The sequence below is a fragment of the Colossoma macropomum genome, unplaced genomic scaffold, assembly GCF_904425465.1.
Source record: "Colossoma macropomum unplaced genomic scaffold, Colossoma_macropomum, whole genome shotgun sequence".
NCBI classification, from domain to species: domain Eukaryota; kingdom Metazoa; phylum Chordata; class Actinopteri; order Characiformes; family Serrasalmidae; genus Colossoma; species Colossoma macropomum.
Window position 1 is genome coordinate 6,919,294 of NW_023494794.1, and position 72,089 is coordinate 6,991,382.

Here is a 72,089-nt window from a genome sequence, read left to right on the forward strand (position 1 = left end):
AGGCTGAGGCTAAGGCTTCATTATTAGCACGTAAACACCCAAACACTTCCTTATATATATCTGTTCTATATGGGGCATTCTACTGAATTATTTTTAAACTGCGATCTCATAGTTAAAAAAAACTATTTAAAAAAACAATTAAATATTCAAACTGTAGATATTTACAAGGATTATGGTCTAATTAAAACCAGGGCATTAATTGTAAGCTAAACATACACAAAATCATCATTTATAGGATGCTTTCTTTTGGGCTGGGTTTGAAATAGCCTACTGCATACTGCTCATCTACTGATTGTGTCCAAAAGTAGTAGCATGCAGTCTGACTTTGACCAACCAGAATGCCTTCATTATGCCAGAGATACCCAGTTGACATACTGCTCTGGCCAAATATTCCAGTACACAGCCAGATCTATCTTCACCATGTACTGCATCCCAAAATGCAATGCAGTGATTTCAGGAGGACATAACCGATGATGTATCCACCCAGATATTTTAATAGCCCTGGATTCAGCCTTTCGATGCATTAATAATGCCAAAATGAAAGAAATTGGTCCAAATGTTTCTGCATTCAGTGAAATGCTGAAGCCCCATTAGTTCTCTCTGCTGGTCTTGAGGGTGGATTTGCTTACTTCATCTTCATCTTCATCAAATAAAGTTAACTTACTGCATAGATAATGAGGTTAAAGTAGTAACTAAAGTTGGTCTCAGACGCATAATCCACACAGCATCAGCTGTCCGAGCTCATATGTAGAGACAAACTGCTTATTTAGTCAAACTAGCTCACGTTACTCACTATGAATGTAATAAAAATAAAATGACTTAAAAACGTAGGAAAGCACAGACAAATCCAAAAATGACATTTTTTACAGTTCATTTTTTGGTTTTGGAGATAAAATAACATCCTGCCCTTTGTGCAGTAGCTTTTATTGGCATAAAAGGGGAAAATCAGACTGTCCAGGTCAAAACACTAGGAAACAGGACACTGCAGGAAAGACAGGCTTGTAATTACCATGCAAAGTTCAAAACCAGAAGGCAGTCAAATTAGCAAACACTATACATGGCTTAGTAGCTAGAAAACACCAGAGACTTAATGGCATAGGCAAGCTTTTAAGGCCATGCGCCGATGAGGGTGAGGTGCGGGAGGCCAGTGACCGGAAGACCGGTGACGTTAAATGCTGGAGAGGAGGGAACACAGCCTGGGATATGACATGTACACACTGAAAAGCAGCATGATTGGAAGGCTAGTGAAAACAGGGCGGGTCCTGAGAAGAGTCTGACATTTGACATTACTTAAAAATGTACTGGGTCCAGTCTCGGTCTGGTCTCAACAGCATTTGTACTTGACATTGTCTTGTCTCTGTCTCGAAGCAAGGTGGAAACTGTTCTCTAGACCAGCTGAGTACAATGCCTTCGTCTGAGGTGATTGGAAATTGAACTTTTTTCTATCATGCTATTATTGAGTATTGATTAGTACAATGTCTTGGTCTTGACTTGAACTTGATGTGATCAGGTCTCGGTCTTGCCTCCAGTGGTCTTGACTACAACACTTGTGTGTCCCCTAGATATGGATTAAGCCTAGTCCTGGAGTACACTTTCCTTTGAAACTTCATTCACAAGAGTACAGTACTAGGCTTACACCAACCCATTAAGTTAAATGTGTTAGAAGACAAAACTCAAACCAAGTGGCATTTATTTTTAACAGACCATTCCAAGACCATCAATTTCTTTTTGGCAAGGTATTCTTCAAAAAGAAGCTGGTAGGTTTCAGATTGTAATAGTTTGAGCAGTTTCTTTGCAGACTTCTGCAGAACTGCATTCAAAATGTCTTTCTACACTTCTGAGTTCATGATCCCATCAATAAACACAAGCTCACCAACACCACTGTAAGAAGAACAGCCCCAGTCTTTGATGTGCTTTACAGTAGTCTGAATGCAGCCTGACTGGAATTGTTCTACAGACTTTCTCCACACAAAGAGTCTGGCCTTAGTTTGATGTTGTACTAGAAGTGTTTCTTTTATTTTTGAACATTTTATAAAGTGGCCTAAAGATCTTCAGCAAGGGTTAAACAATCAAAGTGACCAAATAAATTTTGGGGCCACCGTACATTAGCATAACAAGGTCAGTTTGGACTATTCCTATTGGTCCATTCGTCATCCCTTACAAACAAAAGAACTGTAGTAATATTATAAGAATCTATAAGATTTAGTGCTGTATTATAGTTCTACAATAACATACAATATTCCTATAGTAGTGTCTTGTAGTCTTATATAGACATGGCACGATATTACTTTTTCTTTTCTGATACTGATATTAAAACTCAGACCAGTATCAGCTGATACCAATCGGAGTTCCGATAAAAGCATCAGTATCAGAAAAGAAAAAGTAGCATTGTGCCACCTCTATAGACGTTCTTTAAGAACTACAGAGCTTTAAAATGATTTATTTTTAAATGAACCACCTCACTTAACATTTAAGAGTCTAAAAGTAGGCTATCATACTCAAACTACTCAAACACCCTACTACCCCACAGAAAGTAAGACACATCTAACAACATTTCAGGCTAGATTTGTTACAGAACTGAATCAGATTCAAGCTTTTTTCCCCTTCAATATCTGATACAGCACTTTCTACTGATATCATTCCGATACAGTAATACAGTACCTGGTATCGCAGGGGCAAAACTAGGATCATATGGGCCTCAAAAAAGCCTCTCTTTTGAAAGGGTGTAAAAAAAAAAAAACATTCAAGCTTTGGATATGACAGCATTTTCAAATTTTGTAAAAAATAAAGATTACAAAGTTTGATATGATGTTTTCACATTTTGTGAGAAGGTTTTGATATGATTTCATTTTGTTTGCAAAAACAACCATTACAAGTTTTCATGGCAGCATTTTTAAATTTTATAAAGAATAAAAATTGCACATATTTCATAAAATAACAATACACTCTCAGTCAACATTACAATCTCAGTACCTTTAGTCAGGGAACATAAATTGAAATTGTATTTACTAAGTTATACTGACTCCACACACCCTGTCTCATCTCCAGCCTTTGTATTTTATTGTTCTGTTTTAAAACATTAGGTTGTGAAAACATACAAACATGTACTTTTCATCTGGGAAAAACTTATTTAAGGTGCACAACAGGACCTTAAAACCACGGTTGTACCTTTGAGGGTGCATTTACACTGTTTGTACCTTGATGAATGAGAAATTCACCCACACAGAACATTTCTAACAGTGTAATAGTTTTTGATATGAGAGCTTTAGATGTGGGCTTTGCACCTACAGCATTTCTGCATGCTCGTACATGTCCCATTACATATGCAGTTACTGTGGGTTCACATGAAATATATACTAGCCTGCGTGTTTCTAATGCACTTTCACTGACCCTCGTGTTCCCTTTTTTCTGGCACTGACAGAAACACACGCACTTTGCCCTTACCATTAACCACACCAGAAATGCACATTAATAGGAAAGCGACATACACTGTCTCTCTCTTTCTCTCTTTTAGCATATATCCGCTTCTCCTGGTGAAAGAGCTAGCCTTGGGGTAGAGCGTTCTAATCAATCCTTAAGTTTTCATTTCACTGTTTCACATTCAGTGTTCTGAGAATGAAAGAGAGGAAGAGACAGACTATATCTTCTGATGTGTAGTTCAAGTCATAGAGGGTGAAGAAAAGCTGGATAAATAACTTGTTTGTGAGTGTGACCTTGGCTCAGACTGGCTCTGTATCTTCAGACTATGATTGCAGCTGCACTGCTTCTTTCCAGGTACGATCTACCTGAAAGCATCGGAGTCTTATACCTCCCTGAGGGCAACGAGCTGAGAGGGTGATCCTGATTGGAGTGGGGAAGGCTCTTTCTTTCTCTCCTACACTTTCACACACACACACACACACACACACACACACACACACACACACTGCATGGCATGGTAGTCATGTTTAGCTGCTTAATAATGGAGGGCGTTTTTGGAAAGCCGAGATGAAATTTTGATGAGGCAGGACAAGAAAGTGGAAGATCCACCATGAAATCAACCTTGACGCACTTACCAACACCGGGTAGAGCGGCAACACTCACCACCCTTCAGCTTCAATTATTCAGCAGCGCTGGGGAACGAGGAGAACTGTAAGACAAAGTCCAAGTGCGGGACAAGTCGGCTAACTTCAGAGGCCAGCCTGCAGGGAGGGCAAGTGAGAGGGTCAGTATGTTTTTGGCAGCTGATGCCAAATGTGTGGGTGGGTAAGAAAGAGTGTATGTAGGCAACAATGGAGAACAGAAATGGCAACACCAGATCATCTCCAGAGCACACCAACACTTGTAACAATAAAGGTGCCAGAAGCGTTCTTTGGAGTTATTCCATATAAGACAGGTTCCTGAACCTGGTGCTGGAGAACTCCTGGCTTTCACATGCACTTCAAAGCCAGATTAAGTCAGGCAGCACTAATTGGCCAAGTTGACATCAGTGCTGTTTGCTAAATTTAACATATTGGGAAAAAACAATGAAGCATAAAGTGTGGCCTGTGCAAAAGTGCACATTTTTCTTTTTCTTTTTTATTATATGTTATATGTATTAAAATAAATAGAAACTGTGCATTCAGATTTCCTTTCCACTTATTTTTCAGCAAAACATGTCATTTGGCCATTTGTATATGCCTGTATAAGATTCCATTTTGAAGGAATAGTTTGGCGAAAATCACATTTGCACCCTTATCCTATATCAGGCATGTCAAACTGGAGACCTTCTGGCCCAAAGTGCTGCAGAGATTAGCATTTACCCTCATCTAACACTCTGAATTCAGTTAATGAAGGCCTTGCTAATTAGCTGATCAGCTGAATCAGGTGTGTTAAATGAGACAGTGTGCTAAAGCCTGCCAATTTTGGCCCACAAGGACTGGAGCCTAAATGTGGTGCCCTAAATGTACTAGAGGTTCAGTTTTGTACTGAGCTACAAGGCTAATGCAGCTTATCCACCACCAATTATTCAAAATTAATTGGTATATTGTTATTGTACCATCAAGTCAATACAGACACCTGGTGTCCATATAGAGAGTGTTTCCTGTCGTCTGTTTGGGTCTTCAGGCTTCTGAATGGCTTGTTCAAGATTCCTCTGATTGTATCCATCCACCTTATAGCTGGTCATCCTCTTCCTCTTTTATCTTCAACACTTCCAAGCATAATGGTCTTTTATATGTCCAATGGCTTCAAGTGAGGGGTGAGGCTTGATTTGTTTGAAGATCCATTTGTTTTCTTTGCCATCCAAGATGCTCTCAAAAGTCTTCGTCAAAACACCGAAGTTCAAAGGCAGCACTATTTTTCTTGTCTTGCTTGTTTATTGTCCAGCTTTCACATCCATAAAGAACAACAGAGAAGACCACAACCTGGACAGTTCAGATCTTTGTTTGCAGAGATATCATTGCATTTGAAGATCTTCTCAAGCTCCTTGATCCTTGTTCTGTTTAGTGCCAATCTGTGCCCTATTTCTTGAGTGCTGGATTCTTTGTTGTTAATAATTGATCGAGGAAGCAAGAGCTGTCCACCATTTCCAGATCTTCTCCATCCAGAAATTAGCAGACTTTCCTGTCATCATAACCTTAGTCTTCTCCATTAAGTCCCAACCTTCCTAAGGGCCTTTATGTCTTCCAGATTTTCCGCTATAAGTGCTGTATCATTATCATATTGAAGGTTATTGATGTTTGTTCTCCAATCAACACCAATTAGCTTTGTGCAAAGTGCACAACAAAGTGCTCAATAATCACACACTTTCCTCAAACTGAGTCAAGTACTTGTAATATAGTTGCTTACAACATTTTAAGTTCAATGAAACTTTAATTTTCACCACATGACAATTTTAAGGTAGATATAAAACCTAGAAAACATAAAATCCACTGGTCAAAATGTTCAACAGTTTGCATACTGCAGCAAAAAAGGACAAAACTGACTTTTTTATAGACATCTGTATGAAACCACATACTCAAGAATGTTTGAAATTCGATTTGGTGTCGAATGGTTCAGCAGTTTGATTGTTTTGAGACCAGTGAGTCAGGATTTAGACATGCAATTTGTACAAAGCTAATAAGCTTCTATTACTTTTTAGCTACATTAGCCTCATAGCTGCAGCTCAAAAATAAAGATATAAACTCTGTACATCAAACATGTCTTGACTGATCAGCTACATTAAAGTTAATGTGAAAATTGTGTGATTTTTTTCTACCAAACTGCTTCTTTCATGCTTGCTAGCATTAAATGTAATGATGTTTTTTTTTTACCCAGGAACACCAATGTCTTCTCAGATTTATCCATATAGCTTATACTGCCCTCTTGAAACGGTTCCAAGGCTGTCTAAAGAGCTCCAAGTTTATCATCATTAATGCCACGCTAACACTGTGGTTATATTATGCAAAAAAGCTTTGGGGGTGCCCAATAACGATGATTCCATAATAAGCCTTCTCACTCATTATAGAATCATCTACAGCTCTGTTCATCATTCTGGAGCCCTGGAAGTTGTTGTTGCGTAGAAGCAAGTAGTGCATATTGCTGTTCTACTTTTTGGTCAATAAAAAATTAGCCACGTTTGACACACTACTAATCATATATTTTTTTATTTTGATGCATATATTTTTATGTATTTGGGTTGGAAAGCTTGCAAACTAGTTGTGTTGCATCAGTTTTTTTCACAACATTTACAATTAACCCCCCTGCAGCCTGGTACAGTTAATGCCACCTAGGGGGTGAGTCACGCCACTTTTGGCTGAATTGTACACAAACTGTAGGTGCTGGAAACAAAGTTTGCAATTTTTGTATTAAAAATAAATAACCGATCACATATCAATCCAGTTGGTGGCATTTCTCCAAAGAACCCCTTTCGGCACCTCTTTTTTTAAGAGCGACTGATGAGTTATGATGCCTTTCATCTTTAGAAGATCTTCACTGGGACAGTTTCTGGAAAGAAACCAGGAGACCATATGTTCCCCCAACAAAGCCATTCAGATGTAAGATAAATGTGTAAAAGATGACTCATGGGACCACATTGCTTTCTTCCTCAGTTATCTTAAAAGTGTGGTATTATTGCTCGTGCTTCGTGTTTTAACAATATGCTCCGTATTTCCCATATTGAACTTCCTACTTACTGTGTTTCTCACATCTAACATCCTGTATATGTCCAACATGATCTGCACTCTGCCAGACTGACTGACTTCTCACACTGGTCACTGGCTTATCTCATTGATCCCTTCCTCTGTGTCATCTGAGTGCTTCGGTTTAATCCTGCTTTTCTACATTTAATATCATAATCCGATGATGCTCAGAGGTTGTACTTTGAGTCTTGGCTCTTCTCAGTGTTTCTTCCTCATGCTTTTTGGGAGTTTTTTTTGCCACTGTTACATAGTCCTTGCTCATTAGGGGTCTATACCAGTATTTCTTTACAGCTCACAAGGTCTGTTGTGAAAAATGCAGTACTAATCAAGCTGAAATGCTATCACTTCTCCAGACTTGACAGGGCCTTGTCTGGCTTGAAGCTATCCTCAATTTTTCACAGTTTCCCTTGACACGCTGAAAACCCTGCTGTTTCTAAGACACATTTGCACCCAGTGTGCTAACGATATTCAACCACCTGCATCAATCAGATGTTACAAACAGCCACACAACCACTGCATTTAAATCATCCTTCAGAGCTGAAAGACAGTAGGGTGAGTTGAGGTAAAGCGGGATACTTGAACTGTGTGGCTGTGCTTTGTTGCTTTTGCCAGCCAATGACAACAAATGTTGCTTAGATGTTCTGTATATGGAGCTGAATATGAATAAAAGTCACTTAGATGTTGCTGTATGTGATGCTGAATATGAATAAATGTCGATATATGTGTGCTGAATTTGAATAAATGTTGACTTCCTTATTGTGTCTGCCTTTTCACAATCAAACGCATCAATAAATCTCATGGTAAATACAACAGAATCTGAATTTTTATTCTAAAATGTCCAGGTGTAGTTTTATTATTATATAGTTGCCTTTAGTAGATACTGACACCAATTTAAGCGTTAATTTAAGAGTTCTTAAAGGTTTCTTTAGTAAAGGCAGTGGTTCTACTTAGATCAATGAGCTCTATATAGAACCATTTTATGCCCAAATGGTTCTGTACAATTGGTGGAGAACTGTAAATGTTCTATATAGCACCAAAAAGGGCTCTGCTATTGCTACAATGACAAGCTTTTAACAATAGAAGAACCCTTTTTGGTGCTATATAGACCCATTTTCAAAAAGGTTCTATATAGAATCACATACAAGACAGTACCAATCTGAAGTACCATTTCACCAATGCAAACAACCATTTAAGCATGCAGTGGTTCTATGTAGAACTCATGTTTCCAAATAGAACCACTGCATATATCAAAGAACGATTGAAAAATCTTTTATAAGCGTGTGGTCTTTTATCGGCTTTTGATGATGGACTGTTGATAATGCGTTTTAAAAGTGGAAGCAGCTTTATCACTTCATCTTTCCAACTGTCCAGCTAAAGCTGAAAGCCACCCGTAAGAGATGAGTGGGATCATGTCTTCTTAAAGCACATACAGCACTTTATACTAGGTGAAACAAATACCACCATGTTTCAGTGTATGATTGTAGACAAGCACCAATTTTAGAGGAAACTAGTATCACTTGATTTGTGGGCGAGTGGATTTGATGGACTGTTCTGATAATGATACAATATGGCCCAATTTAACCGGATTCGCTCTATAAATAAGCCCAATCTTAACATTAAGAAAATCATAAGCCATAATATTCCTTAAAGAGAAATGTTCAAAATAAGTGCTTAATTTTATTACTTACATTTAATTACAAAAGCCTTTATGCAAAATGCTTTTTGTTCTAGACAAACTTACAGAATCAGAAGTGTTCACAGTGGTGGCGATTGGAAGCAGACATCTGAATGCCTCACAGAAAAATATTACATAAAATGGTTACATACAAGTTGTCTGATGTCCAGGAGTGGGAAGTAACAAAGTATAAGAACTTTTTTTTTTTTTTATCCGTACTTAAGTAATTTTTTTTAAGCATCTCTACTTTATCCGAGTATTTCTGTCACTTAATACTTTTGACTTTTACTCACCACATTTCAAAAGAAAATTCTGTACTTTCCACTGACCACATTTTCTCTAAATTTTTATTTATCTTTTTTTTTTTAATCAGGCAACTTGTGATTGGCTGCTTCTACAGCTGCCAATAACGCAGAAAAAGGATGAAAAGAAGCAGCAGATGAGACGCAAGTCATGGAATGAGAGATGAGAGACGAGAGATAAATCATGAAATGCAAAGAAAGTGACAGTAGTGAGATGGTGCATATTCTGGAAGGTGAAAATACATTGAAAAAAATTCCCATCCATGGCCTTACCTGTACGAACGATCTGTCCTGGTTGGTTTAAAAAATAAAAAATAAAAAATTATGCTGAATGCTCTACAAAAAAAACAACTGTTATTAAAGTTTGTCATTTGTATTTTTTGATTGATTTTGCAGATGACGCAGGCAGCTCTAGCAAATACCAAAACCAAAACGGGTTCTTCTATTGTGACAATAAGCTGCTCTTCCATCAAAGATGGTGCTTCAAGGGTTCTTTAATAAAGAAAGCGGTTTTAAACAGAACAATGAATACTCAAAGAACCCTGTGCATGATTAAAGGTTTCTTCAGAATGATGGTGAATGTGCATGAATGTGCTATACACAGTTGTATACAGAACCATTTTGAAAAGGCTTCTGTATAGCACCCAAGAGTTCTTCTATTGTTACAAGCTTGAAATAGTAACAAAAGAAGAACCCCTTTGGGTGCTATATAGAACCCTTTTCAAAAAGGTCCTATATAGAACCATCTACACATTTTCTATCAATCTGAAGAACCCATTAACGATGCAAAGAACCATTTAATCATGCAGGGTTCTTCGGGTGTTCATGGTTCTATATAGAATCGTTTTCTTTATTAAAGAACCCGTAAAGAACCATCTTTTTTAGGAGTATACTTTAACTTCTACCAGAGTATTTCTTTTAATACCAGAGTACCTTTAAATACCTGTGGACTTCCGCTACCTCTGCTGATGACTGAGACATAGTTTTGAGAGATTACCACTATTTAATCATTACTGTCATTACATACAAAACTTATAGGTTCCCTGATATACCAGACAGGAAATGAAATGGACATATTTGCACTGTAGACTTAAAGAGTTGGTAAATTCTCTACAGTGCATCATTTCACGTCACACCACTCTGAATGACTGTGTTTACAACTCAGTCATTAAAATATTCAATTCAAGTTTTCCTCTGGTGTTTCCAGCACACGTACTGTGTTTTTCGCTGCATGACTTAAGCGTTTACACGTGAGTATCCAGTGTCAATTCTTGGGTCACATCCAGGACTGGAGACTGTAACTGATGGAACGGTTTTGATTTACCGTTCTGTTCATATCCATCTGTGTCATGCTCGATATATCACAATTTCCTATGCAAATGCTTCCACTCTTCGATCACGGTGATTAATGACACACTGACAGTCGCATTATGGCCGCTGTTATCCACCGGTTCTTCCCATTGCTCTTTGTGCCAATGCGTCTTAAGAGCCAAGAGCCTTTCTACCACCTGGTGGTCGTGATGGAGAAGTGCACGGCCGTGGTGTTTGCTCTTAAGCCATTACATCATCAGGTAGAACTGAAAGACTGAATGCTCTGGGGGGTGTTTCACAAAGCCATTTTTTCCTGGTAAATTGAGGACCCCCTGACCTCTCCTCCTATTGCACAGGCTCCTCTTTAATTGAGAAATCCTGTTTGATTTTTGCTCAGTAAATTGGAACGAGGGTTAATGGAGACCCAAGATATGCAAAGCAAATTAGCAGACTTCTAATAAATCCATGGGCTTTGCCATTTCAAAAACCTTGTAATAATTCCCCCAGCTCTTCTATTTTTCATTAAAAGAACGATACGATCATTGAAATGCTTTACACACAAAGAAGTATTCCCTATATTCAATGTGCTCAATAAAAAAATCTAAATAAAAACTTAAAAAGGCTGCCTGTACTTTCATTTAGGATTAATACGATACAGGAAGAAGGTCACAATAAGGTAAATAAGGGAGCACAGAGGTCCTAGTAAGAGTAAAGTGTATTATATTTTACCTTCAGGATTTAACAGTGTTCTCAATGCAAAACAATGCATCTTATGTTGCCTCAGAACAGTGCACTTGATTTGAGTTTCATGATCATTTTCTTACAAAAAAAACAACCTTATTTGGCAGGAGGACAGAACATCGATTTCTCTTTATAAAAAATGAAAAACCACAATAATAATAATAATAATAATAGTTAAACATGCAATTGCAGAACTAAAATATAAAGGTACATTAAAAAAAAGACTAATGAAAGAAACAGACACAGAGTTCCCAGCTGGAGACACATGATAAAAATCACATCCATTACAACAAATAAAAGCTTTGTAATCAAAGCCATGGACATGTCCATTATTTCCACAAATACTACCTTGTTTTGGTGCAGTGTGCAAGACTCTTGTAGGAGCAAAGTATAGGACACTATAGGATGCTCCCACTGCAAAAAACACACACAAACAAACACATCAAATAAAGCAGGCAGGAAGCCATAGCCATTACTCCTAATAAAACAGTAATCCAAAAGAAGAATAAAAAGTAATAAATATCAAAGATATGAACTTTTTTAAAGCTGGAAACATCATCAGTTACAGCCTGTACTTGTGCGACATCAGGAACAAATAAGCAGTTTAATCAAGTAAAAAAAAAAAAATTAAAATATTAAAGTGTATTATCAGTGTGTTCATCACGCAAAAAACAGACACCAAAAACGTCCTTAATGCGCCAGTCTCCAAATCATTTGGTAACCCCACAATTTTTCATCACATTTAAAACATGTATTCTCAGAAGTTCAAAGCAAAGCACATCAACCAAATCCCTCAAGAGTAATTAAAACTCAATTTTATATGATTCCAACAACCAAGCTGCACTGAGAGACTGATTTCTCTGACTTGCCTTTGTCCAATTTCCAGCCATTTCTCATTCACATTCTCTGTGTGCAACACCAAAGCCAAAATGAATAATGTGGCTGCCTCCTCTGGCCCTGCCACAGCCTGCTAACGCTTCATCCAGCACGCTGCTTGCTTCCAAACCAAGTGCACTACACAAAGATACTACCACCTAAGATAATAACGTAAATGTCTGCCAAAGGATCATTTTGGCATTAAAAAATCAAGAATGGTGTATTTGACCACAGCACAGCGACCAGTTTCGTATTACAGCCTTGCCGCTCTTTCATGAGAGCATACTGTGGTTGATTACACAGTGCTGTAGAGGAGATTACGACGTCTTCATGTCTGCTCATTTTTTGCTATTATTGAATCTCTGTCTGCACACAGCAATCCTGCATGAGTCGAGGGATCAGGACACTCCAGTACATTCAGCTTAGATACAGAGAACTCAGCCTGAGAAACGTACCAGAAAAATAATTTCCACCCTCGCTCAGAGGGCCAAAGGGAGGATTAGGGATAAAAACAAAAAAGGGATGCACCGATACAGAATTTCTGGGCTGATAATGATGACTGATAATTAGCAACTAATGTGGCCTGTAAGCATAATCCATATTTTTTTTTTCTACAAATAAGTTGACACAATAATTCATATTTGAAGTACAGTGAGCATTTCACAGGTTAGGATGGTACATTGATTATATGTATGTACCCTTCACAAAGCTACATCAGATGTGAGCTATGGAGTTATTTTACATAGGCTTGTGCAGGTAACAAAATCCTCTTATTCGAGTAATCACATGGAATATAACAGCAGGTCAACCAAAACTCTGAATTTCTTTGTTTCTTTCTTTTACCTTTTTTTTTTTTAATTCCCACAAAGCATCTGTGTGGTGTCTGAAACCTAAAGGTCTGAGAATATCCTACAACATACATCGTAGCACAGCGGCTTTCTGTACAGCATGATATCTGCCTGTGGCGATGGCAAACAGTGCCCCGCCCTGCCTCCTGAGTGCACTTAACCAGTGCAGCTCAACAGTCACATTTTTAGAACAATCTCATCAAAGTTGAGTTAACATGTGGGAATACTAGTGTTTTGGTATGGTTTGCATTATGAAAATAAATCAATAAATCAGAAACTTTTTTTTTTTAACTGGCAGTAAATGAGTTTTATATTGGAGGGCCATGATTGGGGTACAGTGGTAACTCAGTTAACCTTTACCAAGCACAGGCTTAATTTTACATCATTTTTATATATTATTTCGCGGACATTCTTAGCCAGAAATACTAGCCATGTCATCTTAGGAGTCTAAGAGCGAGTAACAAAAAAAAAACTTATTCGATACTTATAACTATAGCAGTCCAGTTCCTGCCTGTATGGGGAATCAAACCTCCAATTTTCTGTATGTGCTATGGTGTTATCCACTATGCTATCCACAATATGTGCTAATTCATCAACTGATGATTGATGTAATTTGAATATCAGATCAAACCCAATACTGCAATTTTTACATTAATGGACGAATAATATATATCGGGCACCCCTTGGGAAAAAGAAAAGGGGGAAGTAAAAGACTGCCGTTGTCACTCTCACTCTGCTTCTCACAGTGCTGGATCACACACACCTCAGATGAGGAGTGCAAGTGTGCGTGTGCGAGCGTGTTGGAGCCCTTTGGAGATTCAAAGCACTGGTGTAGGTCTTAGAAACCTACTGCGCCATACAGTACATCACACTCCCCTGACAGTGGCCTGTAGAGTTCAACCACAGGCAGAACAGCCGCAGTATGGACAAAAGAGAAGAGCGTTAAAAAAAAGAAAAGGAAAAAAAAGGAAGCAGATTTGTTCAAGTACGGTTGTTAAAGGGGATCACCAAGCCTCTGTTTTGAGCCGAAATGCAGCTCATGGTTGCTCTACATGGGCAGTTAGTCAGAGCTCACACTGTTCCTAAAGCAGGAGGCCATAAAAGGTGCAATAAGTAGAATTTTCTCTATTTAAATTTAGTTAAAAGATCATTGTAGATCACCGATTCACAAACTAACCCATCACTATAGTTCCTGTTTTAATAAAAGGGCCACACAAGGCTCTTGTAAAATTCATAAAAATGCTACGAACGTGTTTGCGTAACGTTACAAATGCTACGGACTCGATCAACAGCACACAGAGACAACTGGAGCACACAACAGCTTGTAGTAACAACAACATCAATGCCAATGTCAATTACTCATGTATTCCCACCTAGTGCACCTTTACTTATACAGCCACAAGTCGATGACCTCCTGGTACAGTAGCACCAATCGAGCAACTGAGCGTGATTCAGAACCAGAGAAGTTAAACAGTTGATGACAGTTCCGTGCTGATTAACTGCCAAGTCTACGTTAGAGCATGTGATTCGGCCTTTAAAAAGAAATTGTTCAAAATAGCCTGTGCATAACATGCATATATCGGCATTCAACAAGTTTTAAGACAGTAACATTCACCAATTACTATTTTTTAAAAATTTATATGGATATGATTCATATAAAGCTGTGCTCAGCAGATGTTGGTCTGTACATTTAGAGAATCTTTTGTTTTTTTGTTTTTTTAAATATAGATATTCTAAAATGGTTCCCTTCTATTCCATATGGCTTTTCTGTCATGGCTTTTTCACCCCCCCGACACCTTCCTATTTTTCTTTTTGCCCCACTGAAAAATAACTAACCTTTCATGTCAATAAAAAAGAATATTAATGGAGTCTCTGTGTGCCATTACGCAAGGCAGCGTTTCAAAATTGCGTACATTCTTTCAAATAAGCTCAGGTTGTATCAAAATGTCCTCATAAACAAAGAAATACCTCGCGGACAGTGCCCACACCCACATGCAAAGAAAACATCACAGAGTCCACTGAAGATTGCAGATCACTCATCAAGCTCTGTGGTGAAATGGAAAGAAAGCATGTGTCAGAGTGACCTAACCTTTACCTGGCTCCAATAATCCAAGCACTGCCATTCGATCTTGTCACTGATGGCCCCTCCTCACACATAGATCCACATATAATGAGTGTTCGAGCCCTCTTGTGTTCAGTCAATTGACTTTGTTCATTGATCAGTCTGCTTCAGCCATCTTGAGCTTATATCCCTACAGGACTCCATGTAGAGCAGTAACCACTGCATATCCTCTTTTCAGTCTCTTTTTGTTTCAATACAAATCTAATGCTTTTCTTTGCTGACCTCTTCTTCCAAACAAGAAGGTCAACATCGTGTCGGAGGGTGCCCAGGGAGGGTTCTCAGCCACAGGGTCACAGTTTTGGGTCATTGTTAGGGGTGAAAGTCTGGCGACTCTGTGTCTTGGGGTGGGAAGCCAAGGAGGAAGAGGATGAGGATGAGGACGAGGATGAAGAACTGCGCCGTGTCTCCATGCCCGTGCTGGTCATTTTCAGCTTGCGGCGTTTGGCCAAAGGCGCATTGTCCACGCTTTTCAGGAAGAAGCCCTCCCGCTTGCCCCTGTTAAAGGCCTGATTGTGGCATGGATGTGTGAAAGGGATGCAAACATGAGGAGATAAAGAGACAACAAAAGAAGAAACGATTTATACTGCAGCAGTGTGACGAATAAGGTTTCACTTCCTGCGAACAAGTCCAGAGTGTACGCCTTGTAGTGTATCAGAGAACGTCTGACTAGAACAACTGATCTCAACCCACTAGCACTAGACACTGTCAGATCCAGATGGGGGCGGTTTCCTCTCTGTGCTTTTGCCAACACTATGTAGTTGTAGCAACGTATATCACCTCTGCTTAAGGCAGATAGCAGTGAGTCAGGTCTGTCTTATCATCACACCAGAACGCTAGAAGACTGTGGCCTCTCAGAAACACTGCCTAATGTTACATGTCCTGCTACTTGTCCTACATCAGTCTGTACAAGGCATAGAATGTAGATAACATTTAGCACTGTAATGTTGCCCAAAACTAGGATTAATCCATGTCTGAGAACGTGTCTTTGTAAAACACTCATTTAGTTTGCTTTGTACTATCCCTCAATTATACTATTCAAAAGAACACATGACAGGTTCTTCATGTTCTGCCGCATATCAACTGACAAAAGTTGGCTAATGAGTCATCCTGGATGGATTTGCAGCTGATGACTATCAGTGGGTGCATGACGTTATAAGCAAACAAACTGTGCTACAGATAAGAACAACAGTACAAAATGTTGCCATTTTAATGTTGTGGCTGCTACACTGTCATACTGGGAAAGACTTAACTGTTGCATAATTTTATTATGGATTCTAATACGATTCTAATGTAAGACTGCAAGGTATAGGACTGGATCTCCACATGCAAATAAAGCCTAAGTAAGAGTGGGAATTATTTGAGGCCAATATGCTAAACTATCATGGCAAGTCTACTAGCAACTGTTAAAGATTTATAATGTGTTAAGCACTGTCATTGCCAGTATTGCAATGTATTATTTCTGACTGCAAAAACTGGCTGACCAAAAGAAAATTTCTCTGTTTTATATAGGGGCGGCAATATGCTGATATTTCTCGCTATTATGAAAAATTAAAGGTGCAATAAGCGATTCGGGAGAAAGACTTGTTATTTGAACAGTAAAGCAAATACACCCCTCCCTTCAGTGTTCCTTCTGAAACTGTATTTAATTAATATTGCTTACTGTACCCAAGTTCATCCTGTTCATCATCAAGGTTAAAAACCTGACAAAAATGCTTGATTTGCAATAAACAAACCACCACTATTACAAATATATTTTATAATAGCAACAATAAGAAAAAACAATAATACTAATAATTTGTGCACATGGCAATCCAGTACAAAAGTGGATGTACGTATTTTACACGCACATTGGTATAAACAAATGCTACAACTGTTGCATTTTACATTTAAAGACATATTACACTGATTTTGTTTTATACTACTGACTACTGTTTTGTATTACTACTGAAGCCATCTCATACGCTGCAATAGACGTTTGGTTTATTTCACAATTTTTTCTAGTCATTATAATTTTAACACTAGAACATCTGCATGAATTAGAACATGCTTCATGTAAATGAGACACTGGTAGCCTGGCACTCGTTTTGGCGCACTGAAGCTGATTCACCATTTGCGCTCAAATCTCTGCTCGTTTACGTGGCTTACGAAAGTTTCATGAATCAGACACAGAGAAGTTTGGACACCACTAAAGGCAGTTGAATCTGTCCTCTGTCACAATGTGCTTTTCATCAGCACTTAAAGAACGCTCTTTATTGATGAATACGGCCAATATTTGACAATATGCTTTCTTCAGTACTTAAAGAACACTGAACAGCTGCATGTGTCATTATAAATAAGGGCATAGTTAGTCCTCTTTAGCAGGATTTAGTACAGTGCATGATGGGAAACAAATAAACAGAAATCAGTGTATTCACAGTTTTTGATAATATTTTTGAATGTTACACTACCAGTCTATTTAAAAATGTCTATTTAAAAATTTTAACTACAGAAAATAAACACTGTGAAAATGTCGGAGTATTGTGATATTTTTTTATTATATATTAGAACATTTTTTTCTTATCGCCCAGCCCTAGTTTTATCTAATAAAATGCTATTTTGTTAGTCTATCATTGGTACAGCAGTGGTGTTTGTGCCTAGACAGAAAACCAAACCTTCAATCTTCTACGTGCAAAGTCATGGTTTTATTCGCAATACTACCTAACCACCTTAGCACCATTTCGTGAACTAATAAAACATCTTTCCATCTGATTAGTCTACCAATGGGCTTACTACACAAAAATGATAAAATATCAATACTATTTTTCCACTCAAAGTACCCCAAAACCACGCTGTATCTATTTTTTCTCTCGGTTCTAGAGGTTTTCAATGAAGAACTGCTAGTAATAGTGAAAAGACTACGATTAAGCTGCTGGCTGACCTTGAAGGTGGCGTTTACGTAGGTGCGGACAGTGGGACCACTGGACTCCAGGACATCGGGGGTGCAGAGAGGAGTGGAGGAAACCCCACCGCCCTGCAGCCATGCATTCTCTTTCAGAGCAGACAACTTCAGTCGCCGCTCCGGGTCCACTGTTAACAGACCTGATAGAAAGAAATGGGAAAAGAGAGAGCAAAAGACAGAGCAAGAGATCAAACAATGCAATTAACAGAAACAGACGAGAGCTGTATCTGTTTCAGTAGTGGTTCTCATGTCTCCTCAGGGACCAACAGTTTTTTCAACATATTACTATTCCTCCTACACTTAAAGCTATTACTCCTAATAATAATGATTAGTTGATAAGCGTGGTCAGGTACTGGTGCTTAAATTCATCCTAGATGAATATGGCCTTAGAAACCTCTCACTGAGAATAATTTGCCACAGAACGTCAACATTTCCTCAGTGTTACCCAGTGAACAATTAAGATTAAAGAGACATGCAAACATTACAGACGAATAGAGTCAGCTTTAAATAAAAAAATAGGTGAGCAATACTGATTAAGTTCTGATTAAGATTGAGTAACACATGCACTGCTACCTCAACCTACCCCTCACTAGATCTTTGGCCTCTTCAGACACGCCTTTCCAAGCATCACCATCCAATGAGAAATCTCCTTCTTTGATCTTGTGCATGATGTCGGCAGCGTGGGATGAGGTCATTCCTTTTTTCTCACTTTGGAATGGGACTTGTCCAGAGAGAATGGTGTACTGAGAGAATAACAGACATTACCACTGACATAATCATTAAGCAAATTCTAATATGTAAAGATCACTGAGGGTAAATGTAAATTAATAAAAATCAAAGAAAAATAAGAAGCATACTGATGATCTCCCGAAGTGTAAATTCATGTTAACTAACTCGATCATTCCACACACATACACCCACACACTCACCAGGATGACTCCCAGGCTCCAGAGGTCACAAGCCTGATCATATCCGGAGCTGTGGAAGAGCTCAGGAGCGGCATACTGCAGTGTGAAGCATGGGGTCTGCAGAGGAGCACTACCACTGCCCGCAGGAAACAAACGTGCAAAGCCAAAATCGATCACCTTCAGCACCGAGTCCTCCGCCTCATCTGCAAACAGCACATTCTGAGGGAGAGAGAAAGAGAGCGCGCGAGAGAGAGAGAGATCGAGAGAGAGATCGAGAGAGAGAAAGAGAGCATGAGAAAGAGGTTGGAGATGATTTAGCACCACTGTGACATGACACATTCTCTCAAATAAGAAAAAATACTGATATGTGGAAAATACTTTTACATCTAACACATTCATGCATGTAGTGCAGTAACTGTACTACACAAATACAGCTGTAAAAAAAATTTGTGAAACTTTTGGAATTCTTATAAATTACCTGCATGAATGACAACCAAAATGTTATTTGACTCATCATTATAACTAATAATAATAATTTTTTGTCTGTCAATTTATGAGGTTTGTGTAGTTTAATGTACCAAAAAAACAGTTGTAATTCATTTTTACCTTTAACCCCTTTGAAATAAAAAGGTTATTTTTGTTACTGTGACTTAAGACTGATATATGTAAATGAGCTTTGTTCTGACTGGCTGCTATTTTGTCTCATTCAAAAAACAGTCGAGGCTGCAATGCTCATTGTAACTTCATTAGGAATGGAATGAGCTACACTGCTGTAGGCTAAAAAGACACATATACATCAATGTGTTTGTGAACTGTTTTTGCAGCTTAGTTTCCATTTATGGACTGTATGGACTGGAGAGTGATCGTTTTGAAACTTGTAAAAAAATGTCAATGTAGTATGTAAACAATATTTACATACTACATCAAACTCTTATTTCAAAAAGGTGAGGATCATTAGGTTTTAGGGCCCCTTAAACTTACTAACTATTGGAGCCTCCTTTACTGGCCGTAACAACAAATCACATACTTTCTGTAGATGCTTATCAGTCCTACACAGCTATTAGGACATACCATATTGTACTGCAGAATTTTCTGGCATGACTTGAAATTCATTGGTCCCTCATATGCAAACCATCTAAGCTCTGGGCTAGCAGCCTGGCCAAAACCATAATACTACCTCCACCATGCTTTACAGCTGAGAAAGGTTTTTGGTGTGGATATGCAATGTTTTGTTTTTACAAACATAATGTGCTGCGTACAGTACCTTATTGCTCCACACTATTCCAGTGCTGTGTACCAAAGGAGCAACTGTTTAAAGTTCAAGACTTTGCTGCTAAAACTAGATCAAGGAACAGACTGACATTCACTGAATGTGAATACCTCAAAAAGAGTGTTTCAAAAATAGTTGATTTCAACTATTTTTGTTACATTTTATTACTCAGACCTAAAAACTTCATCTCCGCATTTGCTTTCTGGTTTGCTTGAAGTCGTTGTCTTCCTGTACCACTTCTGGACCACGCTGTCATTACAATGCAATTCCTCCAAAGGAGTGTGTAATTCAACAACATGCAGCCTGACTGGCTGTTGTTCTGTCTTTATACTAATCCTGCATGCTGCGTGATAGGATGCAGGTGTTGTCTATTTTGGTGTAAATAAGAAAAAAATGCTGAAAGTTTAATACCTTAATCTTATTATTGTTATTAACGAAAAAATTATCATGATTGTTCAATCAAGATCTTTTTAATGGCCAACACCACAATCCACAACCACTCCATTGTGCATTAGAGAGAAATGCCATTTGCAAAAATACCAGCAGCTCTTACTGATTTAATCATAGAATGATTGAAGCTTGATAGCCATGGCCACGCCACTCAGATGTGAGGCACAATCCACAGTGCACATCAACACTCTTTGATGCAGCCAGACCATATCTGAACCAATTCTTGAGCTGTTGTACCTATACTGAACAATGAACAATGCTACTCTGATCTTTGGCTCAACCTGAACGGTGCACAGTGCCTTCCTCCTCTGCCAAACTCCTACATTTACATGCAAATCGAATGCAAATGCAGTGTTCCTTCCTGCAAAGAAAACAATTAGAATCTTGTTTGTGATGTAAAATGGATGTGTTTATTACTGCTACTGATTCATAATGATTCTCTTCATTGTTTTTGCAATGTTTCTGGACTGCTAATGAGGCTTATCCTTAAATACACGCCTATTTGGGTACTGACCTGTCCATCTCCTTAGGGGTGTAACCATCCAGTCATCCATCTCTCACTTCTCATTTCTTTATGTATGTATTCATCAATAAATCTATTTATCAAGCTTTAGCACCATCAATCTTCTCTTTCTTCTGTTCACTCATCATTGATTCCTTTTTCTTTGACTCTATTTTCACTATTAGCCTTGCCTCCATTTATCTACCTTTTTGCACATGTATCAAACCTTTACTGAAGTGACTGCTACCCTGACATCAGTTCATCCATCCTTCAATCATCTGCCTATCTACCTCTGGTTTGAGGTCTCGGTGTACAACTCCAGCCTCATGCATGAAGCTGACTGCTGACACCAGGCTCTTCATCAGCTGACTGGCCTCTCCTTCAGCAAACAGCTTCTTCCTCTTCAAGCGCTCCAATAGCTCACCTCCACGCAACATTTCCATCACTAGATATGTGTGGTACTGAGAGGGAGAAAATAAGGGAATTGAAAAAAATCAAGACAAACCCAGAACCCATTATTTGAAGAGGCTTTTCAGATAATGATCCGTGCGTGTTGTTGTGCATCTCGCACCTGATCGGTGTACACCTCGTGAAGAGTAACGATGTTTGGATGAGATTCGCACTGCCGAAGTGCTGCAATTTCTCGCTGAGTCATGGCCTCCATCCTACAGCAACACCACCACACATCATACCTTATTTACACACGGACAGACAGTACCTGGAGATTTTCTTTTATGCTTCGTCAGATAAAAAACATTCTAGCCAAAAGTAAGACCGGAACCAGCAAATGAAGCCTGCTGCTACAGTTCTAACTGGAGTATGCATTTTCATACTCTGAGTTGAGTCTGTCTGGTTTGCGACAGGGTCAGATAAAGTCACTGCGCACACCTGCGGCTGATGATTTTGACAGCATATTCTTGGCCGCTCTGCTTGTGCCGGCACTTCCTGCAGATGGAGAAACTGCCCTCACCCAGCGGCGGCCCTTGCAGACACAGCTCGTAATGCTGGAAGAACTGAGACTCCTGACAGACAGAGAGGGCAAAAGAGAGCAAGAAAGAGCGAGGGATTGCAAGGGATGCCAATCAGAAAACAAAATGTACAAAAGAAAGAATTACATGGTATAAAATGATGTGTACAGCTGCTGTTGGAACAAACCTTTTCAGGAGAAGAAGAAAAAAACATTATTAAATTATAACGAAAGTTCATGTAGAAAGATTTTTCCCCAAGCAATTTTGCACCATTTCTAATGGTCCATTCTGTGTGAAATTTTCAGACAATGTTAAAAGTAGCGAGTGTTTACAAATTATGTAAAGACAAGAAAACTGACATACAAGGTTTTGTTCTGACAGCAATGATAAACATGTTAAGGATTCAACAGACTGATAAATATATGGTTCTAATCATGTTAAACCATACATTTTTTTTTTCTTCAGCATAAAATGTATTCTTTGTACTGCACTGCATGATACCTTTAACATAGCGCTGCGTTGAACAGTGGCTGAACCAGGTCGTTCCACATTTACTGGAGCATCCAGAACATCTCCCATCACTGCGTTCTTATTGAACAAGATGGAGGGAGCCACGAATGAGTAGCCCTGCAGCCAGGAGAGAAGAGTAAAAAAAGAATAGAGGAGCTACATTTGCAGTGTAGGAAGTGTAAGAAAGCATGGGTTAAAGTGTAAGGGCTCAATCAATATGAAACTCATCATCATAATCATCATCTAAGCAGCTTATCCTCTTGGGCTGGGGGGGTGGGGTGCTGGAACCTATCCCAGCGCTCACTGAGCAGAAGGCAGGAAACACCCTGGACAAGTCACCAGTCCATCACAGGGCCTTTTGTGACCCATACTGTTTTTCAGGGGATAAAACTGTCCCACCAGCACAGAAAACAAGATACTTTGTTCTACTGGTCACATTCTGCAGTCTGATTTGTAAACAAAGTGCAAAAATCACTGTAAAACAGCCTCAAAAATTTCCTTCTGGTTCCTAAGGGTAGATTGATAGATTGATAGAAAACTCACAGAAAAATGGTAGTACGCAAGTGTGTGTGTGTTTGTGCACCTGGAAGAGGCGGTCCGTGCTAGGAGGCGTGCTGGCAGGAGAGTAGACCGGCTCCATGCCCGTGAACTCCTCTGCAAAGTTTCCCACATCTAGCTCATTACGGAGTTCTGGCTTGAATGGACTTGCTACCTTCTTTTGCTCCAGATCAGCCCAATTCAAACCCTGCAGCAAAAGTGAAACGCATTACAGCATACAGGTTTGGTCGGGTTCTGGTTTAAGTTTCACATTTGGGTGTATCATACTGTTCTTGCTTTAACAGAGTTTGGACTGCATGTACCTCTGCTTTAATTTTTATCCCTACTTTATTCTTCCTCCTTACTTTTATTAGACCTACCTTCAATTGAAGACAAACACTGATGAATACATTTGTTAAAGTGGAATTTAAACTTTCTCGATATCTTATAATTAGCTACTCATTTTTAAATTTTGTTTATCAATGATCTGATGACAGCTGTCGCTACACTACAGGCAAACTTAGCAGATGCCATCATTAGCAATATTGCAGGTGGGTTCAGGTCATGTTTGGACAGAATTTTGTCAGGCTATATTCTGGTTCAGACAAAGATTTCAGGCCTGCTTAAAGTGTGTGTGCAGGATTGCAAGATTAAGCTGAACATTCCAACCCAGTCATACTAGCACAACTCAAAACTCAAGGCATTCTTTTCAGCTTTTCTGGCACACAGAGAGAAGGTCAGACAGTGAGAGAGAGAGAGAGAGACAGGAGAAAGAGAGAGAGAGAAATAGAGGAGAGAGAGACAGAGAGCGAAGGATGTAAAGTGAGTGAATGAGAGATTTACCTTGAAGAAAGGGTGACTTTTAATGTCCTCAGCCCCCCGGGGCCCAGAGCCCAGCCTCTTGTGAGGGTCTTTCACCAGCAGCTTCCTGATGAGGTCCTGAGCCACTGGCCCAATCAGAGAAGGGAACGGAGGTTCACAGCGCAGAATACGCCTGAGAGAGTAGAAATAAGAGAAGAGAAGAGAGAGAGAGAAGAGAGGGGGGCAGATAAGAAAAACAGACACAGAAGGAAAAGAGAGAAAAAGATAAGTAGAACAAAAGGAAAATTGAGTGAACAAGGAACAGAGAAAGAGGGTGGGGGAGGCAGACAGACGGGAAAGACAGAGAGAGAGACAGAAAAAGGTAATAAGAGAGAAAGAGAGAGAGAGAGAGAGAGAGAGAGAGAGAGAGAGAGAGAGAGAGAGAGACAGGGAGAGATACTTCATCATTAAAGGACTCAACCGCTGTACAGCTAATTCAAGTGCTTCCTAAACTAATTCATTAGAGGCATTAAAGCATTATGGAGGGGAGATCATACAGAGCATGAGGGAGAATACAATAAGTGAACAGAGAAAACAAGGCTGGATGAATGTGTGTCTGTGTGTGTGCGAGTGTGTGAGAGATAGAGAGAGAGACATATTGTGTAAACATGTAAGTGTGTACTAACAGCGGGATGAGTGTGTGGGGGAGGAGAGAGAGAGTGGGTATGTGGAAGTGAGAGAAGAGAGAGTGCGTGTGTGTGTGTGTGAGTGTGACTCACTTTGACACCTCACTTTGGGAGTTCCTCTCGCCCTCCAATGTGAAAGGAGACGCTCCTGTCAACAGCTCAAACATGAGAATCCCTAAACTCCACCAGTCCACTGACTAAAGAGAGAGAGAATTATGAACACACCTAAACCTAAGTAATAAAAACTCTACCCATTGTACTCTTATGTTTCTTGAGCATGATGCCATATAATGATAATTTCCCTAAAGTTCTTTTAACACGAAATTCAGTGTCACATAAGCGCAAGGTATGTGAAGTATGAGCGACCACGCATCCAATCCACACAGCCTTCAACTCATCTCTGATGCGTAAACGTGTCAGGCGAGAATATCAGCTTTTTCCCCAATTTTCAATCTTAATCTGTTTTTAGTTTTAAAATCACACAAGTTTTTACTGCTGTTTGTGTCGGATAAAATCCTCATAATTACAGTAGCCTCTATACACAGGTAGGACAGAGCAGAGCTGCATGGTAACTACTACACCAACAAGATAACCACATTTTAGTAAATTATTATGTTAAACAAAGTTAAGAACACTAAAAAGAACACTAGAAATTGGGAGTGCATGATTTGAGTACATCTCTATAGAGTTTATGCTGCCCTTATTGACAAATAATGTGGGGGAAAAAATATATACACACACACACATTATTAATGCAGATTGGAAGAGCTCCTGTTTTGATGGACGTAAGTCTTATCACAGACAATAATATAGACAAAACTAGTTGAATTACAGCACTTACAACAAAAGCTAAAAGGCAGGTCACCAGATTATCTGTTCTTTTGCTAAATACAAGGAAACATGTCTTAATTACCAAATGAAGTAAGTGGCCATAATGTGAACACCAACTAATGTTAACAGGGGCCATATGCTACATTTGTCTTGTATTTTTTCCCTGAGGCTGACTTATCTGGGTTTTGTGTGGGTTTGTGTCATAATTCGTTTTTACATGACCTTTTTCCAACCTCTCCTTGTTGCTTAGAACTAATCAGGCTGTTTTTGTTACTGAGCTTTTAAGACTGCATTTCCACTGCTCCAGCACGTATATCTGCTTCCCTCTTCAGTTAACTGCACGTGGGTGTTACGAGAGTGTTCCTTGCAAAATCCAACTGAAATGTAGTCTGTCGATATCGATGTAAGTAATGCTACAGTAGTAGAGTTGTATGCATAATTGTACTAATGCTTTCCAAAACATTAATCAGTCATTTCAGCTTACTAACATCAAGATTCAAATTCTGTTTTCCGTGATATGGGCCCTTTAGCGTTAGTTCTTCCAGCCAAGATGTAACCAAGTTAGACTGACTACTTTAGCCCTTTGAGGGTCAGATTGCTGTCCAGGCATTGGAATATTTTTCTCTAGAACGTCCATTCCGAATGTAACTAGCCCAGGACTAGGCTTATTCCATGACTGTACAATAAAGATGAAGCAGATTATGCTGAAAAACAGTGGAGCGTTCTTTTAGCACTAAGGCAGCAATTTCATCTGCTGTGTTGTGTTACACTGATTTTATGAAATTCAACTTGACCTGCAGGGCCCACAAGCAGGTCAAATGGCCTATGAGCGAGCAAGAGCCTCCTCTTACCTTGCCGTGGCCAGCCTTCCCTCTGATGATCTCTGGAGCCATGTACTCGATTGTACCACAGAATGAGTACGTCCTCTCCTTCTGTAAACACAGAGGCGGATGAGTCAGGTCATCATGTGGGTATATACTCTGCTACTCAAAAGTTTGGGGACAGAGATTGTTCTTAATACAAATGAGTATGTTTTCTTTTTAAAAGAAAAGACTAGGGAGGGAGAAATTCCCTATTTATTTTCAGCATTCAATTACTTTTACAGTCCTCATAAGTGCATCCTGACATTTCCAACAAAATTCCTTCAGTCTCCTAGTGGATCTACACTGTTAAAATTAGATCCCCAATGCTTTTTCTTCAGCTTTAATGAACAAACCTTTCAAATGCTTCAAAAATTGTGTTTAATCGGTTTGGCATGGAAAGGAGGTGGTGACAGTTCTCATGCCCATGGGCAAAAATGTGTAAGAAATATATATGATTGATTTGTAGCATGAAACTGACTGCCCCAGTATACACTGACCGGTCACTACACCCACTTCTATTTACACTCTTTGTCCATTTTATCAGGTCCACTTAACCTAGAGATGCATTTTGTAATTCTACAATTACAGACTGTAAGGCATCTGTTTCTCTACATACCCTTTCACTCTGTTCTTCAATGGTCAGGACCCCCATAAGACCACCACAGAGCAAGTATTATTTGGGTGGTGGATTATTCTCAGCACTGCAGTGACACTGACATGGTGGTAGAATGTTAGGGTGTGTTGCGCTGTTAAGAGTGGATCAGACACAACATGAGTTTGTAAACACTGTGTCCACTCACTGTCCACTCTATTAGACACTCCTACCTTGTTGGTCCAACATGTAGACGTAAAGTCAGAGACAGTAGCTCATCTGTTGCCACAGAGTTTGTGCTGGTCATCCTCTAGTCCTTCATCATTGGTCACAGGACGCTGTTGGCTAGATATTTTTTCTTGGTGGACTACTGGTGGTCCAGAAGAGACACTCGGGTGCAAAAAAACTCCAGCAACACTGCTGTGTCTGATCCACTCGTATCAGCGCAACACACACTAACACACCACCACCACGTCAGTGTCACAGGACTGCTGAGAATGATTGACCACCCAAATATTACCTGCTCTCTGGTGGTCCAATGGGGGTCCTGATCAAAGAGGAAGAGGGTAAAAGGGGGCTAACAAACTATGCAAAGAAACAGATGGACTACTAATTACTTACCTGCATGACATCTAATAAGCCATTATTTTAGGACTTGTCAAATGTCAAGCAAGTCCATAATTATTTCAGGATGTCATTACAAATAAAAAAAAAATATTTACAATATTTGTGACAGTGCTCCCACTTTTATTTAACAATAAAAGTATTAACAAAATATTTAGGCTTTATTTATTTACTTTTGTACCAAACGAGGCACTTTAAAGACCAAAAAGCTGAGTGTTGCAAAATATACCGAGCTGTATTGTGATAAAACCTTAACAGGTATTTTTTCTTGCTTATTTAACAAGTAACTGTGAAAAAGACGGGTAATGAAGGTGTGCACAAGAAGCAGTTCTTGATGGTAGTAGGAAGGTCACACAAACTCTCACATTGTGCGCATGCACAAAACATCGGGCAGATGGACAATCTAACGCAATAGAAAGGGTACTGAAACAGTCTTATTTGGAAAAACATGCATGAACACTTGCACTAATAGAAAAACAAGGTCTTAAACCTCTGTAGATTGAATTACTAACATAAGCGCACACACGCACACAGAGAAGCGGTTCAGGCTCACACTCCTCTTTTGACCCCAGTGTTGCATATTAGCAGCTGCTGTCGACGCTGGGTCACTCACCTCCTCCTCCAAAAACTCCTTACTCAGCCCAAAGTCAGTGAGCACCACGTGGCCCTCGCTGTCCAGGAGGATGTTTTCCAGTTTAATGTCCCGGTACACGATGCCAAGCTGCACACAACAGGCCAAAAGAGCAGCTTGTGAAAACGACACTGCCACAGCTCAGAGGCACACGCACACACATTCAGCTTTAAACAGGCAGGTAATGTGATGATGAGGCAGAGCATACGAGACACGTTAACCCACTTCCAGTTAATATGCAGTGAGTCTTTAATTAACATCTTCGAATTACAGGCCTGTAAATGAAGCTTTCCTCTCCGCCAATACTCAGTCCCGAATTCTCAGACTTAATAAACTTGTCTCGTTAAATATGTCATCTACGATCGCAGCTGTGAATATTTACATTAACACCTGAAACCCTATGCTTATTATTCATTTATTAAACTGAGTTTTATTCAGTAACTATTTAACACCCCTAGTAACTACTATGTATTAGAGATCAATCGATATGTGAATTGTGAGCTGATTTCCTGTACATATCTGGGAGAATACATAAAAAACTGAAAATGTTAAAACTAGCACTATATCTACCTGGATTAGCACTACAGAGAAAAAAACATTATTTCTATATGTTACAAAGATACTGCAGTAAAAGGAATAAAATTCAGACTCTTTAACACAGTATATATGAAGTCTTTTAACACGGTCTTTTAATACAAAAGATTTTAATACAGTAACTCAGCATCATCTGAACACCTAAATAAATACATCAACAAATGCCAGTTTGAAATATCAGTCAAATCTAAATCTGCCAATGCATTTTTTCAAGCAATTATCTGCCGATACAGATATGATCCTGATGTCATTAAGCATCCCCGCTATTACTTGTTTAATAACTACTATCAATTACTCAACAAAAGCTATAAATATTCAGAAACTGCAATGAAACTAATATGCAAGTTACTGGGTTATGCAAGTGACGAACTGAAGTCTGGAACCTCACACATGCCTTTAGGGTTTAAGGGTATAGCTGCATTTTGACAAAGCAAAATGCTTGTTTTGTTATAGCCTGTTCCTGTTTAAATGCTAAGGGAATTGATTAGTGGAGCACAAAAGCCATTGATGCCGGAAGTCTCACCTTATGCAGATGCTCCAGAGCCAAGACAATCTCGCCAATGTAGATTCTCACCTCATCTTCTGAGAAGTGATCTCGCTGGTACAGGTGAGTAAACATCTCCCCTCCGCTCACATAGTCTACATAAACACACACACACACACACACACAAACACAAGACTGAGCTTCATCTGCTGATTTTTATAAGAATCAGGAAAAAGTGGTTTATTATACTAGAACTGAATTATTTTCAGCATTGAAATTGCTTATTTCAATTCTCTGCACATGTTCAGCTTTGATTTTTACCAGTTTGAGAAGCAGTGCGAGTAGTGGGCAATATGGCAAAATATCAAATCACAATACTAGACTTTTTTTTCATCGATGTGTTAATTAGGCTTTCACCATCAAACTTATATATAACATAAATCAAACTTGTATATATATAACATAAATTAACAATTTAATTTTCAATATTAAAAATCAGTACAAAACCTCAACCATCTCACACACAATAATCCCACCCTGCTCATCTGTACAACTGTAGCCAAGCAGTGCTTTTACAATAAAATAAAACTGATAAATAAAATAATACTGTCCATATATCACTCATGTCACTCCACTGCTGTGCTCCCTTCACTAGCTTCCTGTAGCTGCACGCATCAGAATTAAAACCCTAATGCTTGCCTACAAAGCCAAAAACTGACCAGCCCCTCCCTGCCTAATGGCAATGGTCAAAACTCGAACTGTCCCTCGAGCCCTTTGAGCTTCAAGTACAGCTCGGCTTCACCCAACATCATTCAAGATGCATGGAAGACAAGCATCAAGTCTCTCGCGGTCTTCAAACGCAGACTGAAGACATATCTCTTTTTACAGCACTTAAGCGAGCACTGAGTTAAGCATTTATTATAATGTGCTGTACTGCACTTATTAAAATGTATTGTATTGTGCTGTGCTTCATTCTGTTCCTTTTCTCTAGGTATCAAATGTAAATAATATATATATATATATATATATATATATATATAAAATGATAATTTGACACATGACAGATTAAATGCACTAGCAGCGCCACATTTAAAAAAAAAAACTGCTATCAAAAACTATGAGTACAATAATTTGTATTTAACATTTCACATACTGCACTGCACTAAATACATTTAAACAGGACTAAATATATTCACGTGCAGCCAGTGATCTTTAAATAGACATATTACAATAACAAAAAAAATCATCACAATGATGATGAAACTGTCATATTGCCCACCTCTAGGGGAACGTTTGCAAACACTTGCTTTTTTTCCATCAGTCCTGACTGAAAGGTGGCGCATGGGCATTTTTTACATACTTCTTGTGGCATGATTCTTGTGACAACTGTTACAAAACAGACTCCAGGCCAGCTGCGTGATACTGCCACTATACAAGGCTATTGTGCTTGCAGGACTTGACTGATTAGACTGCATTCACACTAACACCCATGATTCAGCTACTTAAACTCGTCATTAAGCTAAATGAATATTATATCTAAACTACATCAAATAAATAAATACCTTTCTTACAGCTAACTGTTTAAGCAGATTCTGATTAGAGTATAATAATGGGCAGAAAAGTCACTGCCTATTCCTTCAAACAAGGATGGCCTATAAATGTGTTACAGCAATGTGTACTGACAATAATTGTTTGGATCGTGCACAAAATCTCTTAGCTCTCCCTTATCACAGTGTTTCAAGAGTAACCATGCAACAAAAGCAAGACACAAGCCAGATTCTTCAGATTTCTCTGGTATAAAATATAACCTTCACTTCTGATCAAGTAATTCAAGCATTAAAGGACTAATTTGGTGGAAATCAGTTTTACCAAATTACCCCAAATGTAGCCAATCAGGCAAGATGTGTTTGGGGTTTGAAGCTTGCGCTTGCACTGGTTTCTGAGGCTTGCGCTTGCACTGGTTTCTGAGGCTACTGGACACATTTGGTGTTTCCCAGACTGGTCCCTCTCCACTCTCACTTTATTACAGAGTGTCACTCCATATGAAGGTACAACCGCAGTAGTGGAGGGCACTTCTAATTAAGAGAGAGGGTTTCAGTACATGGGTAAACTTTGGGATGGCCTTGCCACGCTCCAGCGGAAGCTGCCATCACCATGGTTATGGATAAACCCTTTGCTTTCTGAGGTGTATCATCATCATGTGTTGCGTTAACAGAACAGAAGAATGTATTTGCAATAGAATAAATTGAGCATTTTATTTTTAAATCAATGCTTGCATGTTAAATATTTCAGACACAAGTCATTTGAACTTTGGGAGAAAGCCAAATATGTAATGCTTTTGTTTTCTATTTTCACCACATACATTCTGTTAAAAGGCTTTGTGAAAAAATATAAGGGTGCACCAAAATTTCAGCCAGTGGATATTTTTGGTCAAAGATGGCTGAAAGCAAAAGATTAAAAAGGTCTACAATAAAGTATCAAAATCTAACACTTAACAAAAATTTTGAATGAAAATGAAAAATAGTGATTAAAAATGCTGTTTGTTTTCTTCGCTCTCCTGTGCTGCTCAGGTCCTAGCTGGGTACAATTATTGCTCAATTCCATTTTTTTGCTCAGACCTTTTAACCCTAGTTCAAAAGTTTCCCTAGTTTTAAGTTCACATTCTCGTTTGTAAGTGACTATTATCTGTCCTCAGTGTGAACACACCTCTGCTAGCCTAACAGCCACACTTTATCGAGAAACAAGTTGAAGTTATGTTGAATTCTGTATCAAAAATGTATCATATTACAATGCAAAAATGACAAATGACAATGTGTATTGCATTGTAAAATTTCGGGGGACTTTTTAGCCATGCTTACTTACTTTAACATGCTACCCATGCTAACTTACATCCATGGGCTAACAACATGCTTGATGTCCATTAGACAGTGTTGAGTGCATCATCGCCCCCTACTTCGCACTGTAAGGCGCTGGACTGCTTTAGAAATTGTAAATTCTTATAACGGTAGCTTCTAAAACTTATTTGGCTCCTACCCTAATGTTGCCTATGTTTCCACATTTGGCCCACAATTTCTCACAATTGTTCCCAGATGTTCTTGTGTTACAAGATCACATCTGGCCTCACAAGACACAGCTCTGGAAAAAAACAGATCTTTTTCACGGTAATGATGGTTTTGTGGTACTTCAGTGATGTAATGTGAACGTAGCCTAAGCACCCCTTTTATTACAAGCCAATAAATATAATAACCTGCATAAAACAGTTATTACAAGGCCCTTACCCAGAATGAGATGGAGTTTGGTCTGGGTTTGAAAGGCATAGTGCAGGGTAACCAGGAAAGGCGACTGCCGGATGTGCTCTAAAACCTGCCTCTCTGTCCGAGTATGTTCCGCTGTCTTCGCCCTCCGAACGATAGCGGCCTTCTTCAGAACCTGAGGGGGGGGGGCAGTGTTCAGTGAGTGTGCTGTTCCTTTTGTTATGTAATCATTGTTAAGGTTTCATCACCCTTCCGTTCAAGATGGCTTAACACAGATATTGCAACAAGTTTGTTGCAGAAAAGCAACAAGTCTCTGCATCTATTAGCAGAGAATCGTGTGACTCGTCTTCAGGATATTTACATGTCTTCTTTATCAAATACAGCATGTGAAAATGATGAAGAGTAAACAGACCTTCATGGCATAAAGCTTCCCTTCATCATGGCCACTGATCTTTCTGACCAGGAACACCTTTCCATAGGCTGGAAAAAATATATAGCAATTTCAGCAAGATGAATGGTAGAACTCATGAAACAATGTGAGATCTGAGTAAGTAACAGACTCAGAGCAGCCTGACACTGGTCAAGTTGTGCTTGATGATGTCTGCCTTCCTTTGAGATGATATCGAGAGAGAAGGTGAGAAAGAAATCAAGAATGATGATCACCCAGCTTGTTTGTCAAAACTGACAACCTTGCATGGAGAAGAACAAACACCCTGAGAACACCAACCCTTCTCTTGAGGTTCTTAATTTTTTATCTTCATTTCATGAGCCATCATCCCCAAACCTAAACTGACAGCTATAAGGCCTCGCCTTAAACTGGACATCATGTCAGGTCAGATAAGAGCTGGCAGCTGGCTTGGTCAAAAGCAAAAATTTTCACACCGAGCAAGGGCAGTGTCCATGACCCTTAGCCAGCCTCAACAAATCATACAGATTTAGCAAAGGTCAGCGTTTCACAGTTCCAGTCCCCGTGGCCCTGCACTGTCATTTTAGGACCTTACCTGCTCTAACAAACCTCAGACTGCTTAAAAACAAACCAGAACTGTGGACTGCAGGAACCTGCCAAGAGAAACACAGGCCTTGACAAATAATGCTCAGTAATAAGGGTTTGGCAGGAGCCAGCAGCTACATCTTATAAGATGTATAAAATATAATAAATAATAACATTTTGCTTTCAAGCTCCTATACCCCATCATTCACATTTTACTGCACTAAGTAGGCCTGTCAGAATTATTACATATTCACCTGATCACAATTATTTGAGCCAATCGCAATTATTTTCTACAGTTGTCAGTATTCACAATCAGTGTTTTCTACACAGGCGGTTCCACGCAGTACGCCAAAGTATACGAAAACCCAAGTATACTTTGACCATGCTAGCAAGCAGAGCATTGAGTTAGCTAGCTAACACCAGTATCTAGCAAAGTTGTTCTGGCTGAATTTGCTTTCTCTTAGTTCAAACGAATGCCTAGTTGCAGTTACAATACTGATTCGTCTAATATTTACTTAACAGAATTTTTAACAAGAAGCCGTGCAAGGTGGAGGCAAGACATAGCTCAGGTACCCTGATGTGTGCTAATTCACAGAGAAGCATTTTGTAGTTGTTAAGCAAGCTTAAACAGAAGAAATGGCTGTTAGTGAAGTGCATTACGGTAATTACAGCAGTCAATATTTGTTTACAAGATGTTCCTTGAGTCTACCTTGCACATTCATTTTCAACGTGTTTAACTCTTTTGCTAGCAATTATACATTCTTCTGTCAAATCATAAAGCACTTCAGTTCACTGTTGTTCAGTTATCTGTTTTTGTATATGCTCCAGTGTACGGTTCTACAGACATAAATTAAGCCTGCAAATAAAAAAAAGTTTGTGTTCTTAATATTTAATAGATGTAACGGACACACCTACATAGTCTTGTAAATATAAAATGTGCAAAAATATGTTTGTTTATTTGAGCTTGAGCTGTTTCTGTTGTCAGTTGGGAGCTACTAAGTATCGACAGCTAAGGAGTAAAATAGCCAACTGGCCAATTTGGCCATTTCAGGCTTGTACTTCAAAAACAGGCAATTTACCTGTAAGTCACAGCTATTTATTTGGCAATTAATCATCAGTTAATATCACATGATCGTGACGGGGCTATTGTTAATACTATTTGCACCAGCCTTATCTATTATAAAATAAACTGCAGAAATAACGTCAAGTTAAATCATTGTGAATTGAAATACTGGTAAATAATGCTGTGGAAAAGGAGATTTTGAAGTACAGAGGCACTACAGGAAGCATGTGCCTGTATTCTCTGAGGCCCAATTCAAATAGTTTTTATGATTTAGATCCACTTATTCTCAGACGACAGCCATTTCACAGTTCAAGAGAGGTGGCAGTTCAGAAGCTGTTAACTTTCTCAGCATGAAATGCCAGAATGACCTTGTTAGACAGAACAGAAGAAACAGACAAGCTGTAGACAGTCATGGACCTCTCACCTCCAGTGCCAAGCACTTTGAGAAGCTCGAAATTCTCCATGCCAACTTTCTCTGTGTATCCAGTGAGGTTTGCTGTGGAGAGCAGTGAACAACATGAGAGGCAGAAAAATAACATCTAGGGATGCACATTGATACTGAAATCACTTTAGCAGTGGCAGGTAATATCTTTTTAATTTCTATGGCTAAAATATCTGCATTTCAATCATGTTACTGCATTTGTAACCCTCCACAAATTGTTACATTTCTCTATAATGCTAATCCAAATGGATGTGATTCTAATTTCTACATTTTATAAATACTTATACTTTGGCTTCAGAATCAGCATAGGCGTATATGTACATGAGAAATGTCAGATATAGTCATCAGCCTAGCATTCCCCTATCAGTGCATCCCTACTAATATCTTTCTTTATCTCTAGTACACACACACAAGTTGCCATCTATGACGGTCAGCGTATCGTCATCAATGGTGTCAATGTCAGGTTCAGAGGATTCCATTACAAAGAACTGGAGGGTATGCTTCTAGGCTACTGAGGACAGTAAATATTAGACTACTGATCATTGCTTTGGTGATATCAAAGCACACACAGTAAAATCAATGTTAAAGGGCCCATATTATGGACTTTTGCATTCTTTTGTTTCTGAATGAGTTTTATGTAGCATGTGAACACTAACACTGTGAAAGTTTCAAAACATACCATTTGCTTCTGCTCATACAGTCCATATATGTAAACTAAGATGTAAATCGGCATGTTTTGAAGTCATTGTTTTTAATGTTATGAAAATCAACATATTTACATGTAGTTGCCAATTCAGTGCAGCAGGTCAGCCCCACCCATTCACGCTGAAGTTACAAGGAGTGTTTTAGCTCAGACTGCTTTTTGAATGAGTCACAACACAGGACAGCCAATCAGAACAGAGATCACTTGCATAGATCAGTCTTAATGGCTCAGTAACAAAAGCAGCCTTAGGAGAGGTTGTTAAATTGTCATGTAAAAATGAATTATGACTGTTTTTGGTTTATGAATCCAAACGTTATAAGTAGACGTTAGGGGAAAACTTTTAAAAGCAAGAAAAATGTAGGATATGGGCCCTTTACAGCTAGCTCAACACTGATTCAATCTTAAATAGAGAATGTACAGGACATACATAGCACGTTTAGACGACCAGTTCTTACTGATAAACAACTAAAATTAAATGTCATGAAGATTTTATCAGTACAATAAAGTTAAGGCCCGTCAGGAGCTGATGAAAGGGCGAACGGTAATACACAGAAAAACAGTGCAGTTTCACTGAGCCAAAACGAAGGCAAATGCCCTGAGCATCATCACCTACCATTCGTGATTTCATGTTTGACGGTGCAGACTTTCTTCCGAGCCTCCCTGTCCGAGTCCTCGCTACTACTACTACTGCTAGCACTACCGTCTCCAGGCATTTCTGCTGCTCGATTTCACCAAGTTTTCGCAAATACAGATGTTCGGACACGTTTCCCTCCCGCTTTCCCAAGCATCTATGTCCACAACACTTCTGCTCACGCAACCCAGCCTACAACTAACGTTACAGCCCGAACGGAGAGCATTCAAGTGGCAAACCGAACATTTCAAACCGCACCACAGCTGTGAGACGGGCATGAATGGGAGCTCTTTCGCTTTGTTTTGGTTTTTATTTTCCTACTTGATGGCAATCCCTTAGCTCACAAATCCCTTTGACATCCTGCTGTGGACTCTAATCTTCATAAGCGAGCCCTAATGTATGTGTTTTTGCTGCAGGAGTTAAGCGACCTAAATACATAATCGTCTGATAAATGGTCCTTTTTGACTGAATGCTAACGTGCGTCGTGAGTCTCTTTCAAAACAGCGACCTTCGCCTTTAGCAAACAGCCGCTTGATAACTCCTGTTATTCGGCTACAATGTCGGCTGAGCGGACTGCTATTTCCGTATCTCTTACTCTGTAGCTACCAGCTAAATGACATGCAACTGGTCTCCCAACAGCCGTGACCCGCAGCGGAGAGCATCTACCAGCGACCCCCTCTATCTCTTTCCGTCTCTCCGGGACTTTTAACGGACCAAGTTAGCTTTCGCTTTAGCACGGCCTTGCTGACAAAAAACGACTCCTCGCCGAGCAAGCGACTCTTCAGCGAGTTCATTAACCGGCCTGTATAATAAATAAATATGTCGTAGCCCTGCTAACGAGCTAACACGGTAACATTAAGCTAGCAAACTCGCTAGCTAGATCTCCACCTTGACAGTCAAATTAAAAGCTCCGTCTTGCAGGCCCTGAGTTAGCATGTCGCCACCGGCGCCGTGTTTCCCGTGCTCTTTTTTTTACGTGACTCACGCTGAAAATATGCGCCTGTTAAGGAGTGGGAATAAAATAAAACGATAAATGAGAAAAGTGGAGTTAAACTGAGGACTCCTTCAACTACGGAAGCCGGAGCGGGTCCGTTATGCCCGTACGGCGATGTCGGAAAGGCAGGCTTTAGAATGGGAGGGTGGCTGGACAGAAGGGAGAGAAGGGAGTAGGTGCCGTAGATAGTGAACAGATAGTGAACACCCAGAACTGGTTTCTCTTGCTTTCTAGTTTTGAAATGACAGCCAAGAGAGTTTGTTTTGTCGCCTACTCAGACATGTAGTGCACTGGCTGTGATAGCGGGTGGTTAGCTGTCATTGGCATAGACATATAGGCATATCTAAAGTGAAAGATAGTGATTTAAAGGGGAATTCCACCTATTTTTTTAAATGTGTGCATAATAAGCGCAGCTGCGAAAGGATCTGTTCTCGAGATACTTTCTGAATCAGAGTTCTTCACAGTAGTGGCGATAGGAACCAGACGTCTGATGAGTTTAATGCCCCTAAAAGCTAAGTTACCGTAGTTGTTGGTGTAGCATATTTTTAAACTCCATTGTAGTTAAGATGTGTACGTGCAGGTTGTTGTAAGGCATATAACCCAGAGAAAATATATTTTTTCAGTAAATAAAATGGCTTAAATTGTGTTGTAGACATTGTAAACCTTCTCATACCACCACTGTAAAGAAATCTCAACAGTGAACCATCTCCCATCACAACACTGAATGTCTTTCTCAGTGATTGAACTTTAAAGGAATTTTGGAAAATTTATGCGTGATGACGTTTAAAATGATGACGCTATGTTTTTTTTTTCTTTCTGGCTGCGTCCAAAACCGTATCACACCATGTAGTATGTCTAAATAGTTAAGTTAGCAATAAATATGTGATTTTCAGTCGTCATCATGCCAATATTAGGAACTCTGGGTCTAGTTTCTGTCTATAAAAAATGAATAGCCAGAAATGTCCCAAAACAGATACGGTACAGTTGGCGGTATGTCACTGCATCCTCTGAATTACAAGGTTAAGGAGTCCAAATATGAACATTGCTACATGCAAGCTAACGCTGCTGCTCATTGAACTGACATCGTAAGACTGGCAACCTCACAAAAGTACCTCATGCAAACCAGTAACTTTGTCAAATGTGGTAGTTAAGTTGCTTTGGCAGCCGTAGGTTACAGTTTGAGTAGCTGGTGTTGGTATACAATAGTGTAGACTTACTTTCATTGGATCAGTAGCACGATTAGATGTTGCATGACACACCACCGCATTACACACCACCAAACAAAGAATTAAAAAAATACATATTGTATAATGAAGTCAGGAACTAATTGTATGGTAAAGCGAGGTCACGGGCTCTAATTAATTCTGGATCATAAACAACACTCATTGAGGCTCATGTTCAGCTTCTCCAGAGCATCCTTTTCTATTAGCAGTGCAATTCTATGGAGAATTTACAGACTGTGTGTGCACAATTTACAATTCACTCAGCAATTAGTGCTCTTTGAAGTAGCCGAATTCACTGATTAGAATGGGCGTCTGGATATTTTAGAACAGTATATGTTGTCGCCTATCTAAAAATGTAGTTCATAAGCTGTGATAATGGTAGTTAGCTGTCATGACAGAGGTGGGCTTACAGAAAATGTGTTTTTCTGATATCTTGAATTATGCCAATTTTTGTGCTGGCTGCTAGCTGGAGTGAAGTGTCACTTTCAGGGATGCGCAGTCTCAGATTTTTGCTTTTTACACTCGGTTGGCAGTAAACCAGTTTATAATTTGTATTTTGGCTAATCTGTCTGCGGTTTTATGATGTAAATAATGACGTGAGCCAGGGACTTGCACTGTTACTGATACTCTTCTACCAAAATGTTGTATACCATGTTGCATCACAACACCAAATGTCTTTAACAGTGATTGAACCTTGAGGACATTTTGGAAAGTTGATGTGTGGTGACGTTTAAAGTGATGATGCTAGGTTTTTTTTCCACGACAGTTTTTTCTGGCTGCTTCCAAATGTGTAGAAGTGAGTTCCCTGTAGAGGACGTGTTATTTGTTTAATTTAACCAGGGATACCGAGACTTTTGCATACTACTGAATATGTAAAGGTTAAATAAATATAAATGAAGTTTTCAAAATGAATTCTCTAAAAAATGTTTGTGTGCAAACTGCACGTGGTGTCATTATAAAAGACTTTGCCGTTGGTCTGGTAGATTTCACACAAGTAGTAATCAGGGGATAGAGGGTAGTGATGGGGAGTCTATTCCAAAACAGTCGATTCTTCACCTCCAGGGCATCTGGGAGTTGGGTCAACTCTTGGCTTTTGACTCTGAGTCGAAATGCTCAAAGTCGACTTTCTCAACTCTCTTGACTCCATCATTGGCTCAAGGGACATTTTGACCAAAGTGTGTGTTAAGTTTGAGTAGCACAGGTTTGTTTACCGGCTTGATGATGTGCTTACACTGCTGACCACCCACTGACCAAAATGTTTTCAATATGTTTGCTTCTACACTGTAGCGCTCTTCACCGAACTCTGCTGTGGAAAACCAAACTCTTCATTTTCTCCAGGAGTAGGGCTGCAAAAAAACAGCATTTAAAATGTTACAAAGAACAAAATCAGAAAACGAAAGTTCAATACTTTTCACAGAACGTTGTGGAAAATAAAGCTGAAATTGGCTTTTTTGCCATCTTCTTGCTCAAATTTTCCATTCACTTCATGTGGTACTGCAGTTACGTTTATGTGCTTGTACACCGTTTAAGGAAACTACTGCATCACTTAAGGAGCTTAAATCTGGTTAACTGGCTACTAATGGTTTATTCTCATAAAATTGTGACTACAGTAATGATTTTCTCAGTGTATCTCTTTTGAGTTTCCTCTCAAGGTCACTTCAGCAAAATGTGTGAAATTATGTGAATTCGGATGTGCGTGTGGGAATTAGCTCTAATCTTTTGCAAACTACATGATATTACTTGGAATAATCTATGAATTTTCATCATATCACTGTAATCTGTGGCTTCGTACACAAAATGGGTAAACTACGTTTAGGATGGTTTATTATTCGCTATGCCCTTTTATCACTGGCTCTGCACTAAGAGGAGCCGAGGAGCCATCCTTCCATTCCAGCAGCAGAAGTAGAGAGTCAGAGTTGACTCCAGAAAACCAAGAGTTGTGTATCACTAGGTGAAGGTGAAGGATGAAGGTGAGAGCATCATGATATGGGGGTGCTTTTCTGTGATACTGGGGCCATTTCATGCAATCAAACAAGAATGGAGAGATGTACCTAGACATATTACAGGAGAATTTAATCTTGTCCATCAAAAAACTGAATCTGAAAAACGGCTTCAAACATATAGCCAAAATACTGATTTGTGGTGTCTGAATATCTTTTTCCATATCAGTTTAGTTTTTAAATATCTATGTTTAATGTTTATAAAGATATTTTTTCATAATTATAGGTACAAAGTCAATAGAAATTATCTTGTTTTTCCTCATTGTATGTATATAATAGCAGTGTATTGAATATATTTATATATTGATACACATCTGAGACTCTAGCAGAAGCATGCCTGTTGGTGTTGCTGTGTCAGTTTTCTCGTTTGGTTCCTTGAATCTAACAGTTTTAGAGCCCCTGCAGTGTCTGATACTTAAATGTGTTTGATTTTAGCCTAATATTAACAATGTGTCTAGGTACTCGTTACTGAATAATAAGGTTAATTGTTAATTAAAATCAATAACTGAATAAATAGCCTAAAGTTTTAGAGGATGACTATAGCACATAGAAATGCCGAATGTTGACACCCCTGTGTAAATATCAATGTAGTTCATCTAAATAGGTTTTGTCTGGATAAAAGTATTTTTTGTCATTTCATACTCCAACCTTCCTGTGCTGATTTACCTGGCGAGGCCTAATCGGATGCAGTGAGAGTGGAGGTGCTTGGGCAGCAGTTTGCGTATTAAGAGCTTGGATTAGGGTCAGTTTGAAAGGTGTCAGAAACGAGGACATAGATATACAGGCCCTCGCTGTATTACTGACATGATTCATCAATCTCCATAATCCTATTCCAGCCACCCACTGACATTCAGCTGTGTGTATGTGCTTGAGGTGAGAGAAAGTGTGTGTGTGGGTCAGGCCTACTTGCTTAGTGTGTCTGCCTGTGTTCTTCCTCCTGTTCTGTAGTCAGACCCTTCTTGTGTTGTTGTGCATGTGATGGAGAAAGAGAGTGAATGTGTTGGTATGCCTATGAGCTAGTTTGCATGTTGGTGGGTGGGTGGCTGGTGAGCGCACGCTTTACTATCAAAGGCAAAAGTCAAAGAGACAGAGGCAAGTGGGCAATATTTCAACACACATCTATTCGCACAAAATTGCACTACACAACGAAGCAGTTAAAAACTTTAATCTTTATTCAATCCGACTCTTGTACTTTTCCGTAGTTCTGCAGTGCAGTAGGTTTTCTGTGGCTTAGCAGAGCATTGAGCAGGAACTGACTACACCAGCTTTATACATTTACATTGCTGTTATCTTCTTGCATAATGTACAATCATGGTTTGAGCTTTGAAAGTCAAGTTTTCTTGGATGCTTTCTTACATGTTTTTCAGGGTAGGCAGTTGAATAAACATTTGCCTTGGAATGAAGATATTAGTTCCAGTGCTTCAGGTTATAGTTGTATTCCCATTATTTATCGATAAACAACAGTGTAAATCAACAGCGTAAATGAGAAATTTAGAGCAAATTAGTTTAAGAGATGGACGTTGTTTTTTTCACATTGCGTAAAGTGGGCACAGTCCAATAAGGGGGAGTAATCAGGAATCATCATGCAGCTCATACAGCATTGACACAATTTGGAAAAATGCAGCAGGAAGACTGCAGTTTGAAACTCCAAAAGACAATCCTGAATTTGTTGCAGCTGCAGATGAATTATTAAGGGCCTTATTGATCGCCAAATGCTGGCGAAACATCGCAGCAGCCTCCTTGGAAACGTAATACTCAAAGGCTTCTTCACCATGTTACTCAAACGCACCCAGAACAGCCTTGTGGCCACATTTTTTTGGGCCGAACTTAGTCATTATAGTGCACTCTATAGCACAGATGATGACATATGACTGAGATGTGACTGCATCTCATGGAACTGGCATGTTTTGATGTTTACATATAATAAAGAGTATTTTAAAGGGAATATTTTGAAAGGTGTGCAATATTAAGGTATGCTGTACAGTGCTACAAAATAGACTTATAAAAGTACCAAACAATTACAAGTGTTCAGATCACAACATCTTGTACTATTTGTGCGCCCATGCTCAGCCAGATATTCAGAGATGATTGAGGTTCTATTACAGCTGCATATAAAAGAACTGGCATGGTCTGACATTTACATAAGGAATAAGGAACATTTTGAAAGAGAAAGATTTCTGGGGGGGAATGAGCTGTTAAAGAACTGTACAGTACTTTGGGATACAAAGTTAAAGAAGATTTACAAAAGTACCAAACAATTATATTGTTCAGATCTTGTGCCATTTTTTTCCTTTATCATTGGGTTAAAATCTGGGGTAGTTTAGGTTGCAGGGGTCGTTGCCCCAGCTGTCCCTGATGTGCCTGCGGCCCCTGCTTCCGCCTTGACCTGCCCATCCTGCACCTGGTTCAGCAGCAGAAGCTTCAGCACTGGGTCCAGGTACTCCATGATGGTCTCAGAGATGCTCTTCTCCAGCAGGTAGCCCTCCGTCTCAATTTCTGTGTTCTCCTGCCCAACCAAGGCCTCCAAGGAGGTCTGCAGATACCTCAGGCTCGCCAATACAGTGCACTATGGAAAAACAGGGAGGTGGAGTCATGGAAATCAGGTAGTATGGGATTGAGAAGGGATTAAAACAATGTGGAGGTGGGTAGGTGATGGAAGATAGTTAGTAGAACAAGGTGGAGACCATTGTACATCAGATCAATTTGTGTAGTAAGTGATATGTAAGTATCTTAATCTTGGGTTTTAGGGTCCCTCAAGTAATTAACAATTAAAATACGATTATGAACATCTTAGAGTATGTTCACAGTTGAATTGACTCTGTTTATTTTCCAGTTAGTACTCACAAAAGTGTCTATTTTTCTCACTTCCATTGATTCTTCAGTTTTCTGGGGCCCTCCATTACTCAGTTGCCAAAACTGCTTTTGAGCCAAACTCAACAAAGTCAATAAAGTAAACACAAACCTCCTTTCTTATCTATGGTTCGATACCTGAAGCACATAGACAGAAAGCACCACAGCCCCAAAGCTGTTCATCAGGCCCATGTAGTAGTTAAGAAGTGCCTCCCGGCATCCGTGGATGAAGATGTTGAGTTCCTCAGTTTGGTGCTCATAGTTGTAGTGGGCAGAGTTGTTGGTGATTTTGTACTGGATGCAGGGTCTGGGGGAACTGGGGTTGCAGCAGCTGAAGGGGACTCCATCCACCAGGTAACGCCCATCCACATTGCTCTTGATACGGCTGAAGGAGACAAAAAAATTAACGTGTCAAGACCTGTTTAGAGCAGATGCCTTTAACTCTGAATGAATTCAATATCCAGTCCCAAAATTTGGTAATCACTGATATCTAAGACGGGTCATACAACATGGTTTTACATTCCATCAGTTCTGGGGGCCCACTGCTTTGCACAGTCTTAAGTTTAGGCCCCCACAGTTACACTCCAGATACAACTCATGAAGGGTTTGATAAGTAGCTGTTGAGTTGGCTGTCTTACATCAACAGCTCAGTTAACCACCAGTGACTACAAAATCCAAGACTGGAATTGGATTCAAGGTCTGGCCTTGAAGCTCTCTGCTCTAAACACATTACCCACAAGAAACTGGTCCTATTTCCTTATGTTGCACTGACCCAGCAACTCTGCAAATCATACCTGACTTCAAGACTTCAAATCCGTATCTTGAATCCAGTTTCTAGCCCTGGTCTCTTCATCACTAATATGTATGACACTAAGTGGCCAATCAGATACATCAACAGTTCAGGAAATTACCAGTGATGATAAAATAAAAGACCAAAAACTGGATTGAAGGTCTAGATTTGAAGACCTCTAAACTATTGTCTTTATTGCCAACCCAATGCAAAAGACAAAAGTAAAGTTCCGGCCACGTTGCTGTGTCACTGAGATTTCTCCACCAAGAAGTCCCATAATGGTCTTAATCTGAGACCAACCTTTAATGATATTAGCTAGAAATTGTAGTATTTGAAGTGAAGCTAGAATGAGACCCTATTCTATCTTCATTTCCCCTAATCTCACTTACTCCTTAACCTCTTTGGAACTGAAATCCAGGTAGCGGTTGCTGATCCACTGCACCTCAAACCAGTCCTTGTAGTCATTGTTGCCGCAGCACTGGAACTCCATCTGCAAGCGGTCGATGGTCTGCTTCTGGAAGCAGCGGCCTGGTGTGTCCGTGTCTTTATAGAATCGGATACCGTTCTTCAAGCCAACCTTCAGCGAGCCCTCCAGGGTGCCCTTCATGGCGTAGCTCAGAATGACACCGATCAGCATGAGGGTGGTGAAGAAGATTGAGCAACAGAAGTAGGGCTTCAGGAAGGTCTTCCAGCGTGGGAAGCGCGTGGCATCCAGTGCATCCTGGCAGATTCGTGTTGCAAAGTAGTTGATACCCATGGCAGCCATCCCTGCTATGATCAGCGTGTTGGGCACAATGTAGATCTCGGTGTTGTCCATTACCTACAGGGCAGATTTTGGGGTTATCATGAATCTGGTACTGGTACTTGCTCTAGTAGATTCTACTTGTGTCATATGATATGGAGCAGCATGTTTTACATTAACAAAACCTAATTTGTTACAGGGCCGATTCAGGATTCCATTTATTATCGCCTTAATAATGTGTGTATATAGCTTTATTTTGTGTGAATGAGTTTTACTAGAATGCCTTTTTACAAGCAAGTGATTGCAGGAAAACTAGAATCTAAGCTCCTTGAAAGCATTTATTGCTGACTGGTTTGCTTTCTCTTCCTATAAGGCCTTATGCTTTTAGCACATCACGCATCCTGCGATTCAGTTCCCTTTTCTTTATTTTAGTGTTTGCTACTATTTTGCACATTTACAACCCAAATGCTTTTGTATTTGCAAAATTTGCAGAAAAAAAGTCAATATTTGCCAACACATGAAAAGTTACAAACAATTAAGGTTAGTTTTAGCAGTCTTTCCTTGTGAGTTTTTTGTTGATCATCACCCTTGCTCATCATACACCCTATGAATTTAGCCAGCCATTTTGCACTATACTGCTAAAACAGCATTCAATGGTCTGTCTCTACCAGAAAGAACTACAGTTTTGAGTTTGGACACATATAATGGCCATTTTAACATTTTGTTCAAACAGATGACCAATCCAATAGAAAAGTAGTTTAATGGGGCAAAGCCAATCCTCTGGGGTTGCTGTAATGGATGAGACAGATTCTTTATTGTGACCTAGATTATGATCCATCCAGGCCATTGGACTACTCATCGAAGAGGACAGCTTCCTAAGCCTATTGTAACCAGCTTAGGTAATATTTATATTCACCTAGGTTAATCCAGTCCAGATATTTCAGTCACTTCTAATTGTTTTCTGGAGTCCTTTGAGGCATATTACACCACGCACTACAGATTAGACAACATAAGCAAATGATGATTGTTAATTAATAAATAGTATTTATTGATTAATAAAGCTGACCATTAACATGCTGTTAAATAAGGCCAATTCTTCTTTGCATATACTCTATTACTCAAAAGTTTAGAATGAATTTTTCCAATAACAGCAGAACAATTTTAAGTTGAATGATGAAGAGAGATTCAGATTATTCTAAAGTGAATATACATATATAAATGTGTATATATGTACAGATATGTGTACATATGTAAATGTGCATTATTGTTCAGCACTTAAAACATCTAAGAATACCTTTTGGTGTCTAGTCTATAACATTTATAGTGATTTTCTAAGTAAAAAATAAGTGAACACGTCTATGGAGTTAAACATATTGGAAAAAAAATCAAAAATAAAATATTGAAAATGTACCATAACTTTTGCACAGGCCACATTTTATGGTTTATTTTTTTTCTCAATATGTTAAATTCAGCAAATAAACAGTAATTTAAATGTGCAGAAGTGTGTTCTCTGTAGAAGATATGTTATCTTATTTTCACTTAGAAAATCATCAAAAAAAATGTAAATTGATCAGTGGCGCCCAAACTTTTGCATATATGTAAATGACTGTAGTATAAAAAGCAAGAAAACGTATTAACATGACAAGTGCTTCCAGACATTTAAACAATTTTGTGACTTCCATTGTGACCAAGGCCTAAGACGTTCCTTCAGTATTTCTTGTCCTAACACTATGTCCTATGCTAGGTTAATAAAATACGTTGCCTTGGTGAAATAAACCTTGTCAAGACAACATGTTTCCACTTTCAAACGGAATAAAAACTCATAAAGAACAGTTTGAAGTGGAGTACAGACTGCCACGCTTAAATACCTCTGCCCTTCTGCGCAGTTCTGTCTTCAGGAAGCAACCAAGGCAGAAGGTGATCGCTCCACCTAAAGTAGCCAGCCAAGATAGCAGCCATAAACCCTGTGCCAACTTCACCCTTTTCTCAAAGGGGAACTTCATCTTAGCCCACACCATGATGACAGCCCAGGAGTGCTAGAATTCAGAGAAGAATGAAAAGAAGACGTCCGTGTCTGAAGAAGAATGCCAGGCAACCGAAACAAAAGGAAATTGTGCCTGAAGGTTAATGAAGATGGAAATGATTGTAGAGGCGATGAGGAACTGGATGATGATTCCGAGTGGTTCTTGAGATGTTTCAAAATGTTGTATTTTGAAAAGAAGAGATCTCCAAAAAGAGAAAAAAAGCTCTTGCTATCCAAAATCCAAGGTTAAATCCTCTTGCGTCTCAGAATATCTGGGTCAGATTGATTTCACCCGAACAGTTCAGCTGTTTTTTGGTCTTGGTCACTTAATCCGTATGTGGTGGTCTGTCCGGGTTTTGGTGTGGTGATCCCCCCAGTTGAGATGCTAAAGATAGCTCAGAGACCACTCAGTGACAGAGAGTGGTACATTTGCACCTCTGCGTCCATGCTTGGGTGAGACACACTGGATTCGGCCAGAGCTGGAGGTCTGGGGCGTCTTACCTGTAATCCTTTACCTATCCTATTACAGCGTCCCTCTCCAATGGGAATCCAGGGATATGTCTGCTCAGCAAAGATTAGAATTGCAGCTGGACATGGAGAGATGTGGCCATATTGCCATAACATGGCAATCATATTCATAAATATTGACCTGTTGGAGATTCTTTGAGACTGCAGACTGTGGCATTTGTTGGGTTGGTGGAGAAGATGCTGAGCTCTCCAGTGAAGATTCCACCATATATGCAAATCACAGTGCAAGTGATCATTTTTTAACAAAACCCATGAAATTATCATAACATATGAGAGCAGGGTTGGATTTAGTGATTCAGGCAAAAGCCAAGAATGGGTCCCCCTGGATGCACATTTCTAGATTGGTTGAGGTTCTGGTTGCACCATCAATACATAATGAAAAAGCTGTCTGACGCCTGAGACATTCTTTTATGATCATTTTGAGATAAAGTTTTTGTATTTTTAACAATCTGTGCTTGAGGGATACATGGGTGTTTGAAGGCAAAATAGTTCCCAAAGAAAACTTTTTTTTCAGATTTAATACTATTTTACCATCGTCAACATTACATAAAAAGCTCAGACACATGTAGGTCCACTGGTGGTTTTAGATAGAAAATAAAATGGCCATATTTGTGTTGTAGATATTGTGAACACTGGCTCCCATCACCACCACTGCAAAGAAATCTGAGACAGTAAGTTCAGATCAGATCAGAACACTCTGAATGACTTTGTTTACATCTTAATTACTTAAGTATACAGAAATTTTGAAAAAGAGTTCCTTTTTAACATCTATCTTACAACCTCTATTTATCCATTAAACAGGCTAGTTTTTACTGTGCCTTTAAGACTGATATATGTAAATGACCTTCGTTCTCATAGGCTGCCCTGTATTGTGCCAAGTACAGAAAGCAGGCAGGACTGAAACACTCCTTACAACTTCAGAGTGAATGGGTGGGGCTAAACTGATAAGGCTGATTAGGTGGATATATGTAAATGTATTGGTTTTTGTGACATTACAAAGCAGTGAACTCAAAACGAGCTGTTTTTCAGCTTAGTTTTCATAAATGGGCTCTATGGAGTGGAGAGCGAATGATACATTTTAAAACTATAATAGCGTTTACATACTACATACTCCTTTATTTCAAAATAGCGAGGAAATTTTGGTTTTCCATGTCATGAACGCTTTATTTTTACAAATTTACAGAAAATCGGGCCTTCTCTACAGATAGCAGAGGGCATTCCCAGATGGACTGAGTAAAAAAAGGGGGGTAAAAACAATAGAAAGTGTAGTTAATCTTGTTTACATGTCCTGCAACAGGCTCAGTGGTGTGAATTTAAGCAGCTGAATGGCTTGAGTGATTTGCACCCATTATAGGCTTTAGGCCTATTAGGTTTGTCTCACATAGCTGTGCTGTAAAACTGTGCTTTTAATTGGACAGATGCTTCTAACTGAATTGACTGAGCACACATAACAGAGCAGTGCATGTAGTTCTGTTCATTTGTTGATTTGGCCATATCAGTGGTAATCTGTACAAACTAAAGCAAAACATCATAATACATGAGAAAAAAAGTTTTGAGTCTTGAGACTGATCACAGTGTGCTATGCTAGTGCACATTTACACAATAGCTCATGACATTATTGTGAAGTTAATGTGTTATGAGGGAGCTCAAAGTTTGGTGAATTATAGAAAATAATTTGCTCTGGAATTATTACTTCTAAAACTATAGACATTATATAGGCACATTCATGCTGAAATTAAAATCACAGATCTTGTTGGTAATCATTTGAATTAGAGCACCCCCTCAGATAAAAGTAATCCAGCTCCAATAGGGCTTTGGACTAGATTTCATGTATCACAGCCTTATGGAGCAGTTTACCTCAAAAACTATGATAAAACCATATTTTATACTGACACCAGGGTTAACCAAAGGAGCTAGCTGATAGATACTTTCAATAAAATATAAGCAATAGATATTAAGTTTAACCACTTAACATGCCAGGTTTATTTCACACAAAGGCTTAATATTCAGTAACTACACAGACCTCAATGAAAAATAAAGGAGCTATTCTTAGGTTATAGAAGTATGTAATAAAACTTATTAAGGGGTTGATAATTAGTCACCATATTATTCTAAACCAGCAAAGTAAGAAGAAAATGGTCCATGTAGGACCTGTATAACTAAGCAGCTAACGTTACTCCCTCAGTTGAAGCTGAGTTGTGAAAGCAGAAATCTCAGTAGGTTTTGTGTTTAGCACCAAATAATAATGCCATTTTCTTTAGTTTATCAGTAAGCAAATGATGACCACTTGGATAAAGTACATTACAGGGAAAAATGTACTCAAGTACACTCTTAAAAAGATGGTTCTTTAAGGGTTCTTTAGTCAAGAACCCTTTGCAAGATTTGCAAGATGCAAGGTTCTTTGCATCATGAAAGGGTTTTTCAGATTAATGGAGCTTTATAGAGAAACATTTTGAAAAGGGTTCTATATAGCACCAAAAAGGGTTCCACTATTGTTAAGAACCCTTTTCTGATACTATATAGAACCTTTTTGACACTAACAAGAGTAAATGCTATTTGTTACTTTCCACCTCTGCAATTGTGGTATCTGCAAGGGTGGTTTTAGGGAGGGTCTTTGAGCTAGCTGAGGGTTTCGGTTGATGATAAGTAATGGGAAGACAAACCCACCATTTCAATATCGGTTTGAACAAGCACTTGTCTACTTGGACTCATCATTTCCCCTCAGGGGAATCCCCAGTGCCATCTTAAGGGCTGTTCCATTCCTTTATTAGCTAAATTAAATGGTGTTAGATGAATCCTCAGAGCAGCAGAACTTGCCCAGAAATCACTCTGACCTGATGCATAACAAAGCCGTTTATTAGCTAACGTTACAGCAGTAAACTTTAAAATGCTTAACGTAAAACCATAGCATTCAATTTGCTGGGCTTTAGGTTCCAAACTACTCCATCTGTTATACATGACTGCTGGTAAAACTTCATTACTTTACTCTGAAAGCATTCTGTTACTCTGTTAGCATGCTGAAGGCTACATGGCTAACCAGCTGAGGGTGAGTGTGTAACGTTAGAATAATCCACTCCTCACTGTCACCTGCTCCACTTCTCTCGCGAGTGGCCACTTGTGTAACGTAGGAGTGACACACATCCAAGTGGCGAGTCGAAGTGGACAAGGGTGAGTTAAAAAGGAATTTATACAAGGCGAAACATGATATATTGGTACATTTTATTTTCCCTGCCAGCTGGTGCACAGTGACATAATCAAAACTCAGAAGACATGTTTGATTAAAGACTACGGGAAAACAAGCATTTTGTCTTTCAAATGACATGACACGATTAAATGACATTCATGATTAATATGACCAGGGACATGAGCTAACTGGTAAAGAAAGGGTCAATTTGATTTTTAGGTTAAATTTAAAGGTTAGTTTTAGGCCGAAACGCCCCTTTAACTGACATTCGATGAAATGCAACAGCCAATTATGTTGAATGTAATAGATTTGTATTAAATCTAATCCTACCCTAAACCTAAGATGCACTATGTAAGTTTTGGGGCTTTGTAATGAATCCAATGATTGTGAGTGTGTTAAAGGAGTATTCAAAGAGAGCTCAGCCAAAACTTGATGAAGGACGTGTCTTCCGAGGATGTGGATGAATTATCTATTGTCATCATATCTTCATCAGTGTGTTGATTCTGCATTTGATATCTAAACATTTAGCTAGGTCTTCTTTTAGAATCTCTGTGTGTGACATTAATATGAAAAGTCATATGATATGGTCTGAAATACTGATGCAAAATCTGACCTGAAGCCTCTGACTTTTAAATTTAATATTTCAGGCTATATGGGGTAACTTGCAGCAGCTCATGCACACCATTTAGCATTTGCTAAGTAATGCTGTTTCCTTCAATTTTAACAAGAAAATTGTACATAGTGTTACTCCGCAGCCAGCTTGGGCATTGCTGACTCGTGTAAAAATAGCTTTTTTCTGTGTTGTTGATTTTGTTAAACCAAACGCCCATGACTCTGACCGACTCAAAGTCATGCAGACTTAAAAGGCCTAAAGCCAATGGATTTCATGCCAATGAGCCTGTTACAGGAGACATAAGTAGGATTATCCACAATTTTATCAGTTTGAAAATGTTATTTAGGGATTAGGACAGTTATCATTTTACTTGCTCATCTCAAATGATCACCTAAAGGGGGATGGGGCCTTGAAAAAGTGAAATAGAGAGCTCAAACTCTATATCAGGCTGGATACAATTCCAAAGCAAAGTAAAACACAAATGCTAAAATACTGCCTTAAATTAAAGATCAGTCACTCTAAATGACTTGAATTCAAAGAGGTTGATTATGCAAAATAGCAAAACGACACTGTAATTAACATTTGCATTAATGTGTAGTACTGTGCAAAAGTCAAAAGAGTCAAATAATTCATTTTTCAGCAACAGGAACAAATCATATAGCAAAATGATCAAAATGACCAGGAACAAATCATAAAACATATATTTAGCTGAAAACTACACAACAATCTCAACAACTACAAGAAATATAGTATCAATGTTTTCAATAGGTAGTGTGTCCACTCGCCTTTATTAAAGCTTCCATTCTTGTTGGTAGACTCACTTTCATTTTTTCAAAGAAATCTGCAGGGATATTTTTCCACACCTCCAAAGTTCAGTCTTAAAACTTGGTTGCATTTTCTGCTTCTTACGATCCAAGTAATCTCAAATACGAACTTAAACTGATCAGTCTATAAAACTTTACTCCACATATCAGTGTTGTCATTCACTTTTTGGCCTATTTTCTTTCTCATTAAGAGCTTCTTGTCAGCTGCACATCCTTTCAGACACATAGTGTTGAGTTGTCTTCTCACAGTGGAAGGATGGACAGAAACACCTGTGGATTTTTTCAGATCTGAAACAAGAGTGAAGCTTGATTTTCTCCTCTCTCTCAAAGATAAAAGCTTTAGGTACTGAGTACTTGCACTGTTGTTAGGAGTTTCATTTGCTCTATATCTTTTAATCACTTTTTGAACTTTCCTGAAAACTCATGTTTTTTCACTCAACTTCCTCCTTCCTTATGCAAATGAATTATCTTATATCTAATCTAATATGTCATTTAGCCATTTTAGCCATTATAGACACACATGAGAAAAATGTACAGGCCAGCTAAGGTATGTTTGGGAAGTTACTTGTGTGAATGGTAGTGTATTTTTTGAAAGGGAACATTGTCAGTGACTCTAAGAACAGCTTTTGTTAAATGAACACAGCTGTAACCTGTTGGTTTTAAGATTGGATGGAGGGAAGAGTTGAAGCGGCAAATTGCATATTGATAGATTTAATATTATGCTTAGTCATTGAGGCTTGTGTGTAATTTTCTGTTAAATATATTTCATGCTTTTTTCCACTGCATAAATGAAAGAGTCTGCGACTTTTGCACAGTACTGTATGTTTACCCTGCTAGAAAAACAGCATTAACCAGCATATGTCATGTTTTGAATGTTGGTATGCTGGTCAGTAGCAATTGAAGTTAATATGCTGGTCACCAGCAACAACACCATATATTGTGTTTTGAATGTTGGTATGCTGGTCAGTAGCAATGGAAGTTAATATGCTGGTCACCAGCAACACCACCATATGTCTTGTTTTGGATGTTGGTATTCTGGTCAGTAGTAATTGAAGTTAATATGCTGGTCACCAGCAACAACACCATATGTTTTTGCATTTTGGTTGTTGGAATGCTGGTCAGTATCAATAGAAGTTTATATGCTGGTCACCAGCAACACCAGCCTATATCGTGTTTTGGATGCTGGTATGCTGGTTAGTATCAATAGAAGTTAATATGCTGGTCACCAGCAACACTGGCATGTGTTGTGTTTTGGATGTTGGTATGCTGGTCAGTATCTGTGGAAGTTAATATGCTGGTCACCAGCCTATGTCAGGTTTTGGATGCTGGTATGCTGGTCAACCAGCATGACTGCTAAAACAGCACCAGACCAGAAAAAACTAGCATAGACCAACTTAGACCTGCATGAAATGCTTGCTTCAACAGGGCAATATGAAACTGGGGACTGAACAGTTAAGCTTGTTTACACCTTGAATTAATAAGTGTTTTGTATCCATATCTGGATAAATGTTTGACAGATTCCATTTACACTTTTCACTAAAATATGTCTCCAGTTTGACCAGATGAGATGCAATAGTACTTTTCCCATGTAAAAAAGCATGTCAACACATTTGCCGCTTTGTTTACTCATTTTCCCGTTATGATACAAGTGGACAAGCTCGGCCTGGACATTTTTTTCTGCCTGGAGTGCAAGAGGGCTCTTGAACTGGGGCTAATTTCAGTGTTTGCCTGCTGGTCAGCGCTTAGCAAATGTATTTCCACTTACATAATTGTACATGGATTACAAAACGCATTCTGTTTACACTTGTGTCACATGTGGTCAAGTCTCTGACTCTGACCACCTCCGAATGTGGTTTGAGTGATGCAACCGTAATCCACTCACAGTGCGTCTTTGGGGTGTTTACACCCAGCTTTTCACACAGTCAGACGAAATCCGAACAGGATTTATCACCAAAAATGCATATTAAAGCAATGTATAAACAGGCTCAGTGTGTATCTAGCACTAGATATGGGGTTACCTGCTTACATTTAAGTTTTTTTGCCAGAATGGTTGTTCAGTTGAATTCACAAAATGAGACTCAGCCATACTTTCTGCTCTACTTTTATTTACTGTGTTTACTGACAACAAGACAACACAAAAACAATCCTTTGGCAGTGCTGGAAAATAAATTGGGATGACATATAGTGCATTAAGCTTGCTGGTATTCCTCTTAGGATTTATACGCTAAAGACAAATCAATATAGAGGAGCATATTCTACAGAGCCTGGAGTCAAAATCAATACACATAGAGTTATCTATGGCAAACACATAAATACCAACCTACCGTGTTAATTTGAATTAATGTCATTCATAGTTAAGCTGTTTTTTAATGCTGTACCTAATCCAACATTCACTAATAGTATTGAAGCATTCACATTATACTATTTTTGAACAATTTACCAAATATGAAGCAAGAACATGACTAAACCTATAATTATTTATATTTTGGAACTACTTTGAATGCAAATTCAACTCTGAAAGAGCTTGAACAGTTTAGGTATGAGCTGTTCAGTTAGTTTACACTAAAACACAGAAGAAGACTAATGCATATCAAAAAGGAATGAATGAGTAATTAATGTAACATGTAAAGGTGAATTCCACTGCTTTTTCAAAAAAATACATATAGTTAAATCATTAAGATGTAAAGAAAGTCATAAACAGTGGTTTAATGTAAATGAACAATTCTACAGAAATGTGCAGATTCAGAATTGTTCACAGTGGTGGTGATGGGAACCAGACATCTGAAGTGTTTAATGCCTTTAAAGCTACCTCAGAAAGCTGTTACATGAAGTGGTTGCAAATATGCTGCCTAATGCCTAAGACATTATTTTACACACTTACAAGATTTTAAAAAATTACTTTTAAGATGGTTGTTCAAGGGTTCTTTTTTACTAAAGGCAATGGTTATATTTAGATCCATGAGTTCTGTATGGAACCACACTGTTTAAATGTTTTTTCCATGGCAAAAAGGCTCTTCAGGTTGAAGCAGAATGTGTTGTATGTGATTCTATATAGAACCTTTTTGAAAATGGTTCTGTATAGCACCAAAAAGGGTTCTTCTATTGTTACTAGCTTGACATCATAACAATAGCAGAACCATTTTTGGTGCTATTTAGAACCAACCAGTGAACCAATACATATCTTCTGAGCTTTAATATTTAACACTGATAATAGAACAACAGAGATAAATCTGAAAAAGTAAGTTTTCATTTGAGGACTAGTTTGACTCCTGCTTGTACCCCTCTGCTTTGAATGGATTACCAAAATCATGGTCCCACTCTTATGGATAGCCCCCTATATCCCTCTTCAGATTATCAATAGACGTTCAAATTGTTAACAAATTACTGATGATTCTCAGTAGTGTTAGGGGAAGGATTAGGCCTGGGTTTAGGACCAGGGTAAGTTTTAGGGTTAGGGAAATTAAGGTGAATTTAATAGATAATCAGTTGAATATACATTAAATACAAGGTAGGCATCTACAGTGGGCTATCAAAATGTTGCAGGCCAAAAGCTAATCTCAAAATGGTCATAAAAATTATGTGAGGCATTAGGCAGCATTTCTAACCATTCAGGGTAATAACTTTCTATGAGGTCACTTTAAGAGGCATTGAACACCTCAGATGTCTGGTTCCTATCACCACCACTGTGAATAATTCCGACTTGGTAAGCTTATCCTGAGCAGCAAATTTCACCTCAAATCACTCTGGATGACTTTGTTTACATCTTAACAACTGAATTAAGCAGAAACAATCCCTCTTTCAGCATTTATTTCCAAATTTAACCTTGCTTTTGTGCCAGTGATTCAAAATAGTCACTGTAACTATAAATTGGAAACTAATTAAAGCTCCAAACGCTATATCAGTTTCTAGTTGTTTCACTTTGCTATGGATTCACTATCAATATTACTGAAGCTGCTTTCAAACCACTAAAGAGCCATTAAATTTGGAGCCCTGTGAGTTGACTTCCTGCTTTTTTGATGTCTGCTCAGTTTCTTGTCTTAGAATCAAAAAAAAAAGTAGAAGAGTGGGCGAGATTCATGCCAAGCTTTTTAAGATTTCTACTCAGTGAACACGTGTGCGTGCTAGCAGAAAGGGCTTCCTAAGGGCAATCGAGTCTAGTACACTAGTAGAATCAAAGTGCCACACTTTTGTTTGATGTTGCCTCTAGAGGACATCAAAGAGCCTCCCTCAGCAGGGCTATGAGACCCTTGGACATATCTTTGATTATGAATTGAGGAGCCTCATTTGGAATTCAGTACGACTCAGACTGAAAAGTCGAACCGAACCTACGCAGCGCAAGCTTTGAGTGCTCAGCAGCGCAGAGCTACCTCATTAGTTTAATAGCCTAAAATAAGGTGGCCATTTCCATAACACATATATAGCATATCAATATCAATATGGCATTGTGTAATCTTCAGAGGATATGCTTATGTCAGATTTTTGGAGCATGCCCACTTGTAGGTTGTCATTTACAACTTGTTAGACTGTTGTACTAACCCAAATTGAGATGTAATAATGTCTTATTCACAGATTGCATGATTTTATCCTCGACGTTGTGGCCTTCATCAGACTTTCCAAACCACTGTCATTTACATTCATGTCATTTGTCGGTCACTTCAGCACATCACAAAGTGTCGTTAAAAATGAACCAACTCTGTATTTTCATGATTCTTTCTTGCTAGTCCGTTTTCCAAGAACTTCAGCATCTTAGTCTTTCGTCTCACCTGCCAGCTATGATTGAGCTCATCTTTGTCTGAATCCTCAGCAGTGTCCTCATGTGGGTGGGGGCATTGCTTCTAGGGGACATCAAATAGGCTCTCTCAACAGGAATACAAGAGTCCCTTGTGAACTACATGTCCAATAGTTTATAGATACCTGCTTATCCAACATTTCTTTTGGAATGGAGTATTAATAGTGAATTTGTCTCCCTTTTGCTGCTGTAACATCCTCTACCCTTCCAGGAAGGCTTTTTGGAACATTGCTGTGAGGATTTGATTGCAGCCACAAGAGCATTAGCAAGGTCAGGTACTGATGTTGGATGTTCTGGATCACAAATGCCACTCCAGCTTGTCAAAAAGGTATTGGATGGGGCTCACTCCAGCAAATGCAATTCCACTGCTCCACAGCCCAAAGTTGTGGGCTTTATATCCCTCTAGCCAACACTTGGCATTGGGCATGGTGATCTTAGACTCGTGCGGCTTCTCCAGCGCGTCCCATTGTATTGGCAATGATTTTCCTTGGAAATATGGAGATTTCTGAGGGGTGAAGTGCACCTTAAAGTAGCTGAATTCACTAGTTAGAAGAGGTGTCTAGATATTTTTGGACATATAGTGCATATTTGATTATAAACTGAAAAGCCTCATCTTAACTCAGACTCAAAAGCGTAAGTGTGCAGTGCCACCTTTGAGCTAACTCATTAGTTCATACCCTAAAATAATCTAGCTACTTACATAATACACATACAGCATGTAGATTTATATTTATACAATGTACTCCTCAGGGGGTGTGCTTAGATTGCTGAATTACAAGAATCTGATCACACATCAGATTGGCGTTTCAGTGTTCATCAAACACTGTAGAGCATCCACACCTACAGTACTGTTCAAAAGTCAGAAACCCTTAGTTTCTTTAATTCTCGCTCAAAAAGGTGGAAACAATACATTTAACAGTAAATTACACAGAAGCCACAACAACTAGTTTTTTATGTCTTTGCCTTTATAACAGATTCCATTCTTTTTCAATGTTTCAAAGAAATCTGCAGGGATATTTTCCCACAGAGGTAGGTTGCATTTTCTGCTTTTCAGGTTCTAAGTAATCCTTAACACATTCAGTGATGTTGAGGCCTGGGCTCTGGGGTGGTCAGTCCACTATTCTGAAAACACCAGCAGCGTCTTTGTTTAATTTACAAATTTTCCTCTTTTTAGTTTATTTCTCAGTACCGGCTTATGGACAGCTACACATCCTTTCAGACCCTTACCATTGAGTTGTTTTCTCACAGTGGAAGGATGGAAAGACCACTTGTGTGTTTTTTCAGCAAGATTTTCTCCTGTGTCTCAAACATGAAAGCTTTAAGTACTGATTATTTGACAGTTTGGGACTTTTGCCAGGTCTGGCACTGTATCTTTTAATAATTGCTTGGATTTCAGTTTTGAAACTTCTGTTTCTTATGCAAGTGGATTATCTTATGTCTAATTCTCTCAGAAATATCTCCTGAAAAACAAATAACTTGACCATTTTAATTGGAAATGAAATAAATGGAGGGTGGTCTCTGACTTTTGCACACTACTGTATAGTTTGACATTCCCTATTTTTTGACACATTATTGGTCAGTTGCTTTAATAGAGTTATTGCCAAGTTAAAGCCTTTTTTATCAACCCTATTTCATAATTGGGTCCTCTGTCCCCCCTGTATGAAGTGGTTGAGCATCCTCTGTGCTGACTCTAGACTCGCCAGACTGCCCACAGGCTCCGAGCCACCCTTCCCTACCCCTCTCCCACCACCTTCAGCCTCCTGGTTGTTTGCTCTCTTCCAGTTACGAACAAGCTCCTCTTCATCCGAATCCTCAGCTGTGCCCCTTTGTGGATGGTGGAGGTCCATTATGCCTTCGGTGCACTTCAACTGGCCGTGATGCTCGTGCTGCTGCAGGCCGGTGGAGTTTATTCCCTCCAGGCTAGCAGAGAGAATGCGGATGGGAGAGCCCAGATGCCGCCCAGCAGGAAAGTGGTGACTTTCTCCAACAGGGCCGGCCAGACTCTGTTTGAAGCGGGACAAACTGGCATCCGTCAGGGGAACAGGTAAGGTCTCAGGGTGAATGGTGAACTGGAGGTGGGGAATTTGTAGGCCACAACCTCTGATCACCTCTTCACCCCCAGATTCACTCTCTGTATCCCCATCTCCCCTTCCATACTGATCTGTCCTCACCACTCGACTGGTCCCCTGACACCATGGCGAAAAGGCAGTGCCACCATGGTGACCTCCCTCTGAACTTCTCAAGGCGCAGTGCTGTGCCTCATCCCCCATTTCTGACCAATCAGATTCCTCCTCCTCTGGGAGAGGGCCCAACGTCTGCTCGTCCCCAGTCACTGAGCCTTTGTCGTAATGATCACTGTCCATAAACTGAACTGGAGGAGGTGCAACCGGAGGTCTGAACGGTTTGAAGGGATCATCTGACTTGAAATGCTTCACCAGGGCGTCCTGTAGCATTGAAGTCACCTAAGAGAAAGAGAGTTGAGAAAAGTAGAAAGAAAAAGAAATAGATGACATTCTTAAGTCAATCCATAATATCCCTCTATATTCATCCTGTCTAGTTTATGACATTTTCTGTTGTTTTTTTCTGTCAGCAAGCTCATACATTTATTGTCTCCAGGCTCTGAATGGTTGTCTTGGCAGCTGACAGTTGCTCTGTCAGTTCTGAGATCCGCTGATTCAGTTTCTCACGTTCCCCATCCATACTTTCAGCCTGAAGACAAATAGAAGAAGTGAAACGCACAATACAAAACATATACAATTTAAAGAAGTATTTATAACAAATTCCACTTTGATTTAGCTTGTCCCTCACCAAATTTTGTCGCAGATTTGTAATTTATTCATAATACACATTTTACAAACGGGTAGGCTATAAACACTTTGTCCAAAATATAATGCTTCTAAATAGTGAATTTAGCTACACTAAAAAAGTTTGTAGACACCTGTCTGCCAAGTGTTTCTTCTGAAATCAAGGGTATTAATAGGGAATTTGTTCTTCCTAGGTTACCTCTACTCTTCTGAGAAGGTTTTACTCTGGATGTTGGAATATTGCTATGAGGATTTAACTGCATTCAGCCACAAGAGCATTAGGGAGGTCAGGTTGTGTCAGGTCATGTTGGATGACTGGTTCTAGATCACTAACACAACTCCAGCTCCTCCAAAAGCATTGCCAATAGAATGGGACTCTAGAGCAGCTGTACTTAAGTCTAAGGTTAGGATATCCAGTGCCAAGCATCAGCCGGAGGTGTATAAAGCCCCTCAGCACTGGGCTGTGGAGTAGTGGAACTGCGTTGTCTGGAGTGATGGAGCTGGGAAGAGTTAGAGTGGTGTTTGTGATCCAAAACTAATTATCCAACGTCAGTAACTGACTTCACTAGTGCTCTTGTGGCTGAATGCAATCAAATCCTCACAGCAATGTAGCTAACTACTGCAAACTCCCTATTAATACCCTTGATTTCAAAATAAATGTTGGATGAGTAGGTGTCTACAAACTTTTGGATGTATAAGATATCTTTGCAAAGTTACATTAGGATTTTACAAAGGGTAAAAGGGAAAAACTGTTCAGCCTTGTATTTTTTGCATTAAATGATATGCTTTACCACACAGTGTAGTTTTTTCTCTAGAAGGTGATTGGTCTGTTGTGTGGACGAATAGTTATCCTGAAGCCTAAAGAGAAACAGGGAAGATTGCTGTTGACTCTGACCAGTAAGTTACAGCTGAGCATATTTTGCATATTATGTTGTCAGGTGCAAATTGCTTTGAGTACATTGAGTACTTTGAGTACAGGTGGGCGATATGGCAAAAATATCATATCACAATACATTTTCATGATACATGATATGTATCTCAGTATTTTGACTGACACAATGCACTAGCAGTGCCACATATACTGCCATCAAACTCACAATGATGTTTATTCAACATTTCATATACCAATTATGAAATATGCAGTTGATTAGTGTTCTTTAAGTACTGACGATATTCATGATGTGCTCACAAATGTACGTTGATTGTCACGTGAACAAAATTTCTAAAAAAAATTAAATATTGTCATATTGCCCACCTGTAGTACATAGTCTTTTGTACGCATTTGTCCATTCAATAGAACAGGACAATATTGGCTTCTGACCTTGTGAACTTGTCCACCATGCTGCTAAGCTCCACGCGAGTTCTTTGTAGCTCAGATTCCAGTAGCTGATGTCCAGTGATAAACTCGGCTCCTAGGCATTCCATGCGCACCGCTGTCTGTCGCAAAGTGTTGTGGAGATCTTCATTCTGTTCCTGAAGCATCCTACACACACACACACACACACACACACACACACACACACACACACACACACACACGTACATATGTTATATACACACACGTACATACATATATATATATATATATATATACATCAAAAGATAAAGATGTAATGATATACACTCGTCGCCACTTTATATGGTACACCCACCTTGTACCTGCACGCATTGCTATTTTACCATAAAGGTGCACTTTATATATACAATTTCTAATGTCTTACTATGCATAATTTCTCAGACACCTTCTACCTCATACATCAATGGGAAAGGACAACCACAGGACCATCACTGACCAGATACTGACCGAGTACTGTGTAAGGGCAAGGAGAAAGGAGAAAAAAACAGGATCATGCAAGACCTGGTAGACAACCAAAACTGTCACCTTCAGATAAACTCTCCTCTTTTAAAGAAAAAATCAAGCTCCACTTTTGTTTCTGATCTAAAAAAATCCACAAGTGTTTCTGTCTTTCCACCCTTTCACTGTGGAAGGCTCAATGTTGTGGGTCTGAAAGGATGTGTAGGGGTCTAGAAGCTGTTACTGAGAAAAGGAAGTGGACCAAAAAATAAGAAAATTTGCACATTGAACTAAGAAGCTGCTGGTACTCTGGACTAACTACAATGGACTGACCACTCCAGAGTCCACACCTCAACATTACTGCATGACCTCAACATTAGATACTATATTGTTCAGGTTTGTGTGTACATTACTGTTAAATATATGTTTTCTGTATGTTTTTCCCTGATGTTGAAAATGAATTTGAAGGCTAGCTTGACTGGAACTTAAGTAAATGAAGGGCTGTCTTAGACTTTTGCACAGTTCTGTATTATTTGAGAATAGTGATACCAGTGTGGTAGTGGGTGCATAACAGAGCAGCCTCTCTCATTCTGGTGGTTCCTTTCCATTTGAGGAATGGGCTACAGGATGATACATGGTAGGTATACCAGATAAAATGGCCAAGGAGTGTAGGTACAGGCTAGGTGTATGTGATAAACTGCAAACTCAGTGCATAGCAAAATGACCGATCAGTTAAGTGAAGAGTGAAGCCACGCTTTTTGTCTGTGTGAGCTCTTTTCAGCAGTATATACATACATACAATATGAATGCTGTTCATAATTAAACTTACATGATCCTCTCGAGTTCAGAGCCTTTTTCCTGTGCAGGATTAAAAAGGGAATTGATTTTAAAAGTTGCCTGCGAGAATGACGATGGAAAAAGTATTCAGAAAAACAACTATTGATCATGCCGCTTCAAGCCAAACTACCAAGTAATCAATATAAATAAATTGTTAATTAATCTGATGAATATGTTTTTGCTCAAAGGTCAAATGTGTCACTCCATATTACACAACAGAGATTGCTATTAAACAGATACAGTCACATGCAAAAGTATGAATACTGTCAAATTACATGTTTTGTTAATTTGTTGAAAATGAGTTAACATGTCGTCTGCAGGGAACTTCCCCCACTACCGGTTGTAAGTTGTAACAATTAGACAAAAGAAGCTAAAACACCATGCAATATACTTCAAACAGAGGTTTACTGAAATAAAATAACAACCCAGAACAATGCTTTTCATCCCATGTTTGTGGTTGTTTCATGTTATATATTACTGCCACTTGATATGCAAATTATCTGATCTAAAAGAAAGTAGAGCCATAGAGTACATAGATACAAAGTGTTTTTCAATTTGTCTGGCACCTGTGCTAGTATTCAATTTTACACTCTCCAGTGGCTGACCTGTCATATGCTTATCTCATGTGGAGTTTGTCCATAATACAGGTCTGCTACCTGAGTCAAACTTTCAGCCAACATTTCCTCCTGCATCTCAGAGAAAAATCTGTTGCCGCTCTGGTAACCTACACTGGGAAGATCACTGGACCCCAGGTCTTTTGGCTTCTGCTGTGATTTGCAGTATCTGCTCACTGTCACACGGCAGATCCCATGTGCCTTTATAACTGATCTGACTGACTTGCCTTTCTTTGTGACTCCATCATTTGCTTTTGTAAAACATTGGCAGGCACACCTCTGTCAGTCTTTCCTCTGTCAGTCTTTCTGACCAGGCATTCTATAAAATTATTAAAATCCATATAATGTTCCAAGTTGTATGTAAGGGGATGGTTGTAACATTTTTGAAAGATGTGTTACAACCCACCCCACCCCTGTCAGCCATTGTTTAGCTAGCTAGCTATTAGCATAGTGGTTTGAAATTTGCAGGGGAAAAATGCATCATATTTTGCCTGAAAAACTACAGGTGAATCTAATATAAGTCATATGTTTTTTTCTGTGATAGTGTAAGTACTAAACAAAATACAGTGTTGGTCAAAAAATTATGTTTTTACCTCAAAATCCATTTTTTCTCTATAGAATCTGCATGTGCCTGTTTCCAGCTTGACAGCCACAATAGGGGTTGGTGGGTAAAAACTGAAATGATCATATGAATCTTATCTAATCCCTGACTGGTGGAATTGGTTGTGTTACAACTCTCCCCATGTTACAACCATACCCGGTCTCCCCTACATAATGAAAAACAAGTGTGACGCATGATGAAATGTAACTATAATTTCGTGTGCTAAGTTTAAAGCTTAATGGAACATAACTGAATGCAACTACAATTTTGTATATGTTCAAAGCTTATTGGAACATCTGAAATCAGATATAAATTCCTTACTTTGAGAGGCAGGGGCGTTCCCTTGTAGCTTATAGTAGACTTATCATCATGGCTGGAAGAGCTTGTGGTGTTTCCAGAGGAATCTGACTTGCTAGAATGAGGGGAGGTGGACCGCTGACCAACTGGAGAGTGGCGAAGAGGGCTGGGATGATCTCCATGATGGTGATGTTCCTCAGAGTGGGAATGATGATGATGAGATTCTGGATGATCCCCAGAGTGGGAATGATGATGGGTATCCACATGGGAATGGTGGTAGGATTCTGAATGGGAATGATGGTGATGGGAGTCTGGATGCTCCTGTAGGTGGTGAGATTCTGGGTGGGACTGATGGTAAGATTCAGAATGGGAATGGTGAAGGGGTTCTGGATGCTCATGATGATGGTGGTTTTCAGTATGGGAATGGTGGTGGTGAGATTCCAGATGTGAATGGTGGTGGGATTCAGGGTGTTCAGGGTGGTGATGGTGGTGGTGGGAATGAGGTTCTGCATGGGAATGATGATGTGATTCAGAATGAAATTGGTGGGAGTCTGGATTATCTTGGTGATGGTGGTGGTCATGCTCCTTTTGGGAGTGATTATGGGGGGACTGCGGATGCTCGTGATGGTGATGATGGTGATGATGATGATGGGTTTCAGATTGGGAACTATGATGGGAATCTGAATGTGAGTGGTGATGGTGATGGTGTCCTTCGGAGTGGGATGGGCTATGAGAGTGGGAATGATGAGAGTGATCATGAGCATCAGAATTATGTTGATGTGGCTCAGAGTGTATGTCTTCAGAATGAGAGTGGTGGTGATGATGGTGATGATGGTCAGAATGGGAAGAATGTTGATGATGTCCTTCTGATGGAGTTGGGCTATGAGAGTGGGAGCGGTGGTGAGTATCAGAATGGTGGTGATGGGATTTGTGATGAGTGGGACTCTTTAGATGACCTTCAGAATGGGAATGAACATCAGGATAGGAGTGATGGTGATGATCATCAGAATGGTGATGAGAATGATGATGGTGAACATCAGGATAAGAGGAGTGATGATGGTCATGGGAATGATGATGAGAATCATGATGTGAATGACTGTGCTCAGCATGTTCAGGATGAGAAGAATAATGCTGTTGTGAGTCATCATGGTGATGGGAATCTGGGTGAGATTGGTGGACATGAGACTTCTCATGTGTGGAAGGGTGAATGTGGGATTCAGGATGAGACAAATTATGATGGTGGGATTCAGTATGAGAGGAATGCTGGTGAAGGTCTGGAAGGGAGGAATGATGGTGAGATTGTGGTGGGGATTGTTGATGAGTTTCAGAGTGTGAAGAATGATCAACTGGGGAAGGACTTTGCTTAACTCCATGACGGTGGTGGTGGTGCCAGTGTGATGGAGAGGGTGAATCATGGTGGTGAGTTTCAGAGTGTGGAGAATGATGTCGTGGGGATGGGCTTCTGTGATCTCTGTGATGGTGGTGGTGGTGTTGGTGCGCTGGAGATGTATGATAATGGTGAGTTTCTGAATGTGGAGAATGATGTCGTGGGGATGGGCTTCTGTGATCACTGTGATGATGGTGGTGGTGCTGCTGCGATGGAGAAGATGTATGATGATGGGGAGATTCTGAAAGTGAATGATGGTGAGTTTCAGAGTGTGGAGAATGATGTCGTGGTGATGGGCTTCTGTGATCACTGTGATGATGGTGGTGGTGGTGGTGGTGGTGCGATGGAGAAGATGCATGATGATGGTGAGATTCTGAATGTGAATGAGGATGAGATTCTGAATGTGGAGAATGATGTTGTGGGGATGGGCTTCTGTGATCATTATGATGGTGATGGTGTTGGTGCAAAGGAGAAGATGTATGATGGTGGTGAGATTCTAAATGGGAATGAGGGTGAGTTTCCAAGTGGTGAGAATCCTGAAATGGAGATGGGCTTCGGTGGTCACCATGATGATGGTGATAGTGATGTGGGGAAGAAAGTGAATGATGATGGTGAGATTCCGAATGGGAATGATGGTGAGTTTCTGAGTGTGGGGAATGATGACGTGGTGATGGGCTTTGCTGATCACCATGATGGTGGTGGTGGTGATGTAATGAAGAAGGTGATTGATGGTGATGAGATTCCAAATGGGAATGATGGTGAGTTTCTGAGTGTGGGGAATGATGATGTGGCGAGGGGCTTTGGTGATCACTATGATGATGGTGGTGGTGTGATGGAGAATGTGGATGATGGTGTTGAGAATCTGAATGGGAGTGATGGTGAGTTTCTACATGTGAAGAATGATGATGTGGCGATGGGCTTTGGTGATTGCCATGATGATGGTGGTGGTGTGATGGAGAATGTGAACGATGGTGTTGAGAATCTGAATGGGAGTGATGGTGAGTTTCTACGTGTGGAGAATGATGCCGTGGCGATGGGCTTTGGTGATCGCCATGATAGTGGGTGTGGTGGTGTGATGGAGAAGGTGAGTGATGGTGGTGAGATTCTCAATGGGAATGATGGTGATGTGATTCCAAATGAGGACGATGATGATGAGTTTCTGAGTGTGGAGAATGATGATGAGGGTTTTGGTGATCACCATGGTGGTGTGATAGAGCAAATGGATGATGGTGATGAGATTCGAAATGGGAATGATGGTGAGTTTCTGCGTGTGAAGAATGATGATGTGGGGATGGGCTTCGATGAGTTCCATGATGGTGGTGGTGTGAGGGAGAATGATGGTGTGATGATGAACTATGGTGATCTCCTCCATGGTGATCATGATGGGAATGATAATGTGGGACCGGGGAGGGGGAGTGGTGCTTCAGTGTACTCCCTTCTGTGTCTGTGCTGGTTCCATCAGTTAAATGAGTACCTGACTTAATGTGATGCTTCTTATGTCCCTTACGACTATGTCTTGACCTTGAGGAATGGCTTTTAGATGATCCAGTACTGGTGCTAGTGTGACTGCTTACACTATGGAGAAGATGCTTGGGATTCCCACTCACAGTCTCATGGTGGTGATGATGGTGGCGGTGGTGAATGTGGTGTTTGCTTGAGTGTTTGCTTGAATGGGAAATCTTGCTGGAATGTGAATGTCGTCTGGAGTGCTTGCTTAAACGAGAATGTTTGCTGGTGTAGGATGGTGCACTGGATGCCACGGAGTTTGCACTTCCAGGCCTGCTGTCAGAACGTTTTGAGTGTTTGTGCTCTTTGCGCTCCGGATTTGGAGACTTCACAGAGAATGGAGTAGGACTTGATGGTTTATGAGCATCAGTTACTCCAAGAGTCTGTAGCCTGGAGGGGCTTAGTACCTGTCTAGTGATCTCATTTAGAAATGCAGAAAACTTCATCTTTTCCTTTAGAATGTTTTTCTTGGCCTCCTCCTTCCTCTTTTCCATTTCTTTCTCATCTAACTCTGATTTTACAGACTGATCTACCTGCCTCGGCAGCACCTCCATAGACTTTGCCTTTCGAAAGTTTCCAGTCTGACCCTTTTTCTTTTGTAGGACACGTTTTCCAGAAGGTCTCTGGGATGACTTTGTCCCCTTTGCAGTGCTTTTCCCCTTTCTCTTGATAGATAAGTCCTTTTTCATGCCTGTGGACCTGTGGACATGGCCATCACTATCCAGCAAAGGCATAATATCTTCTTCGTCTTCATCATCCTCAAAGGCTTTACTTCTCCTGGAGATGTCAGTGCAGGACTGAGAATACTGTGGGCGGCGAAGACCCTTTTTGGACTTGGCAAATTTGGCATTCTCTAGACTGCTTTCAGATGACCAGGATGAAGATGAACCAGAGGACGAGAAAGATGAAGAGGAAGAACTGGAGGAAGATGAAGATGAGGAATTAGAAGAGGAAGTAGAAGTGGTGGAGGAGGATGAACCTGAGGATGAAGAACTTGAGGTAGAAGAGGATGATGATGACGATGTTGAGGAGGAGGAGGATGAGGAGGAGGAACGTGAGGAAGAACCAGACGAAGATATGGAGGAGTTTGATGAAGTAACTGAAGCTCGAGGATGGGACTTCTTGGTTCTGTGATGCTTCTCATGGCGCTGCTGCTGATGGTGGCTATCAGTGTGAGGATGATGGGATTTTTCATGGTGATGTTTGTGGTCCTCATGAGTATGGACACTATGATGGTGATGGTGAACACTACTACCTTCTGATACACTGTGGCTGCAAATGAGGAAAATAACCAAATACATTATTCTGTTTTTGGTAATCTTATAAACACAAACCTCCATGTATCAGTGGTGAACTAAGACATGTTCACCACATGTTATTCTGAGTTTACATATTAGCGACAGGCAATCATATTAATGGTTAACGTTTTAGGCCTTTAGTTCAGCTCCTGAAGTCCTAACCAATGGAAGTTTTCACTTGGCTGTATCTACTTAGATACTACAGAGAAAAACAAAACCTAACTGGATAATTTTCATTTAGGTATTTCAAAAATGTATTCCCTTAGTTTCCAACCAAACAATCAATTAAGAATATTACTGTAACACTTGCAGTGATACAGTGATGATTCTATTGAAAATTAACTAAAAATTACACTAAAGATTCATTAGGCCTTCTCTGAAGGCCAAGGAGGCCCTCAGGGTTCCCTATTATTGTGTATGTATTTGTGTCATCATACCCCTCAGTCAGGTGTGGGCCCTGATGTGGGTGTTGATGTTGGTGATGATGATGAGGTGAGTGATGGTGATGATGATGATGATGATGCTGAGGTTCATGATGATGTTGGCTATGGTGATGCATTTGGTGGTGGGCCATTTTTGCGTTCTCCCACTCCTCCTCTGAGTGATCATCCAGATCCGTCTGGCGTTCTCTGTCGTTCTGGTGCAGCAGCACAGAATTAAAGAATTTCTCCAACAACTGTTGTTTTCCAACAGACAAGTCGTGGTTGGCCACAGTGTAACAGTCCAGATGGATGATACTGTGTAGGATGGTAAACCAGGCAAGTAGGTATGACTATGATAATGTCTTTATGAGTCCTATAGAGGTGGCAAGAATGCTGCAGAAAAGTGAGTGCAATAGTTTGCCACACAGCGTTAATACTTAAGAAGCACTGTGATCACAATGTAACAAAGTTGTTTTAATATGAATTTCTTATTGTGCTGAGTGGTCTCTTTCTTTGATGGAGACTTCATAACACAAGCAAAAGCATTGAATAATGTATTTATAAAGCAATACTTGAGTATTTATGAACAGCTTATGCTAGTAATCGCAAGATGATATACAAAGTTTTGTGAAGTACATAACTTTTTATCGACATAAGGGGCCTTAAACCAAAGTGAAGGGCATTTATAACATTGTTATAAAGCATCAATCTGGACATATAAGGCAAATATATATATATATATATATATATATATATATATATATATATAGATATATATTATTTTATTTATTTATTTATTTATTTTGCACTGTGCATGTTATTACATCCCAAAGTATGCAGCCTTCAAAAAAGGGTAACCCAATATTCTTGTGATGCGGGTACACTTGAAGGGGAATTCCACCAGTTTTTCAAAATTTCTTCAAAAATAAATGTTGTTTGTATTGTTCATAGCACCGGTAATAGGAACCAGACTTCTGAAGAGTCTAATGCCTCTTAAAGCTACAGCACACAAAGAACTTATGAATACACTGCCTGATGCGTAATGCCTTGTTTCATGATAGTTTTGAGATAAGGATTTGGCCTAAAAGTCACAATTAAAACCAGCTGAGAGGTCCATATAGGGTATTGTGAGACAAAATAGTCCCAAAAAACTTTCTTTTCTGATTTCCCAGGTTCACTAGTTGTTCTAGATAATAAACAAAACAGATATGCATACACTGTAGACACCAAGACCCCTGGTTCCCATCACCACCATTAGCAATGCATTATTTTAGATCTAAACGCTCTGAATGGTTTAGTTTACATTTCGACTGTTTGTTTTGTTTTGAAATTTTGAAAAATTCAGTGGAATTCCCCTTTCAAAAAGATTTCCCACAGGAATCAAAATTATTTTTATAATAAAGTGTTCGTTGCACTATAATAATTAGCAGGTATTTTTAGATTTTCAAACACAAACTGGTTTACAGTATTAAACAAATTATTTCTCATCAAAGTCAATAAATGTAACAGCGACAATTGTAAAATCTTGTATTATGATATTGTGTTGCAACAGCTACAATATAGTTTATATAGTTATATATAGTTTATATACACAAGTTTTATACACTTTGTTCTTATTGCATGGTAATGATATAATAATGGTTTAATAAGCAAAATAAACATGACCAGCCTTACCTTAACAATGGAACAAGATGGAGAAAGATATCACAACTTTGTGACAAAAAATGGCTTAGTAAGTATTCTAAATTTGTGTCCACTTCTTGCAGAAGATTGTAAAGAGCTGCCACCAACTAATCCTGACTCTGCATCATGATTGGAAGGATCATGAGAAATGAAAAGAAACCTGGTATCCTCACATCTTTTCTATCAGTGTTGACCCTCTTTAGCCCCTCCCCTCCACTTCCCTGTCTGTGATTTTCCAAAAGAACCCATGCCCACGTCAATAATTCCTGTTCAACTGCCTCAAATGCCCCCAGCAACATCATGCAGCCATAGCAACCATGCACATGCTAGTTTAAACCCTTGAACTATATGACGCAGATGAGGCACTAATAAAATAATATTTGCAATAACTACATTGAGTACTATGAGTATGAACAAGTTGACCACTCATGATTGACTTAATCTTAAAAGTTATATCCTCAGTTTGTTGTCTAGGACTGTAACAAACAACTGTTAACATGTGAAAAAGTTTTGGTGCCCCGGTCAAATGTTTTGTTGATGTGAAAATATGCACGTTTCCTTTACAGTGAACACACTTCTGCACATTTTCATGCACAATTACTGTTCATTTGCTGAATTTTCCATATTGGAGGAAAAAATTTGGCCCATACAAAATTTATGGCACTTTTTATCTTCCATGTTTTTTCCAATATGGTATACTCCATGTAGAAAATGTGAGATTTTCATGTAGAAAATCAGCAAAACGTCATTTGACTAGCAGTTTTCAAGCTTTTGCATACAACTGCAAAGTTTTCTTGTGTGCCTAACCATTCTTCCTTTAGGACTTGGTTAACACAAAGTTCTGAAAAACAGATCTGAAAAAACAGATACTAGCTCGTTGCCTAAGCTTCGGGTGTTGGCTTGCACGGTAATAATGCGCCGGTGGTCATTATTGATCCCCTGCCATATTATGCCAATGCAATGGAGGGCGGTGAATTATACTGAAGACGGAATCATTGGGAATCAATTTGAATTACAACAATGACACAATGCATTCCCATCAACAAATACTCACTCCTCTCTAACCATCTTGTAGGGTGACATTTCACTCTATGATGTACAAAACGGCATCATAAATATCAAAGCATCAATATCATCTGACCGAAGCATGTGACAACTACAGGTGAATGTGATAAATCAATGGGATAAATGTAATATGACTATAATAAATATAATAAAATCAATACTTGGGCATTATGAAATGAGAAATACCATCTAACTAATAACAAGTCAAAAGCATATCATTGCTGTTACGCCGAAACGTTGTATCTCTATTTTTGTCATATTTTTTATTACTTTTTGCATCTTGCATTCAAGCTAAGAATGTTTTTTCCTTCTCCTGTAAATTTATTATTTTAGAGATACAAGGTTTTGTTCTGACAGCAATGTACTACATACTATATGTACTATACAAAAACATTATCCAAATGATAAAATAATATAATCCTAACAGGGAGAAGCTGTACTTTTCAGACAGCGTTGCTAGCTTCCTCTTCCAACCTTATTCAAAACTACTTTTAATAGAATAATTGCTATACAACTATAGTATAACTGCATCTCTTTTAAGTATGCTCTGAAAGGGGAATTCCACCAATTTTGCAAATTCCGCAAATTCAATACGCTGTAAAAATGTTTTAATTTAAAAACGTTAGTGTACAGGCTGCCTTAAATTTTTGAGTTAGATGAATTTTTGAATAGTCAGTAAACAGAACAAGAATCTGTGTTTTATGCCCTATCGACTTATTATTTGAAGTTCACATAACTTTAAAGCAGCCCACACACCAATGTTTCTAAGTTAAAACCCCACATTTTTACATTGAAGTTAAGATGCATACAAAATCTTTCAGAGTGGTTTGATAACGTAGGCAATGTAGGAAACCTACCAACTCAGGTTTCTGTACAGTGGTGGTGATTGGAGCCAGAAGTCATGATGTTTACAACACAAATACAAACATTTTA

At 39.3% G+C, this 72,089-nt stretch overlaps 2 protein-coding genes across 2 annotated transcripts; both read right to left on the minus strand.

Annotated features, from left to right (window-relative positions):
* Window positions 1-11,596: 11,596 nt before the first annotated feature.
* rps6ka4 (ribosomal protein S6 kinase, polypeptide 4) lies at window positions 11,597-37,400 on the minus strand. The gene is made up of 18 exons (XM_036579987.1): window positions 36,270-37,400; window positions 34,936-35,007; window positions 32,870-32,937; window positions 32,482-32,632; window positions 29,243-29,358; window positions 28,108-28,215; window positions 26,267-26,347; window positions 24,678-24,781; window positions 23,941-24,091; window positions 23,144-23,305; window positions 22,552-22,677; window positions 21,971-22,104; window positions 21,654-21,747; window positions 21,373-21,543; window positions 18,882-19,079; window positions 18,536-18,695; window positions 17,932-18,092; window positions 11,597-15,520 (listed from the first exon to the last, which is right to left on the minus strand). Exons 1-18 carry the CDS (start codon window positions 36,367-36,369, stop codon window positions 15,305-15,307), a joined length of 2,373 nt encoding a protein of 790 aa, XP_036435880.1. The 5' UTR covers window positions 36,370-37,400; the 3' UTR covers window positions 11,597-15,304.
* Window positions 37,401-42,824: 5,424 nt separating this feature from the next.
* rom1a (retinal outer segment membrane protein 1a) lies at window positions 42,825-46,904 on the minus strand. The gene is made up of 4 exons (XM_036580971.1): window positions 46,755-46,904; window positions 44,534-44,964; window positions 43,493-43,739; window positions 42,825-43,070 (listed from the first exon to the last, which is right to left on the minus strand). The coding sequence occupies exons 1-4, from the start codon at window positions 46,902-46,904 to the stop codon at window positions 42,825-42,827; spliced, it is 1,074 nt and encodes a 357-aa protein (XP_036436864.1).
* Window positions 46,905-72,089: the final 25,185 nt, after the last annotated feature.

Coding starts and splice junctions, on each gene's coding strand:
- rps6ka4 (XM_036579987.1), bottom strand. CDS start 36,369: ATGCCTGGAGACGGTAGTGCTAGCAGTAGTAGTAGTAGCGAGGACTCG. Junction 23,306..23,940: donor AAAGTCACCCTTTCTTCAAG/GTAAATCTCTCA, acceptor CTTTTGCTGCAG/GGTTTGAATTGGGCTGATCT. Junction 21,748..21,970: donor GTCAAAATCATCAGCCGCAG/GTGTGCGCAGTG, acceptor GTGTTGCTGTAG/GATGGAGGCCATGACTCAGC.
- rom1a (XM_036580971.1), bottom strand. CDS start 46,904: ATGGTGTGGGCTAAGATGAAGTTCCCCTTTGAGAAAAGGGTGAAGTTG. Junction 44,965..46,754: donor AACTGCGCAGAAGGGCAGAG/GTATTTAAGCGT, acceptor TCTGCCCTGTAG/GTAATGGACAACACCGAGAT. Junction 43,740..44,533: donor AGTTCCAAAGAGGTTAAGGA/GTAAGTGAGATT, acceptor TGTCTCCTTCAG/CCGTATCAAGAGCAATGTGG.